The sequence below is a fragment of the Bombina bombina genome, chromosome 5, assembly GCF_027579735.1.
Source record: "Bombina bombina isolate aBomBom1 chromosome 5, aBomBom1.pri, whole genome shotgun sequence".
In the NCBI taxonomy this organism is placed as follows: Eukaryota; Metazoa; Chordata; class Amphibia; order Anura; family Bombinatoridae; genus Bombina; species Bombina bombina.
Window position 1 is genome coordinate 173,096,002 of NC_069503.1, and position 72,089 is coordinate 173,168,090.

At 38.1% G+C, this 72,089-nt stretch overlaps 1 protein-coding gene across 1 annotated transcript; it reads right to left on the reverse strand.

Moving 5' to 3' along the window:
- Positions 1–19,785: 19,785 nt before the first annotated feature.
- EXOG (exo/endonuclease G) lies at positions 19,786–53,308 on the reverse strand. The gene is made up of 6 exons (XM_053713787.1): positions 53,118–53,308; positions 48,160–48,309; positions 45,581–45,720; positions 45,244–45,320; positions 37,262–37,376; positions 19,786–20,435 (listed from the first exon to the last, which is right to left on the reverse strand). Exons 1-6 carry the CDS (start codon positions 53,248–53,250, stop codon positions 19,986–19,988), a joined length of 1,065 nt encoding a protein of 354 aa, XP_053569762.1. The 5' UTR covers positions 53,251–53,308; the 3' UTR covers positions 19,786–19,985.
- Between the last annotated feature and the right edge of the window lie 18,781 nt (positions 53,309–72,089).

The following is a 72,089-nucleotide window of genomic DNA, read 5'->3' on the forward strand; positions in this document are numbered from 1 at the left end:
AGCTTTCTGACCCCTACGCTTTCCGGAATAAACAATGAATAATGAAGATGATAGACTGAAATCCTTAGTTGCCTGTAAGTAAAACTTTAAGGCATGGACCACGTCCAAGTTATGTAACATACGCTCCTTCTTAGAAGAAGGATTAGGACACAAGGAAGGAACAACAATTTCCTGATTAATATTCTTATTCGAAACAACCTTAGGAAGAAAACCAGGTTTTGTACATAAAACCACCTTATCATAATGAAATATGAGATAAGGCGAATCACACTGTAACGCTGAAAGCTCAGAAACTCTTCAAGCAGAATAAATAGCAACCAAAAACAAAACTTTCCAAGATAACAGTTTAATATCTATGGAATGCATAGGTTCAAACGGAACCCCTTGAAGAACTAAATTCAAACTCCAGGGAGGAGTAATAGGTCTAAATACAGGCTTAATCCAAGATAGAGCCTGACAAAAAGACTGAACATCTGGTACATTTGCCAAACGTTTGTGAAACAGAATTGACAAAGCTGAAATTTGTCCCTTTAAGGAACTCGCTGATAACCCTTTCTCCAATCCTTCTTGGAGAAAAGACAGAATCCTAGGAATCCTAACTTTACTCCATGAGTAACCCTTGGATTCACACCAATAAAGATATTTATGCCATATCTTATGATAGATTTTTTTAGTGACAGGCTTTCTAGCCTGTATCAAAGTATTGATAACTGAATCAGAGAATCCTCGCTTAGATAAAATCAAGCGTTCAATCTTCACGCAGTCAGCTGCAGAGAAATTAGATTTGGATGTTGGAAAGGACCTTGAATAAGAAGGTCCTGTCTCAATGGAAGTTTCCACGGTGGCAGAGAGGACATGTCCACTAGATCTGCATACCAAGTCCTGCATGGCCACGCAGGCGCTATCAGGATCACCGAAGCTCTCTCCTGTTTGATTCGAGCGATCACGCGTGGGAGGAGAGGAAACGGCGGAAACACATAAGCTAGGCTGAACAACCAAGGCACTGCCAAGGCATCTATCAGTTCGGCCTGAGGATCCCTTGACCGGGATCCGTATCTTGGAAGCTTGGCATTCTGTCGGGATGCCATCAAATCCAATTCCAGTCTGCCCCATCTAAGAATCAATGAGGCAAATACCTCCAGGTGAAGTTCCCACTCCCCCGGATGAAAAGTCTGTCGACTTAGAAAATTTGCTTCCCAGTTCTCTACTCCTGGGATGTAGATCGCTGACAGATGACAAGAGTGGGCCTCCGCCCAACTGATTATCTTGGATACCTCTACCATCGCTAAGGAACTCCTTGTTCCCCCTTGATGATTGACATATGCCACAGTCGTGATGTTGTCCTACTGGAATCTGATGAATTTGGCCGAAGCCAACTGAGGCCATGCCTGAAGTGCATTGAATATTGCTCTCAATTCCAGAATATTGATTGGAAGAAGAGACTCCATTTGAGTCCAAACACCCTGAGCCTTCAGGGAGTTCCAAACTGCACCCCAGCCCAGTTGTCACTATTACCCACGAGGGTCTGCGGAAACAAGTCCCTTGGGACAGATGATCCGGCGACAACCACCAAAGAAGAGAGTTTCTGGTCTCTTGATCCAAATTTATCCGAGGAGATAAATCCGCATCATCCCCATTCCACTGTCCGAGCATGCACAGTTGCAGAGGTCTGAGATGAAAGCGGGCAAACTGAACGATGTCCATTGCCGCTACCATTAATCCAATTACTTCCATACACTGAGCCACTGATGGCCGAGGAACGGACTGAAGTGCTCTGCAAGTATTTAGAATCTTTGATTTTCTGACCTCGGTCAGAAATATTTTCATGGCTACCGAGACTATCAGAGTTCCCAAGAAAGGAACCCTTGTCTGTGGGACAAGTGAACTCTTCTCTATGTTCACCTTCCAGCCATGAGTTCTCAGAAAATACAACACTGTGTCCGTGTGAGATTTTGTCAGATGATATGTTGACGCCTGAATCAGAATGTCGTCCATATAAGGCACCACCGCTATTCCTCGCAGTCTGAGAACCGCCAAAAGAGACCCTAGAACCTTTGTGAAGATTCTGGGTGCTGTGGCCAATCCGAAGGGAAGAGCCACAAATTGGTAATGTTTGTCCAGAAAGGCAAACCTTAGAAACTGATGATGATCCTTGTGGATAGGAATATGAAGGTAAGCATCCTTCAAGTCCACGGTAGTCATATATTGACCCTCCTGGATCATTGGTAAAATTGTTTGTATTGTCTCCATCTTGAATGATGGAACTCTTAGAAATTTGTTTAGACACTTGAGATCTAAAATGGGTCTGAACGTTCCCTCCTTTTTGGGAACCACAAATAGATTTGAGTAAAACCCCTGTCCCTGTTCCAATTTTGGAACTGGACAAATTACTCCCATAGTAGAAAGGTCTTTTACACAGCGTAAGAACGCCTCTCTTTTTATCTGGTTTGCAGATAACTTTGAAAGATGAAATCTCCCTCTTCCCTCAAGGAAGTCCTTGAATTCCAATAGATAACCGTGGGTCACTATTTCTAGTGCCCAGGGATCCTGAACATCTCTTGCCCAAGCCTGAGCAAAGAAAGAGAGTCTGCCCCCTACTAGATCCAGTCCCTGATTGGGGGCCGCCCCTTCTTGCTGTCCTAGGAGCAGGAGCAGGAGCAGGCTTTTTGTATTGTTTACCCTTATTCTAATTCTGATTAGGTCTCCAGACCGACTTAGATTGGGTAAAATTCCCTTCCTGCTTTGAGGAAGAAGAAGAAGTGGGGGGTCCTCCTTTAAAGTTCCGAAAGGAACAAAAATTATTCTGTTTACCCCTCATTTTAACCGACTTATCCTGAGGTAGGGTATGGCCTTTGCAAAGAATCAGATGTAGTAGACCGAGCGCTAGTAATACGATGCCTTAAGCTCACTGGCAAGAGCCCCCTAGTGGGCTTGGGAAAGAGACTAACTAAACTGAGTGAGTGAGCGCTTACAGCTTAAAAGGCTAAGTGTTGGTATAAAACAATTTAATACAAGCAATAAAACAATATAACTATATAACTAATACAGTGATTCAGTTAAAACAATTTATACATATTACATGGATCCATGGGGGGCATATAAAAACAAACCTAAAATACAATGTGCGTTCAGAACAGCATAAAATAATAAATAATCACAATGTCGAAAAAAGCCAGTTGGGTCACAAACCCATCAATTTCCGTTGGATGGGCGCTGATCACATAGGTAAAATTGGATATAGACAGGTGATGCGACGTGTCTGTGATATGACGCTAAAGGTAATACAATGGTGTGGATAAAAATGTGTAAAAATGTGAAAAAATGTGAAAAAATAAATATAAATATCCACAATTAGTGTTCAAAAATTAAATGTCCACAATTAGTGTTCAAAAAAATAATAATAAGTTCCAAATTAGATATATCCAGTGTGGGTAATAGGCATAAGTTGCCAAAAGAAGGGGGTAGTTCCTTAGAAGCAAAATTTTGTGATGAATTGTAGAAAAATGTTCAAAAACACATCGTGAAGAATACAAATCGAAAAACCATATTTTCAAAAATAAAAACAAAATCCAAAAAAATGTCTTCTAAACCTGTGGAAAAAAGGAGAAATAATCGTGCACTATTATTTCTCCTTTTTTCCACAGGTTTAGAAGACATTTTTTTGGATTTTGTTTTTATTTTTGAAAATATGGTTTTTCGATTTGTATTCTTCACGATGTGTTTTTGAACATTTTTCTACAATTCATCACAAAATTTTGCTTCTAAGGAACTACCCCCTTCTTTTGGCAACTTATGCCTATTACCCACACTGGATATATCTAATTTGGAACTTATTATTATTTTTTTGAACACTAATTGTGGACATTTAATTTTTGAACACTAATTGTGGATATTTATATTTATTTTTTCACATTTTTTCACATTTTTACACATTTTTATCCACACCATTGTATTACCTTTAGCGTCATATCACAGACACGTCGCATCACCTGTCTATATCCAATTTTACCTATGTGATCAGCGCCCATCCAACGGAAATTGATGGGTTTGTGACCCAACTGGCTTTTTTCGACATTGTGATTATTTATTATTTTATGCTGTTCTGAACGCACATTGTATTTTAGGTTTGTTTTTATATGCCCCCCATGGATCCATGTAATATGTATAAATTGTTTTAACTGAATCACTGTATTAGTTATATAGTTATATTGTTTTATTGCTTGTATTAAATTGTTTTATACCAACACTTAGCCTTTTAAGCTGTAAGCGCTCACTCACTCAGTTTAGTAGGGTATGGCCTTTACCTCCTGTAATATTAGAAATGATTTCCTTCAATTCTGGCCCAAAAAGGGTCTTACCTTTAAAGGGAATAGCTAAAAGCTTATGTTTTGATGACACATCAGCAGACCAAGATTTGAGCCACAATGCTCTACATGCTAAAATAGCAAATCCTGCACTTTTTGCCGCTAATTTAGCAATTTGAAAAGCGGCATCAGTAATAAAAGAATTAGCTAGCTTGAGAGCCTTAATTCTATCTAAGATGTCATCTAATGAAGTCTCAACCTTAAGAGACTCTTCTAGAGCTTCAAACCAAAAAGCTGCTGCAGTAGTTACTGGAACAATGCAAGCCGTAGGTTGTAAAAGAAACCCCTGATTAACAAATAATTTCTTTAGTAGACCCTCTAATTTTTTATCCATAGGATCTTTGAAAGCACAACTATCCTCAATGGGTATAGTAATACGCTTTGCTAGGGAAGATATAGCTCCCTCTACCTTAGGAACCGTTTGCCATGAGTCCCGAATGGTATCTGATATGGGAAACATTTTCTTAAAATTAAGAGGGGGAGAAAGCGGTATACTTGGTCTATCCCATTCCTTTCTAATAATTTCCAAAATTCTCTTAGGAACCGGAAAAACATCAGTGTAAGTAGGTACTTCCAAATATTTATCCATTTTACACAATTTCTCTGGAGGAATCACAATAGGGTCACAATCATCCAGAGTCGCTAAAACCTCCCTAAGTAACAAGCGGAGGTGTTCAAGCTTAAATTTAAATGACATAGCATCCGAATCTGTCTGAGGTAAAACATTCCCTAAATCAGAAATTTCACCCTCAGACAGTAATTCCCTGACCCCCAACTCAGGGCACTGTGAGGGAACATCGGAAATAGCTAATAAAGCATCAGAGGATTCAGTATTTACATTAATACCTGACCTACTGCGTTTACCCTGCAACACTCGTAATTTAGACAATACCTTTGTAAGGGTAGTTGACATAACTGCAGCCATCTCCTGAAGAGTAAAGGAATTAGACGCACTAGAAGTACTAGGCGTCGCTTGTGTGGGCGTTAAAGTTGTGACACTTGGGGAGAATTGGATGGCATATCCTGATTCTCTTCAGACTGAGAATCATCCTTAGGCACACTTACTTTATTTAAAATATGCTTTTTACATTGTAAAGCCCTTTCAGTACAAAAGTTACACAATGTAAGAGGGGGTTGCACAATAGCTTCCAAACACATAGAACAATGAGAAACCTCAATGTCAGACATGTTGAACAGACTAGTAATACCACAAAAGTTGTTTAAACACTTATTTATAGCATAAATTAACATTAGAAAAAACGTGTACTGTGCCTTTAAGAAAAGAAAAAGTGAACAATTTTTCCAAAATGCACAAAAAACGTTAAATTATTCCCAAATTTAACTTAAACATCGTTGGTTAATCCAAAAATTACTGCACCCAGAAGCAAAAGCATAAATAAGGCTTTAGAAGTACTTATATCAACATCTAGTCAAAAGATAGATAAAAATACCCTCTACACCTCTACACCAGAGCTGTGGCGCCTACCTGCCCCCAGAGTACTTGGAATCAAGTTTCCAACCCTTCAGACCAGCTACACAGTCCAGGAGCCACCGAGTTACTGTTTGCTGCTGCTAAGCCAGAAATTGCGCCAAAATAGGCTCCGCCCCTTAAGGTCAAAAGTTGGAGTAGGCCCAAACAACACCGCATGGGAATGCAGTTTTGCACTAAAGTAGAAATACACACACAATACAACCCTCAAGCATAAAAACAATAAGTTTTAAGTGCCAAAAATAAAAAACATAAAACATTGTTTTTAACATTGTCTCCCATGTCACATAAAGCCCAAATATCAACTAATGATAAATATAATATAGGGACTCCAGTAACACCCCTCTTATTAAAATAGGTTTTACTGCTTACCCCATCCCAGTACAGGGAAATAATGGCAGCCAGTTCTGATACTCCAAGTCTCCTCAGAAAAAAAGGCTGCACATACCTTAATGCTGCTTGTAGCATGAAACTGGTCTCCACACTGAAGATGTCTCATGGTTACCTTCAGAAGTCTTGTGGGAACCAGCATGGATCTTAGTTACAAATGCTAAGATCATCAAACCTCAGGGCAGAAATCTTCTTCCATATCCCCCTGAGGAAAATAGTACGCGCCGGTACCATTTAAAATAAAAAAACTTCTTGATTGAAGAAACTAAAACTAACACCTCACTTTACCATGTCTTCCTAGTATAACACAGGCAAAGAGAATGACTGGGGGTGGAGGGGAAGGGGAGGGGCTATATATACAGCTCTGCTGTGGTGCTCTTTGCCACTTCCTGTTAGCAGGAGGTTAATATCTCACAAGTAAGGATGAAATCTGTGGACTCGTCATATCTTTGTAAAAGAAATAAAGCATTTTTGTTAAACGTTTTTTGTTTTATTATTAATTTAAATATATCGTTAAGCAATTTTGAACAATTTAAAATGGCTGCCAAACCACATGACCAATTGATTTCTCTTGAACAAATCTGAATATTGGTCATAAGATAACTCTATAAACCAAGTTTCACATCTGTCTCATAAGCGGTTTCGGAGAAGATTTTTGTAGTTTTTAAAAACAGCGCATACAAAACAAAATGGCCGCCACACCGTGTAATGTATGGCTTTCATATTGCACACACTAATGCTCAACATAGACCTCTACAATAGGCAGAAGTTTCATGAAAATTTGCAAATGTTTTATTTCACGAAGGCGACTGCGCAGTGCGAATGTTAACTGCAATATTGTCTTTGAGGGTTATGACTATGTGTAATGATGTGTCTATTACACTGTAATATTATTAAATGTTGTAAAACTAATGCATAAAGTGCAAATTTACGCAATTAAATGTAGATAAAAAGGTTAGTGTCTCACGGCAGCCATGTTTATTATTGACCTTGTAAGGAGCATATGGGCACTAAGCGGTTTAAGAGAAGATGTTTAAAGATTTTCGCAAAATGCAAGATGGCTGCCACATCATGTCATGTGATCAAGGCACTTCTCTTGAGCAATAGCAAATCTAGGTCATAGTAGCACTAAGCACAGCAAGTTTCAAAGTTGTAACATAAGCAGAGCTAAAGATTTTTAAGCGTTTGTCAAAATTTGTTGCAAAAAGCAATATGGCTGCCAGAGCATGTGACCTATGAGTTCAATTTTGCATGAGATGTAGCAGAGCAATAGGCTGTACCAGCATACCTGATTTCAAGAGCTTTGCAAAAACAGTTAAGCAGTTATGGGCAATTGAATAAAAAGCTTGGCGGAATAATAATAATAATCGTAACAATAACAATAGGTTGTCCTGCAACTATGTTGCTGGCCACCTAATAATACACTTTTTACCTCTGTAATTACCTTGTATCTATGCCTCTGCAGACTGCCCCCTTATTTCAGTTCTTTTGACAGACTTGCATTTTAGCCAATCAGTGCTCACTCCTTGGTAAATTCACGTGTATGAGCTCAATGTTATCTATATGAAACACGTGAACTAACACCCTCTAGTGGTTAAAAACTGCCAAATGCAGAGGTCTAAGAAATTAGCATATGAACCTCCTAGGTTTAGCTTTCAACTAAGAATACCAAGAGAACAAAGCAAAATTGGTGATAAAAGTAAATTGGAAAGTTGTTTAAAATTACATTTGCAAGAAGAGTATTTTTTGTGTCAGTATGACAAAAAAAATATACCCCATTGATTTTTATGCCAATTGTGGCTCTAAATATGCAATTTAATTATTAACTTGTAACCTTTGTTTTTCTCAGTATGTAGGTAAAACTACACGCACCATCAGGACACGCTATAATGAACATGTCCGTGACATAAAAAATTACAGTACAGATTCCTCAGTGGCTGATCACTTTAATAATTTACATTTAACCAATAAAGCACATTTGTCATTTCAGGTAATAGATGTAGCTAATATCCCTTTAAGAGGAGGTAATAGGGACAAGATCTAAATTTAGGTTGATTTTGATTTTGCACATATTCTTATTTTTCTAATGCATGTAATGAAATTTCAATGTTTTTTGTGAGTTTGTTTTTATCCTAATTTTTTCAGGTGTGTGGGCATGAAGTAGTTAATCCAATTACTGCTTCAACCTATAAACATGTGGGGTTTAGACACAGACAATAGTCTATGAGTAAGCGCCCTCTGAGGTGCGAAACATGTCAGACGTTCTGCTCACTTGCTGCCGTGTCTGTCTATTCTTTTAAAATTGAATAAATAAAGACTATATTTTACTTCTACGTCTGGAGTAGTACCTGCCTATCCTCTTCCTGTTTTGTGCTATCACGGTCTGATCCTCCGTTACAGGCTACGGTGCTCCAAGGGTGTCTGGTAATTGGATTTCAAGCCCAGCAGGGCTTCCGGGTCAATAGACTGTTCGCCAAGGTTGCGGCACCTCCTTCTCCTTGTTTAAAATTACATACCCTATTTAAATCATGTAAGGTTTTTTTGGACTTGAATGTCCCTTTAAAATCTCAAAGTGTTCCCTGTCCCCTCAAGATGTAATTATATTACATTAACTGTACTTTTTAGGAAATATAAAAAGATGACATAAAAAGTGAATAAATTACAAATTAAAGGGACAGTCTACAATAGAATTGTCATTGTTTTAAAAGATAGATAATCCCTTTATTACCCATTCCCCAGTTTTGCATAACCAACACTGTTATGTTAATATACATTTTACCTCTTCCAGGTAACTAAGAACCTTCTTCCAGCCCCCTGATCACATGATCGCTCTCTCCCTCCCCCTCTCTTTTGCTCTCTCCCTCTCCCCCCTCTCTTTTGCTCTCTCCCCCTCTCTTTTGCGCTCTCTCTCTCCCCCTCTTTTGTGCTCTCTCTCTCTCCCCTCTCTTTTGCGCTCTCTCTCTCTCCCCCTCTCTTTTGCACTCTCTCTCCCCCCTCTCTTTTGCGCTCTCTCTCTCCCCCTCTCTTTTGCGCTCTCTCTCTCCCCCTCTCTTTTGCGCTCTCTCCCCCCCTCTCTTTTGCGCTCTCTCTCTCCCCCTCTCTTTTGCGCTCTCTCTCTCCCCCTCTCTTTTGCGCTCTCTCTCCCCCTCTCTTTTGCACTCTCTCTCCCCCTCTCTTTTGCGCTCTCTCTCCCCCTCTCTTTTGCGCTCTCTCTCTCCCTCTCTTTTGCGCTCTCTCTCTCCCCCTCTCTTTTGTGCTCTCTCTCCCCCTCTCTTTTGCGCTCTCTCTCTCCCCCTCTCTTTTGCGCTCTCTCTCTCCCCCTCTTTTGCGCTCTCTCTCCCCCATCTCTTTTGCGCTCTCTCTCCCCCATCTCTTTTGTGCTCTCTCTCTCTCCCCCTCTCTTTTGTGCTCTCTCCCCCCTCTTTTGTGCTCTCTCTCCCCCTCTCTTTTTCGCTCTCTCCCCCTCTTTTGCTGTCTCTCCCCCCTTCTCTCTTTTGCTGTCTGTATCCCCCCTCTCTTTTGCGCTCTCTCCCCCCCTCTCTTTTGTGCTCTCTCTCTCTCTCCCTCTTTTGTGCTCTCTCCACTCTCATTTGCACTCTCTCTCCCCCCTTTTGCGCTCTCTCTCCCCTTCTTTTGCTGTCTCTCTCCACCCCTTTCCCGCTCTTCCCCCCCTCTCTTTTGCGCTCTCTCTTACCCCCTCTCTTTTGCGCTCTCTCTCCCCCCTCTTTTGCGCTCTCTCTTCCCCCCTCTCTTTTGCGCTCTCTCCCACTCTTTTGCTGTCTCTCTCCCCCCCTCTTTTGCTGTCTCTCTCCCCCTCTCTTTTGCGGTCTCTCTCCCCCTCTCTTTTGCTGTCTCTCTCCCCCCTCTTTTGTTGTCTCTCTCCCCTTCTCTCTTTTGCTGTCTCTCTCCCCCCTCTCTTTTGCTGTCTCTCTCTCTCTCCCATCTATCGCACGACCGCGGTCGGCCACGCCCCCCGCTCACGCCCACTTATGCCGCAGATCATCAGCTAGGGACTCAAAGGCCAGGTGTGTTTGTCCTCGTGCTGTCTCTACTGCGCATGACAGCTTCGGACAAACACACTTGGCCTTTTATAGTATAGGATTGTCTTGCAGTTAGCATTGTGATGGGCTAAATCTTAAAGGGACATTAAACCCAATTTTTTTCTTTCATGATTCAGATGGAGAATACCATTTTAAACAACTTTCTAATTTACTTCTATTATCTAATTTGCTTAATTCTCTTGATATTCTTTCCTGAAAAGCATATCTAGATAGGCTCAGTAGCTTCTGATTGGTGGCTGCACATAGATGCCTCATGTGATTGGCTCACCCATGTGCATTGCTATTTCTTTAACAAAAGATATCTAAAGAATGAAGCAAATTAGATAATAGAAGTAAATTGGAATGTTGTTTAAAAACATAATTTATGCTTACCTGATAAATTCCTTTCTCCTGTAGTGTAGTCAGTCCACGGGTCATCCATTACTTATGGGATATTAACTCCTCCCTAACAGGAAGTGCAAGAGGATCACCCAAGCAGAGCTGCTATATAGCTCCTCCCCTCTACGTCACACCCAGTCATTCGACCGAAAACCAAACGAGAAAGGAGAAACTATAGGGTGCAGTGGTGACTGGAGTATAATTTAAAATTTAGACCTGCCATAAAAAACAGGGCGGGCCGTGGACTGACTACACTACAGGAGAAAGGAATTTATCAGGTAAGCATAAATTATGTTTTCTCCTGTTAAGTGTAGTCAGTCCACGGGTCATCCATTACTTATGGGATACCAATACCAAAGCTAAAAGTACACGGATGACGGGAGGGACAGGCAGGATCTTTACACGGAAGGAACCACTGCCTGAAGAACCTTTCTCCCAAAAACAGCGTCCGAAGAAGCAAAAGTGTCAAATTTGTAAAATTTGGAAAAAGTGTGAAGTGAAGACCAAGTCGCAGCCTTGCAAATCTGTTCAATAGAGGCCTCATTTTTAAAGGCCCAAGTGGAAGCCACAGCTCTGGTAGAATGAGCTGTAATTCTTTCAGGAGGCTGCTGTCCAGCAGTCTCATAGGCTAAACGTATTATACTACGAAGCCAGAAGGAGAGAGAGGTAGCCAAAGCCTTTTGACCTCTCCTCTGTCCAGAATAGACGACAAACAGGGAAGAAGTTTGTCGAAAATCTTTAGTTGCCTGTAAATAAAATTTCAGGGCACGCACAATGTCCAGATTGTGCAGAAGTCGTTCCTTCTTTGAGGAAGGATTAGGGCACAATGAAGGAACAACAATCTCTTGATTGATATTCCTGTTAGTGACTACCTTAGGTAAGAACCCAGGTTTAGTACGCAGAACTACCTTGTCTGAATGGAAAATCAGATAAGGAGAATCACAATGTAAAGCAGATAACTCAGAGACTCTTCGAGCCGAGGAAATAGCCATTAAAAACAGAACTTTCCAAGATAACAGCTTGATATCAATGGAATGAAGGGGTTCAAACGGAACACCCTGTAAAACTAAGTTTAAGCTCCATGGTGGAGCAACAGTTTTAAACACAGGCTTAATCCTGGCCAAAGCCTGACAAAAAGCCTGAACGTCTGGAACTTCTGACAGACGTTTGTGTAAAAGGATGGACAAAGCTGAGATCTGTCCCTTTAACGAACTAGCGGATAAACCCTTTTCTAAACCTTCTTGTAGAAAAGACAATATTCTAGGAATCCTAACCTTACTCCATGAGTAACTCTTGGATTCGCACCAATGCAAGTATTTGCGCCATATTTTATGGTAAATTTTCCTGGTAACAGGCTTCCTAGCCTGTATCAAGGTATCAATCACTGACTCCGAGAATCCACGCTTTGATAGAATCAAGCGTTCAATCTCCATGCAGTCAGCCTCAGAGAAATTAGATTTGGATGTTTGAAAGGACCCTGCACCAGAAGGTCCTGTCTCAGAGGTAGAGACCATGGTGGACAGGACGACATGTCCACTAGATCTGCATACCAGGTCCTGCGTGGCCACGCAGGCGCTATTAGAATCACCGATGCTCTCTCCTGTTTGATCCTGGCAATCAATCGAGGAAGCATCGGGAAGGGTGGAAACACATAAGCCATGTTGAAGACCCAAGGTGCTGTCAGAGCATCTATCAGAACCGCTCCCGGGTCTCTGGACCTGGATCCGTAATAAGGAAGTTTGGCGTTCTGGCGAGACGCCATGAGATCCAGATCTGGTTTGCCCCAACGCCGAAGTATTTGGGCAAAGACCTCCGGATGAAGTTCCCACTCCCCCGGATGAAAAGTCTGGCGACTTAGATAATCCGCTTCCCAGTTCTCCATGCCTGGGATGTGGATCGCTGACAGGTGGCAAGATTGAGACTCTGCCCAGTGAATTATCTTTGAGACTTCCATCATTGCTAGGGAACTCCTTGTCCCTCCCTGATGGTTGATGTAAGCCACAGTCGTGATGTTGTCCGACTGAAACCTGATGAACCTCAGAGTTGCTAACTGAGGCCAAGCCAGAAGGGCATTGAAAACTGCTCTTAATTCCAGAATATTTATGGGAAGGAGACTCTCCTCCTGAGTCCAAGATCCCTGAGTCTTCAGGGAATTCCAGACAGCGCCCCAACCTATCAGGCTGGCGTCTGTTGTTACAATCGTCCAATCTGGCCTGCTGAAGGGCATCCCCTTGGATAGATGTGGCCGAGAGAGCCACCATAGAAGAGAATTTCTGGTCTCTTGATCCAGATTCAGCATAGGGGACAAATCTGAGTAATCCCCATTCCACTGACTTAGCATGCACAGTTGCAGTGGTCTGAGATGCAGGCGTGCAAAGGGTACTATGTCCATTGCCGCTACCATTAAGCCGATTACCTCCATGCATTGAGCCACTGACGGGTGTGGAATGGAATGAAGGACCCGGCAAGCATTTAGAAGTTTTGTTAACCTGACCTCTGTCAGATAAATCTTCATTTCTACAGAATCTATAAGAGTCCCTAAGAAGGGAACTCTTGTGAGTGGCAATAGAGAACTCTTTTCTTCGTTCACTTTCCACCCATGTGACCTTAGAAATGCCAGTACTAACTCTGTATGAGACTTGGCAGTTTGGAAACTTGACGCTTGTATCAGAATGTCGTCTAGGTACGGAGCTACCGATATTCCTCGCGGTCTTAGTACCGCCAGAAGAGAACCCAGAACCTTTGTAAAGATTCTTGGAGCAGTAGCTAACCCGAAGGGAAGAGCTACAAACTGGTAATGCCTGTCTAGGAAGGAGAACCTTAGATACCGGTAATAATCTTTGTGAATCGGTATGTGAAGGTAGGCATCCTTTAAATCCACTGTGGTCATGTACTGACCCCTTTGGATCATGGGTAAGATTGTCCGAATAGTTTCCATTTTGAACGATGGAACTCTTAGGAATTTGTTTAGGATCTTTAAATCCAATATTGGTCTGAAGGTTCCTTCTTTCTTGGGAACCACAAACAGATTTGAGTAAAACCCTTGTCCGTGTTCCGACCGCGGAACCGGGTGGATCACTCCCATTAGTAAAAGATCTTGTACACAGCGTAGAAACGCCTCTTTCTTTATCTGGTTTGTTGACAACCTTGAAAGATGAAATCTCCCTTTTGGAGGAGAAGTTTTGAAGTCCAGAAGATATCCCTGAGATATGATCTCCAACGCCCAGGGATCCTGGACATCTCTTGCCCAAGCCTGGGCGAAGAGAGAAAGTCTGCCCCCTACTAGATCCGTTTCCGGATTGGGGGCCCTCACTTCATGCTGTCTTAGGGGCAGCAGCAGGTTTTCTGGCCTGCTTGCCCTTGTTCCAGGTCTGGTTAGGTTTCCAGCCTTGTCTGTAGCGAGCAACAGTTCCTTCCTGTTTTGGAGCAGAGGAAGTTGATGCTGCTCCTGCCTTGAAGTTACGAAAGGCACGAAAATTAGACTGTCTAGCCCTTGGTTTGGCTCTGTCTTGAGGCAGGGCATGGCCCTTACCTCCCGTAATGTCAGCGATAATTTCTTTCAAACCGGGCCCGAATAATGTCTGCCCCTTGAAAGGTATGTTAAGCAATTTAGATTTAGAAGTCACATCAGCTGACCAGGATTTTAGCCACAGCGCTCTGCGCGCCTGAATGGCGAATCCGGAATTCTTAGCCGTAAGTTTAGTTAAATGTACTACGGCATCAGAAATAAATGAATTAGCTAGCTTAAGGGCTTTAAGCTTGTGTGTAATCTCATCCAATGGAGCTGTGTCAAGGGTCTCTTCCAGAGACTCAAACCAAAATGCCGCCGCAGCCGTGACAGGTGCAATGCATGCAAGGGGTTGCAATATAAAACCTTGTTGAACAAACATTTTCTTAAGGTAACCCTCTAACTTTTTATCCATTGGATATGAAAAGGCACAGCTATCCTCCACCGGGATAGTGGTACGCTTAGCTAAAGTAGAAACTGCTCCCTCCACCTTAGGGACCGTTTGCCATAAGTCCCGTGTGGTGGCGTCTATTGGAAACATTTTTCTGAATATAGGAGGGGGTGAGAAAGGCACACCGGGTCTATCCCACTCCTTGTTAACAATTTCAGTAAGTCTCTTAGGTATAGGAAAAACGTCAGTACACGTCGGTACCGCAAAATATTTATCCAACCTACATATTTTCTCTGGGATTGCAACCGTGTTACAATCATTCAGAGCCGCTAACACCTCCCCTAGTAATACACGGAGGTTCTCCAGCTTAAATTTAAAATTTGAAATGTCTGAATCCCCAGAGTGGTCTCGTTTACCCCTAAGTTCTGGCAATTTAGATAAAACTTCAGTCATAACATTAGCCATGTCTTGTAAAGTGATTTGTAATGGCCGCCCTGATGTACTTGGCGTTACAATATCACGCACCTCCTGAGCGGGAGATGCAGGTACTGACACGTGAGGCAAGTTAGTCGGCATAACTTCCCCCTCGTTGTCTGGTGAATTTTTCTTAACATGTACAGATTGGCTTTTATTTAAAGTAGCATCAATGCAATTAGTACATAAATTTCTATTGGGCTCCACCTTGGCCTTTGAACATATTGCACAAAGAGATTCCTCTGTGTCAGACATGTTTAAACAAACTAGCAATTAGACTAGCAAGCTTGGAAAATACTTTTCAAATGAATTTACAAGCAATATAAAAAACGTTACTGTGCCTTTAAGAAGCACACAAAAAAACTGTCACATTGAGATAACAATGAACCGGTTTAGTTATAGCAATCAATTTTTCATATGAAATGCATTAATTTAGCAAAGGATTGCACCCATTAGCAAATGGATTATTAACCCCTTAATACCAAAAAACGAAAAACTAATAAAATAAATACGTTTTTATCATAGTCAAAGCACAGTCTCACAGGTCTGCTGTGAGTGATTACCTCCCTCAAACTAGTTTTGGAGACCCCTGAGCTCTGTAGAGACGTCCTGGATCATGCAGGGAGAATAAGGAAGACTGTGACTGAATTTTTAATGCGTAGTAAAAGCGCCAAAATAGGCCCCTCCCACTCATAATACAGCAGTGGGGAAGCTCAGTAAACTGATTTTATTCAAAATAAACGACAGCCAAGTGGAAAATAATGCCCATAAATTTTTCACCAAGTACCTCAGAGAGAAAAACGATTAACCTGCCAGTAAACGTTTTAAATATATGAAATAATAATAAAAGCCTGTTGCTAGTCGCTATCACTGCAGAAAGGCTATAAGTTATATGTATACCGTATTTTCTTAGTGAAGTGCCATTCCCCAGAAATACTTTAGTGCCAACATACATACATAACAGCCTGATACCAGTTGCTACTACTGCATTTAAGGCTGTACTTACATTATATTGGTATTAGCAGTATTTTCTCAGTCAATTCCATTCCTTAGAAAATAATATACTGCAACATACCTCTTTGCAGGTGAACCCTGCCCGCTGTCCCCTGTTCTGAAGTTACCTCGCTCCTCAGAATGGCCGAGAACAGCAAATGGATCTTAGTTACGTCCGCTAAGATCATACACAAACTCAGGTAGATTCTTCTTCTAATACTGCCTGAGAAGAAACAACACACTCCGGTGCTGTTTAAAACAACAAACTTTTGATTGAAGAAATAAAAACTAAATTTAATAACCACACTCCTCTCACACATCCTATCTATTAGTTAGGTGCAAGAGAATGACTGGGTGTGACGTAGAGGGGAGGAGCTATATAGCAGCTCTGCTTGGGTGATCCTCTTGCACTTCCTGTTAGGGAGGAGTTAATATCCCATAAGTAATGGATGACCCGTGGACTGACTACACTTAACAGGAGAAATTGTATTTTCTATCTGAATCATGAAAGAAAATTTTTGGGTTTAATGTCCCTTTAAAGTGAAGGTCAATTTTGATGAATTAGTGCCCGGTTTTTAATAAACCTATTAAAAACAAGGGCACTTTAATTCATCAAAATTGACATTTCACTCTTTTTCTTCAAAAACGTACCTTTTCATTCTGGCAGCCGTTCCAGGGATTCCCACGGCCCTCGAAAGCCTCTGCAGACGTCAGAAATGAGGAATTCGGGTTCCTCCAATCACGGCTTTCCCCCCCGGGGAAATCTTTGCTGATGCAACCCCGTAATTGGAGGAAGCCGGATTCGTCATTTTGGACCCGCAAAGGCGGCTTGTGATGGGCCGGGGAAGTGCTGGAGCGACTGCTCCATTGACTGAAATGTCAATTTTGATGAATTTAAGTGCCCTTGTTTTTAATAGGATTATTAAAAACCGGGCACTAATTCATCAAAATTGACCTTAACTTTAAATAACTTTCTGTGCCTGAACACAGTGTTATCTATATGCCCACGTGTACTTTGTCTCTTTGTGTTGAAAAGGAATTTAAAAAGCATGTGATAAGAGGCAGCTCTCAAGGGCTTAGAAATTAGCATATGAGTCTGTCAAAGTTTAGTTTCAACTAAGAATACCAAGAGAAAAAAGCAAATTTGATGATAAAAGTAAATTGGAAAGTTGATAAAAATTACATGTCCTATCTGAATAATGAAAGTTTAATTTTGACTAGACTGTCCCTTTAAACCTCAGGAAAATCTTCTGTATTTTACATCTCTCATAAACATGAAGAAAAATGAAATAATTATTTATAGAAAAAAACTTTCTACATATTGACAATAATGACAGTAACAGGTTCTTGAAAATGTATCCATTATATTAATTTAGAGAGTGATCTAAATATGAACAGGATTTTCTTTTCTTAAAATATGAGCCTTAAAGGGACAGTATACTGTAAAATTGTTTTCCCTTTATGTATTTCCAATTACTTGCTATATTAGCTGCTGCGTATAGATTGTATGGGAAATTGCATTTTCAGGTTTATTTGTGTATATGAAATTGCTAGTTTTGTGCTTTGAAACCACAGCCTATTGAGATGGGTTGAGCTTGCAGGTACAATTAGATCTCATTATAAATAAAAGGGATAATTTTAACAAAACTTTTGATAAACTCAAACAAGTATTTGGGATTCCTAATAATCATCTATTCGCATACTATTTAACAAGAAGCAACATTCTGACTCTAATTAAACTATATGGATATAATTGGGATTCTGAATTTATGGGAAAAACGTTCTCTCAGTTTAGAAATAGAATTTTCTCTATATCTTTTTTTATTTAAGTATATAACGTATAGGAAAAGTGAGAAAATAACTCAAAAAAAATCATAGAAAATGGGAGGAATTATTAGCTATTAAAATAATTACAAAAAGTATCAGTAGAGTAAATAAAACTTCTTTGGTAACGTACTATCAGGAATCCCAAATTAAAATAATTCACTTGACATATTTAACCCCTGAAAGGTTGACCAAAATTGTCAAGATAAGAAAAGTTGTATGTAATAAATGTGGTTACCAGAGAAGCAAATATATTGCATTGTTTTTGGTATTACTATAAACATTTTGTACCAGAATTTCCTGATTTTTAACTAGCTAAGTAGCCTATTTTAGATGACAGTCTCCCTAGAAGTCCAGGATATTTTTTTTCCTTCTGAATGGTCTTAAATTTAAAGAAAATACTAAATTTATTAACTTGACAATTTTAACAGGCAGGAAAATTATATTAAGATCATGGAAGTCACGAAAGGCTCCTATGTTAGAGAGAATTTGATATCAGAACTTCGCAGTCAGCTTATAATAGAACAGACACTTCATTTCTCATAGATAGACGTCAAATAAGTTTTATACGAAATTGGGAACAAGTTATCCTGATCCAGGATTTAGAATTCCAAAGACAGATATTGTATCCTTTTTTAAATACCACTTTATTAATGGAATATAGACTTTGAGGGCAATGGACTTTTATAGATTAGTAGGAGGGGAAAGGGGGAGAATGGTGAATGGAGGAAATCTTTTCCCTGTTTTTTCCTTCCCTTTTGTTTAATTATCTTTTTTTCAAGAACTGTTTTTTCATTATGTGAATAATCTACACATTGTTAATAATCTTATGATATTGCTATAAATGATCTGTGTATCACTATTTTTCATTTTTTGAATGTGTATATTTATGTGTTTAAATATAATTTCAAAATAATAAAAAGATTTAAAAAAATGAGATCTCATTATGTTATCAATTTGTATAGACACACTTGCTTCCTTATCTTATATCTGTTTGTAAACTAAAGCCCAATACTTAGAGAACAATGGAAAATTATCATTTTATTAGATATTTCTTCTACATCCCACTGGAAGTGTAATTTCTTCTACTGGCTGTGTTTATATTGTCTGTCAATAGCCTGGACTTAAAGTGATGGTAAATCCTAGCATTTGTGAAACACTAGGATTTACCATTGGAACAAATAAAGGGGACTTTCATTCATGAAGTATAAAATAGTTCATGCTGAAAGCTCCTTTATTTGTTCTAAGCGATCGCCCACCGGCAGAATGCTATTTTCACTATCTGCAGAGAGGTGACATTTCCACCTCTTAGCCAATAGCCGTGCGGGAAATCCGACTTGGCGCCGCAGATTTCCTGCAAGGCTATTGGCTAAGAGGTGGAAACGTCACCGCTCAGCCAAATAGCGTTCTGACGGTGGGCTGCCTTAGCAGCTCAGTGCGGCGATCGCTTGGAACAAATAAAAGAGCTTTCAGCATGAAGTATTTTATACTTCATGAATAAAAGTCCCCTTTATTTGTTCCAATGGTAAATCCTAGCGTTTCACAAACTCTAGGGTTTATCATCACTTTAAGTCCAGAAACTTTCATAATAGGTGGGGATACCACAGGATAAATCAGCTATTTCAATTGCAGAAATAAGGGTAAATGAGCTACTTGTAAACAATTTAATACACTCTAGTAGGAAAAATGGATCACTGAGAACAAATTAAAGGGGAGAAATGTTTTGGGTAAACTGTCCATTAAATATCTACAAAAGGTATACCTATAGAAAATCATGTCCCTTGTGTCTGCCTATTTGAAAAGAATTGATAACATTACCAGCTGTTCTCTTGAAACCTCATACATTAAACCTTTTAAAAGCATAAGAATTAAACACAAGGTCAGTTTAAATAAATGATTCAAACAACTATAAATACTGTAAACCACATAGCGGCAGCGAGTGGCATTTGTATAAACATTGTACATGATCATTATAATTCTGTTTATACATGTATAGGTATACAAGTTCAAAAATTAAAAACTATAACATAATGCTAATACAGAAGGAACGTGTTTCTGTTTTGTTTTTTTATTTAGTATAAAAGTAAAAAACTATTTATGACTTTCCCATACTTTATTCTTCTCTAGAAGCAGTAGTTGGATCTGACGACAGTTCTTTAATTTTTTCTTTGTAGAGATTTAAGATATAGTTATCTGGCTGTATTTCTGCTTCTTTTAGCTCAGACATGATCTTTTCCACCTTCTGCAGATTTCGGGCATTTTTCATTCTACGCCCGGCAAGATACAACTTGAACTCATTAAGAGTAATAAGTTTGCAGGTGTCCACTTCACAAATGTTCTTCGAGCCTTTGGTCCTATCCACCTGTGGAAAAAACAACAACCCAGACATTCGTTCAAGATCTTCCAGCTGAACTTGGTATTCTGGCAGTTGGTGATCAAAGCCAATGGGATTGTTCGGTACTATAAAAGCCCCCATAGCCAAGGATTCCGTTGAGTTTTTCTTCCTGGCGAGCACCACTTTGAAGAGATGTGAAGGCACGGCTACATCATCTTTCCCGATAACCTGCAGATTAAAGGGATTATGAACAAAATCCTTATAGAAACTGTAAATTAAAAAAGGTAGGTATTTTTAAAGTTTTGGCTATACATTGCACTAGCTTTTTTTTATTCTATATGATTCATTAGTGAATTACTTTTACTTGGTGTAGACCCCATAAAAAATATTTGTTAGGCAATTTGGTTTAATGCAAAGTAGCCCAAGTTGTATATTAGCACACAAGTATAAAATTGATATTGCACTTATCTGCTATAAAATATTTATACCCAACCAAAACAATTTTGAACAATGTGCTGCAATTAGCATGTTTTTATCATTTTAGTAAAAGGAGTAACAAAGTGACAAGCACTACAGGTGAAACTCAAAAAATTAGAATATCGTGCAAAAGTTCATTTATTTCACTAATGCAACTTAAAAGGTGAAACTAATATATGAGATAGACTCATTACATGCAAAGCAAGATAGTTCAAGCCGTGATTTGTCATAATTGTGATGATTATGGCTTACAGCTCATGAAAACCCCAAATCCACAATCTCAGAAAAACATAATTTATGTAAGAACTTACCTGATAAATTCATTTCTTTCATATTAACAAGAGTCCATGAGCTAGTGACGTATGGGATATACATTCCTACCAGGAGGGGCAAAGTTTCCCAAACCTTAAAATGCCTATAAATACACCCCTCACCACACCCACAAATCAGTTTAACGAATAGCCAAGAAGTGGGGTGATAAGAAAAAAAGTGCGAAGCATATAAAATAAGGAATTGGAATAATTGTGCTTTATACAAAAAAATCATAACCACCACAAAAAAGGGTGGGCCTCATGGACTCTTGTTAATATGAAAGAAATGAATTTATCAGGTAAGTTCTTACATAAATTATGTTTTCTTTCATGTAATTAACAAGAGTCCATGAGCTAGTGACGTATGGGATAATGACTACCCAAGATGTGGATCTTTCCACACAAGAGTCACTAGAGAGGGAGGGATAAAATAAAGACAGCCAATTCCTGCTGAAAATAATCCACACCCAAAATAAAGTTTAACAAAAAACATAAGCAGAAGATTCAAACTGAAACCGCTGCCTGAAGAACTTTTCTACCAAAAACTGCTTCAGAAGAAGAAAATACATCAAAATGGTAGAATTTAGTAAAAGTATGCAAAGAGGACCAAGTTGCTGCTTTGCAGATCTGGTCAACCGAAGCTTCATTCCTAAACGCCCAGGAAGTAGATACTGACCTAGTAGAATGAGCTGTAATTCTCTGAGGCGGAATTTTACCCGACTCAACATAGGCAAGATGAATTAAAGATTTCAACCAAGATGCCAAAGAAATGGCAGAAGCTTTCTGGCCTTTCCTAGAACCGGAAAGATAACAAATAGACTAGAAGTCTTACGGAAAGATTTCGTAGCTTCAACATAATATTTCAAAGCTCTAACAACATCCAAAGAATGCAACGATTTCTCCTTAGAATTCTTAGGATTAGGACATAATGAAGGAACCACAATTTCTCTACTAATGTTGTTGGAATTCACAACTTTAGGTAAAAATTCAAAAGAAGTTCGCAACACCGCCTTATCCTGATGAAAAATCAGAAAAGGAGACTCACAAGAAAGAGCAGATAATTCAGAAACTCTTCTAGCAGAAGAGATGGCCAAAAGGAACAAAACTTTCCAAGAAAGTAATTTAATGTCCAATGAATGCATAGGTTCAAACGGAGGAGCTTGAAGAGCTCCCAGAACCAAATTCAAACTCCAAGGAGGAGAAATTGACTTAATGACAGGTTTTATACGAACCAAAGCTTGTACAAAACAATGAATATCAGGAAGAATAGCAATCTTTCTGTGAAAAAGAACAGAAAGAGCGGAGATTTGTCCTTTCAAAGAACTTGCGGACAAACCCTTATCTAAACCATCCTGAAGAAACTGTAAAATTCTCGGTATTCTAAAAGAATGCCAAGAAAAATGATGAGAAAGACACCAAGAAATATAAGTCTTCCAGACTCTATAATATATCTCTCGAGATACAGATTTACGAGCCTGTAACATAGTATTAATCACGGAGTCAGAGAAACCTCTTTGACCAAGAATCAAGCGTTCAATCTCCATACCTTTAAATTTAAGGATTTCAGATCCGGATGGAAAAAAGGACCTTGTGACAGAAGGTCTGGTCTTAACGGAAGAGTCCATGGTTGGCAAGATGCCATCCGGACAAGATCCGCATACCAAAACCTGTGAGGCCATGCCGGAGCTATTAGCAGAACAAACGAGCATTCCCTCAGAATCTTGGAGATTACTCTTGGAAGAAGAACTAGAGGCGGAAAGATATAGGCAGGATGATACTTCCAAGGAAGTGATAATGCATCCACTGCCTCCGCCTGAGGATCCCGGGATCTGGACAGATACCTGGGAAGTTTCTTGTTTAGATGAGAGGCCATCAGATCTATCTCTGGGAGCCCCCACATTTGAACAATCTGAAGAAATACCTCTGGGTGAAGAGACCATTCGCCCGGATGCAACGTTTGGCGACTGAGATAATCCGCTTCCCAATTGTCTACACCTGGGATATGAACCGCAGAGATTAGACAGGAGCTGGATTCCGCCCAAACCAAAATTCGAGATACTTCTTTCATAGCCAGAGGACTGTGAGTCCCTCCTTGATGATTGATGTATGCCACAGTTGTGACATTGTCTGTCTGAAAACAAATGAACGATTCTCTCTTCAGAAGAGGCCAAAACTGAAGAGCTCTGAAAACTGCACGGAGTTCCAAGATATTGATCGGTAATCTCACCTCCTGAGATTCCCAAACTCCTTGTGCCGTCAGAGATCCCCACACAGCTCCCCAACCTGTGAGACTTGCATCTGTTGAAATTACAGTCCAGGTCGGAAGAACAAAAGAAGCCCCCTGAATTAAACGAAGGTGATCTGTCCACCACGTTAGAGAGTGCCGAACAATCGGTTTTAAAGATATTAATTGATATATCTTCGTGTAATCCCTGCACCATTGGTTCAGCATACAGAGCTGAAGAGGTCGCATGTGAAAACGAGCAAAGGGGATCGCGTCCGATGCAGCAGTCATAAGACCTAGAATTTCCATGCATAAGGCTACCGAAGGGAATGATTGAGACTGAAGGTTTCGACAAGCTGTAATCAATTTTAGACGTCTCTTGTCTGTTAAAGACAGAGTCATGGACACTGAATCTATCTGGAAACCCAGAAAGGTTACCCTTGTTTGAGGAATCAAAGAACTTTTTGGTAAATTGATCCTCCAACCATGATCTTGAAGAGACAACACAAGTCGATTCGTATGAGACTCTGCTAAATGTAAAGACTGAGCAAGTACCAAGATATCGTCCAAATAAGGAAAAACCACAATACCCTGTTCTCTGATTACAGACAGAAGGGCACCGAGAATCTTTGTGAAAATTCTTGGAGCTGTAGCAAGGCCAAACGGTAGAGCCACAAATTGGTAATGCTTGTCTAGAAAAGAGAATCTCAGGAACTGATAATGATCTGGATGAATCGGAATATGCAGATATGCATCCTGTAAATCTATTGTGGACATATAATTCCCTTGCTGAACAAAAGGCAATATAGTCCTTACAGTTACCATCTTGAACGTTGGTATCCTTACATAACGATTCAATAATTTTAGATCCAGAACTGGTCTGAAGGAATTCTCCTTCTTTGGTACAATGAAGAGATTTGAATAAAACCCCACCCCCTGTTCCGGAACTGGAACTGGCATAATTACTCCAGCCAACTCTAGATCTGAAACACAATTCAGAAATGCTTGAGCTTTCACTGGATTTACTGGGACATGGGAAAGAAAAAATCTCTTTGCAGGAGGTCTCATCTTGAAACCAATTCTGTACCCTTCTGAAACAATGTTCTGAATCCAAAGATTGTGAACAGAATTGATCCAAATTTCTTTGAAAAAACGTAACCTGCCCCCTACCAGCTGAACTGGAATGAGGGCCGTACCTTCATGTGAACTTAGAAGCAGGCTTTGCCTTTCTAGCAGGCTTGGATTTATTCCAGACTGGAGATGGTTTCCAAACTGAAACTGCTCCTGAGGACGAAGGATCAGGCTTTTGTTCTTTGTTGAAACGAAAGGAACGAAAACGATTGTTAGCCCTGTTTTTACCTTTAGACTTTTTATCCTGTGGTAAAAAAGTTCCTTTCCCACCAGTAACAGTTGAAATAATAGAATCCAACTGAGAACCAAATAATTTGTTTCCCTGGAAAGAAATGGAAAGTAGAGTTGATTTAGAAGCCATATCAGCATTCCAGGTCTTAAGCCATAAAGCTCTTCTGGCTAAGATAGCCAGAGACATAAACCTAACATCAACTCTAATAATATCAAAAATGGCATCACAGATGAAATTATTAGCATGCTGGAGAAGAATAATAATATCATGAGAATCACGATTTGTTACTTGTTGCGCTAGAGTTTCCAACCAAAAAGTTGAAGCTGCAGCAACATCAGCCAATGATATAGCAGGTCTAAGAAGATTACCTGAACATAGATAAGCTTTTCTTAGAAAAGATTCAATTTTTCTATCTAAAGGGTCCTTAAACGAGGTACCATCTGACGTAGGAATGGTAGTACGTTTAGCAAGGGTAGAAATAGCCCCATCAACTTTAGGGATTTTGTCCCAAAATTCTAACCTGTCAGGCGGAACAGGATATAATTGCTTAAAACGTTTAGAAGGAGTAAATGAATTACCCAATTTATCCCATTCCTTGGAAATTACTGCAGAAATAGCATTAGGAACAGGAAAGACTTCTGGAATAGCCGCAGGAGCTTTAAAAACCTTATCCAAACGTATAGAATTAGTATCAAGAGGACTAGAATCCTCTATTTCTAAAGCAATTAGTACTTCTTTAAGTAAAGAGCGAATAAATTCCATCTTAAATAAATATGAAGATTTATCAGCATCAATCTCTGAGATAGAATCCTCTGAACCAGAAGAGTCCAAAGAATCAGAATGATGGTGTTCATTTAAAAATTCATCTGTAGAGAGAGAAGATTTAAAAGACTTTTTACGTTTACTAGAAGGAGAAATAACAGACAAAGCCTTCTTTATGGATTCAGAAACAAAATCTCTTATGTTATCAGGAACATTCTGCACCTTAGATGTTGAGGGAACTGCAACAGGCAATGGTACATCACTAAAGGAAATATTATCTGCTTTAACAAGTTTGTCATGACAATTATTACAAACAACAGCTGGAGGAATAGCTACCAAAAGTTTACAGCAGATACACTTAGCTTTGGTAGATCCAGCAGGCAGTGGTTTTCCTGTAGTATCTTCTGGCTCAGATGCAACGTGAGACATCTTGCAATATGTAAGAGAAAAAACAACATATAAAGCAAAATAGATCAAATTCCTTATAAGACAGTTTCAGGAATGGGAAAAAATGCCAAACATCAAGCTTCTAGCAACCAGAAGCAAATGAAAAATGAGACTGAAATAATGTGGAGAAAAAAGCGACGCCCATATTTTTTAGCGCCAAATAAGACGCCCACATTATTTGGCGCCTAAATGCTTTTGGCGCCAAAAATGACGCCACATCCGGAACGCCGACATTTTTGGCGCAAAATAACGTCAAAAAATGACGCAACTTCCGGCGACACGTATGACGCCGGAAACGGAAAAGAATTTTTGCGCCAAAAAAGTCCGCGCCAAGAATGACGCAATAAAATGAAGCATTTTCAGCCCCCGCGAGCCTAACAGCCCACAGGGAAAAAAGTCAAATTTTTGAGGTAAGAAAAAATATGATAATTCAATGCATAATCCCAAATATGAAACTGACTGTCTGGAAATAAGGAAAGTTGAACATTCTGAGTCAAGGCAAATAAATGTTTGAATACATATATTTAGAACTTTATAAATAAAGTGCCCAACCATAGCTTAGAGTGTCACAGAAAATAAGACTTACTTACCCCAGGACACTCATCTACATGTTTGTAGAAAGCCAAACCAGTACTGAAACGAGAATCAGTAGAGGAAATGGTAAATATAAGAGTATATCGTCGATCTGAAAAGGGAGGTAAGAGATGAATCTCTACGACCGATAACAGAGAACCTTATGAAATAGACCCCGTAGAAGGAGATCACTGCATTCAATATGCAATACTCTCTTCACATCCCTCTGACATTCACTGCACGCTGAGAGGAAAACCGGGCTCCAACTTGCTGCGGAGCGCATATCAACGTAGAATCTAGCACAAACTTACTTCACCACCTCCCTTGGAGGCAAAGTTTGTAAAACTGATTTGTGGGTGTGGTGAGGGGTGTATTTATAGGCATTTTAAGGTTTGGGAAACTTTGCCCCTCCTGGTAGGAATGTATATCCCATACGTCACTAGCTCATGGACTCTTGTTAATTACATGAAAGAAATTAGAATATTACATGCAATCAATAAAACAAGGATTGTACATACCTGTAGAACAATATCGGACCTCTGAAAAGTATAAGCATGCATACTGTATGTACTCAGTACTTGGTTTGGGCCCCTTTTGCAGCAATTACTGCCTCAATGCAGCGTGGCATGGAAGCTATCAGCCTGTGGCACTGCTGATGTGTTATGGAAGACCAGGATGCTTCAATAGCGGACTTCAGCTTTCTGCAATGTTCGGTCTCATGTCTCATCTTTCTCTTGGCAATGCCCCATAGATTCTCTATGGGGTTCAGGTCAGGCGAGTTTGCTGGCCAATCAAGCACAGTAATCCCACGGTCATTGAACCAGGTTTTGGTGCTTTTGGCAGTGTGGGCAGGTGCCAAGTCCTGCTGGAAAATGAAGTCAGCATCCCCATAGAGCTCGTCTGCGGAAGGAAGCATGAAGTGCTCCAAAATCTCCTGGAAGACGGCTGCATTAAACCTGGACTTAATGAAGCAGAGTGGACCAACACCAGCAGATGACATGGCTCCCCAAATCAACACAGACTGTGGAAACTTCACACTGGACTTCAAGCATCTTGCAGTGTGTGCCTCTCCATTCTTCCTCCATACTCTGGGTCCTTGGTTTCCAAATGAGATGCTAAATTTGCTCTCATCAGAAAAGAGGACTTTGGACCACTGAGCAACAGACCAGGTCTGTTTTTCTTTAGCCCAGGTAAGACGCTTCTGACATTGTTTGTTGTTCAGGAGTGGCTTGACAAGAGGAATACGACATTTGAAGCCCATGTTCAGGATTCGTCTGTGTGTGGTGGCTCTTGATGCACTGACTCCAGCCTCAGTCCACTCCTTGTGAAAGTCCCCAACACTTTTGAATGGCCTTTTCCTGACAATCCTCTCCAGGCTGCGGTCATCCCTGCTGCTTGTGCAACTTTTTCTTCCACACTTTTCCCTTCCACATAACTTTCTATTAATGTGCTTTGATACAGCACTTTGGGAACATCCAATTTCTTTTGCAATTACCTTTTGAGGCTTTCCCTCCTTTTGGAGGGTGTCAATGATGGTTTTCTGCACAACTGTCAGGTCAGCAGTCTTTCCCATGATTGTGATTCCTACTGAACCAGACTGAGAGACCATTTAAAGGCTCAGGAACCCTTTGCAGGTGTTATGGCTTAATTAGCTGATTAGAGTGGGACACCTTGAGCATAGAATATTGCACCTTTTCACAATATTCTAATTTTCTGAGATTGTGGATTTGGGGTTTTCATGAGCTGTAAGCCATAATCATCACAATTATGACAAATCACGGCTTGAACTATCTTGCTTTGCATGTAATGAGTCTATCTCATATATTAGTTTCACCTTTTAAGTTGCATTAGTGAAATAAATTAACTTTTGCACGATATTCTAATTTTTAGAGTTTCACCTGTATGTACGGACAATTTTCAATGCTCAGTTTTGACTGGCATTATCTATTTGCGGTAAGGAACAATTCAAAACCACATGACGTAGAATAACATATAGCTGCCATTGACATACACACATTTCAGATTCCAAAAGTAAAAGTGAGAAGTTGCATTGTATTACTCAAAACAGCCAAGACTTGTAATGCTCTGAAAAAAACAAAACACAAAGGCGCCAAATAGCGTAGTACAGTCTCAATAAAACAAAATTATGTGATGAGTAAGTCAGTTACACTCACAAGAGGACGGCACCTATATGGTGCGATATGGGTGTGCTGGAACTTCGTAGTTGCCCAGCAAACTATTTCCGGTAAAGGATGAAGACTTTTGCGTGAAGGGCTTAGAAAGCAGGTAAACTCAGTAGTTTAACTCTTTTACCACAATCAGTAGCACAGCGTCCTAGGAATCAAAAGTCTAAAACTTAACTCAGGTGAATGCCTGTACTGTCTGTCCTGGACTATTATTTTTTAATAAGGCAGTGGCTACACTGAGAATTTCGTAGTACAATTTTTTCAAGAAAACAAGAAGATACCTTTGTGTTCCTCACGCAGAAGTCTTTATCCTTTACCGGAGATAGTTAGTTGGGCAAGTACTAAGTTCCGATAATTAGGGGGTAGGGGGTGTCTAGCCTCTTTTCTAATAAGCTCCTCACAAGCTTAAAGTTAAGAATTGGATAAATAAAATAAAATAAAAATGAAAAGGGCGCTTTTCAGCTGACACTTAGATTAAATCTCAAAAGATAAAGATTTTTTTTATATATATATATATATATATATATATATATATATATATATATATATATATATATATATATATATTCCAATGGATTGTCCCCACTTGTAGCGCAAAAAATCTCTCTCCAAAGAAAAGTAAAACTTCCTTTATTGTAGTATCAAAAGTAAAAACATGACAGCCTACACACGACTGTAATAAAGCACTTAATGTAAAAACACAGTGTCAGTGATCTGAACCACATGCAGACATGTTTCGTGCAGTTGCGCACTTGATCACTGCTTGAAAGCAATCCTGATCACACCTGCTTTATAGCACTTTTCTTAAAGAGACATTTGTAAATGTTAGACACTGTGTGCTTGAACTCTCTCTTTACTGCCTATCCTTTGTTGAAGAACATGTTTCAAAAAGTTATTTAATACATTTGCAGAAATTTTTTTCTCTTCTACATGTATATTAATAATAATATGATGTTAACTTTTATATATTAAGAATTTTTTCTCTTCTACATGTATATTAATAATATGATGTTAACTTTTATACATTAAAAATTACCTTATGTCTTTGCCTCATTTCTCATAAGTATATCTTATACCACTAGATAAAATTGCAGTCTTTCAACTGTAGTACTTTGATGTAATTTATATTTGACACTATGTGTCATACAAAAAATGTTAAATTTATTTCTAGAGTAAGGTTTAGAGTTTACAATATATGTAAAAATAATTTATTGTTTAAGACTTATATGATGGCCATATATTATTGCTCCCCTTTTCCTTATCTAAAAGAAAAGCTGTTGTGTATATATTAATTCACAAAAAGATCCAGGTCTCTACGCATATTGAGACCTAATGGATTACATGTTTTTAATGTGAAAATCCAGAAGACTTCACGTTTGTTAAGTTTATCTTCTCTGTCTCCTCCTCGTTTCCATAGAGGAACATGATCTATACCTTGAATTTTTAATAAAGACACATCTGAATTATGTTGACTTTTAAAATGTCTCGACACTGGTGTGTCGGTGTCATCATCCTCTATTGATCTGAGGTGCTGAAGAAACCTATCTTTAATGCTACGCTTGGTTTTACCTACATAGTTAATTTTACAGAGATCACACGTAAGTAAATATACTACATGTGTAGTTGAACAATTTATGTAATACTTAATTTTATAGTCTTGCTGGGTAGCAGATGAAGAAAAAGTATCGCCCTCAATGACATGGTTACAAGTTTTACATATATTTCTCCTGCATCTAAAGAATCCCTTTCTCTCTTTTAGCCAGCATTTATTGTGTTTTATTGGAAGATTAGATGGAGAGAGGTAGTTTGAAAGTGTTTTTCCTCTTTTGGGTATAATATCTACACCCTCTTCCATTATAATTTTTAGTACTGGATCTGAATATAACACAGGTACAGTATCTTTAATGATTTTGCTGATGTTTTTAAAATCAGTACTATAGGTAGTTATAAACCTGGGTTTCTCAGTGTCTCTTCTTTTTGCATCTTTCCTTTTATATTTTAGTAAATCCTCCCTAGTTTTTTGCTGAACACTTTCTTTTGCTTTAATTAAAGTGCCTTCATTATATCCTCTCTGTTTTAGTCTTTCTTCAATAATTTTACACTGTTTATTATAGTCTTCCTCATTAGAGCAATTTCTTTTGGCCCTAATGAATTCACCCTTTGGTATTCCTTGTAGCACATGTCTCGGGTGACATGATTTGTATAAAAGTGTAGTATTGCCTGCTGTTGGCTTTCTGTAAAGTATAGAGACTATTTTTTCATGTTCTACATCTGCTTTTAATGTAAGATCTAGAAAGTCTATTGACTCCGTACTTTCTTCTCCTGTGAATTTCAACCCACATTTGTTATTATTTAAATAAGCACAGAAATCTTTTACTTGATCTGTGTCTCCTTCAAAAATGAAAAGTAAATCGTCTATATATCTGAAAAAATGTATGACTTATGTGCTATTAAAGATTTGCAAGAACTAGCTGAGGATAGCAATAGAGAATCTATAGATAAGATAATGGAAGAAGATATCAAATTTGGTCACTTAAAGAAAAAGAGCACCTTTTATCCAGTACACACCAGACCTAAGGTGTTAGATATTTTCCAGAAAACAGTGGAAAGTAAGTTAAGAATACTACATGAAAAGAATCTAAAAAGTAAAAAAAGAAGGTACTCTAATTTAACAAATAAAGAAAAAGCAGCTTTATTAACTCTTCAAGAAAATAATGATATAATGATCCGCCCTTCTGATAAAGGAGGAAATGTAGTCATTTTAAATACTGTAGACTACATTAAAGAAGCCAAAAGGCAACTGTCTGATCAAGAAGTGTATATCAAACTAGATGGTAATCCCACGAGAGAGTTTAGAAAAGAGCTAATTAAAATCACTAAGATAGCTAAACTAAACAATATCATAACTCCTACATCAGAAGAAGTCCTAACTCCAACTAATTCAGTAATTCCAATATTTCATTATTTTCCCAAGTTACATAAAGATTTAGTCTGTCCACCAGGACGACCTATAATTGCAGGTATTAACTCATTAAATGAACCGTTATCAGATCTGGTGGACACTTTCTTACAACCACTTGTTAAAGATTTACTAAGTTACATACAGGATAGCACATCATTGCTTAACAAGTTACAGAATATCAAATGGAAAGAAAATTACAGATTTCTAGTAGTGGATGTATCATCCTTGTATACTTGTATAGATCACAACTTAGGCATAACAGCTATAGAATTTTTCTTGAATCAGTGTACTGACTATGAATCAGCAACAAAAATGTTTATACTTAATGCAATTGAATATCTTTTAACGCATAATTTCTTTATGTTTGGATCAGATTTCTTTCTCCAAAGGCGTGGAACGGCGATGGGGGCCAAGTTTGCCCCATCATACGCCAACCTATTTATGGGTTGGTGGGAGCTGTTCCACGTCTTTGGAGAGAGAAATCCCCATAGAGAGAGAATCATACATTTTTTCAGATATATAGACGATTTACTTTTCATTTTTGAAGGAGACACAGATCAAGTAAAAGATTTCTGTGCTTATTTAAATAATAACAAATGTGGGTTGAAATTCACAGGAGAAGAAAGTACGGAGTCAATAGACTTTCTAGATCTTACATTAAAAGCAGATGAAGAACATGAAAAAATAGTCTCTATACTTTACAGAAAGCCAACAGCAGGCAATACTACACTTTTATACAAATCATGTCACCCGAGACATGTGCTACAAGGAATACCAAAGGGTGAATTCATTAGGGCCAAAAGAAATTGCTCTAATGAGGAAGACTATAATAAACAGTGTAAAATTATTGAAGAAAGACTAAAACAGAGAGGATATAATGAAGGCACTTTAATTAAAGCAAAAGAAAGTGTTCAGCAAAAAACTAGGGAGGATTTACTAAAATATAAAAGGAAAGATGCAAAAAGAAGAGACACTGAGAAACCCAGGTTTATAACTACCTATAGTACTGATTTTAAAAACATCAGCAAAATCATTAAAGATACTGTACCTGTGTTATATTCAGATCCAGTACTAAAAATTATAATGGAAGAGGGTGTAGATATTATACCCAAAAGAGGAAAAACACTTTCAAACTACCTCTCTCCATCTAATCTTCCAATAAAACACAATAAATGCTGGCTAAAAGAGAGAAAGGGATTCTTTAGATGCAGGAGAAATATATGTAAAACTTGTAACCATGTCATTGAGGGCGATACTTTTTCTTCATCTGCTACCCAGCAAGACTATAAAATTAAGTATTACATAAATTGTTCAACTACACATGTAGTATATTTACTTACGTGTGATCTCTGTAAAATTAACTATGTAGGTAAAACCAAGCGTAGCATTAAAGATAGGTTTCTTCAGCACCTCAGATCAATAGAGGATGATGACACCGACACACCAGTGTCGAGACATTTTAAAAGTCAACATAATTCAGATGTGTCTTTATTAAAAATTCAAGGTATAGATCATGTTCCTCTATGGAAACGAGGAGGAGACAGAGAAGATAAACTTAACAAACGTGAAGTCTTCTGGATTTTCACATTAAAAACATGTAATCCATTAGGTCTCAATATGCGTAGAGACCTGGATCTTTTTGTGAATTAATATATACACAACAGCTTTTCTTTTAGATAAGGAAAAGGGGAGCAATAATATATGGCCATCATATAAGTCTTAAACAATAAATTATTTTTACATATATTGTAAACTCTAAACCTTACTCTAGAAATAAATTTAACATTTTTTGTATGACACATAGTGTCATATATAAATTACATCAAAGTACTACAGTTGAAAGACTGCAATTTTATCTAGTGGTATAAGATATACTTATGAGAAATGAGGCAAAGACATAAGGTAATTTTTAATGTATAAAAGTTAACATCATATTATTAATATACATGTAGAAGAGAAAAAATTCTTAATATATAAAAGTTAACATCATATTATTATTAATATACATGTAGAAGAGAAAAAAATTTCTGCAAATGTATTAAATAACTTTTTGAAACATGTTCTTCAACAAAGGATAGGCAGTAAAGAGAGAGTTCAAGCACACAGTGTCTAACATTTACAAATGTCTCTTTAAGAAAAGTGCTATAAAGCAGGTGTGATCAGGATTGCTTTCAAGCAGTGATCAAGTGCGCAACTGCACGAAACATGTCTGCATGTGGTTCAGATCACTGACACTGTGTTTTTACATTAAGTGCTTTATTACAGTCGTGTGTAGGCTGTCATGTTTTTACTTTTGATACTACAATAAAGGAAGTTTTACTTTTCTTTGGAGAGAGATTTTTTGCGCTACAAGTGGGGACAATCCATTGGAATATATTCTATTTACTCAGACGCTGACTACAGACCGGCTCAGTCTCCACAGCTGCAGATCTCCATACACTCTGAGCCAATTGCTCCCCAGCGTGTTACCGGACAGTGAGTGGTATACAGGTACCTTTAGATATTATATTGCTAAAGTCTATGTGTGCGCTACTTACTTACAAAGTGTTCTTTTTTATATATATATATATATATATATATATATATATATATATATATATATATATATATATATATATATATATATAGGATCATGTAGATAAAAACAGGAAAAATATATTATATCAACAGCAATATAATAGCAGCAGTGTAATAGCAGCAATATATCTATATACGTGTGTATATCAGCAACAGTATTTTTAATATGTTCAATACATTCAAACAACCATATATTCAGAAAGATAGTATGTTTAAAAATTAGGGACGTCTCCCTTTAAATCAGCTAGCAAAAAATAATAAAAATACCAACTTATTTGAAAGTTCAGAAATTACCACCTTGTTTAAAATTCAAATAGCCATTATGTTCTGAAAACCATTAGGTTTAGAGAAGTCTTGTAGACAATATGATATATGCCAAAAAACTAGGATTCTTAGTCCCAAAATGTCACTATGTGACTGTCCCAAAGACTTTCAAACAGCTTTGCTGAATTTAAGAACAGAGCCCCTATGGCTAAAAGCTGGGATACACAGACAGCTTGAACGTTACCTCACCACAGCAAGATCAACAGTCCCTCCTTGGAAGGAAAAGGAGATTTGCAGCTATTTACAGTGCTTCCACTCCACACTTTCACTCCTGATTGTCTGCTGTTCCGGTTGGGTTCACCTGCATGTGTGGTTGATGATGCGGTCGACCATCTGACCTTTTGCTATCATCTGATTGGTCCAAAGTCGGTCTTTTGGTTTAAGGCTTTTCTTTGATATTGTTTGTCACAGAGCATATAAATAGTGACTTAGACAATGTCACAAGTGGCACCCCACAGTCTTCGACGCGTTTCGCCCGTTTATAGGGCTTTATCAAGATATATTTTCTGTGTATGGGGCCAACTATTTATGTAAGTAGAGTTCCTGTGATTGGATGCCACTTTAAAGTTGGGTTTATAAAGGTGGATTTCAAAAATTGTGGTACAAGGATTTTTAAGGTGGTATTTGTAATTCCTATCTTATATTCATTACGTTGTTATTTATTTACTCATATTATTTCTCTCATAATATTTCATTTTACATTATTGCTCATAAAAGTTCAAATAAAAACAGATTAACACAAGGACCATCTGATATACATTCTTAGAATTTTTCTAAAGTTTATATGACCTTCTATATGTGTATTCCAGCTTTTAGCCATAGAGTCTCTGTTGCTAAATTCAGCAAAGCTGTTTGAAAGTTTTTGGGACAGTCACAGTGACATTTTGGGACTGAGAATCCTAGTTTTTTGGCATATATCGTATTGTCTACAAGACTTATCTAAACCTAATGGTTTTCAGAACATAATGGCTATTTGAATTTTAAACAAGGTGGTAATTTCTGAACTTTCAAATAAGGTGGTATTGTTATTATTTTTTGCTAGCAGATTTAAAAGGGAGACGTCCCTAATTTTTAAACATACTATCTTTCTGAATATATGGTTGTTTGAATATATTAAACATATTAAAAATACTGTTGCCGATATACACGTATATAGATATATTGCTGCTATTACATTGCTGTTGATATAATATATTTTTCCTGTTTTTATCTACATGATCCTATATATATATATATATAAAAAATCTTTATCTTTTGAGATTTAATCTAAGTGTCAGCTGAAAAGCGCCCTTTTCATTTTTATTTTATTTATCCAATTCTTAACTTTAAGCTTGTGAGGAGCTTATTAGAAAAGAGGCTAGACACCCCCTACCCCCTAATTATCGGAACTTAGTACTTGCCCAACTAACTATCTCCGGTAAAGGATGAAGACTTCTGCGTGAGGAACACAAAGGTATCTTCTTGTTTTCTTGAAAAAAATTGTACTACGAAATTCTCAGTGTAGCCACTGCCTTATTAAAAAATAATAGACCAGGACAGACAGTACAGGCATTCACCTGGGTTACGCTGTGCTACTGATTGTGGTAAAAGACTTAAACTACTGAGTTTACCTGCTTTCTAGGCCCCTCACGCAAAAGTCTTCATCCTTTACCGGAGATAGTTAGCTGGGCAACTACGAAGTTCCAGCACACCCATATCGCACCATATAGGTGCCGTCCTCTTGTGAGTTTACCTGACTTACTCATCACATCATTTTGTTTTATTGAGACTGCACTACACTATTTGGCACATTTGTGTTTTGTTTTTTTCAGAGCTTTTATCCTTGGGAGGCTGACCACCTTCGTATCAAAGAGCTGCCTATTATTAGATTTCATTATTGCCATCTATATATGGACTTGTATATCTTGTATTTCACTGTTGTTTACAATCATTTTATTTTATTAGAGAGCGCCCCCTAGAGGTTGCTTATGTGCATGCAGTTACCTAACAGATGGGCTCTCACATATTTAGCCTCTCACTGTTCTTTGTAAGACTTTTAATGGCATATGTTCTGAATCTTTGGTCTTACCCTTGTTCTTTAGAAATACGATTAATTTCTTACTGGAAAAGAATGTGCCTCTGCAATTCTCATGAAGGTCTATTTACCACAGTATAGAAGATATGAATAAGCAACACCTATATGCTCAGAAATATAATAGCCAAAACATGTATATTGCAAATATGTTTCTATTCAAATATGTAATTCATCTATGTGCATTTAAATTTTGACAAGAATGTCCTTTTAACTTTTTCTTCTTCTTTCAGGGGCAGATAAACCTATTATGGATGGCTTTTATAGCTTATGAATTACAGAAGCAAGACACAATATATAGCACAGTGCCATGGGCTTCTAAAAACAACCATGGACGCTCCACATAAATTACATAGTTCAAGCAGAAAACCACATTGCCTATATGACAATTCATCAATGTTTCACGTATTGTGTGTCTTAACTACTCCTATGTAATATTCTAATTCAGCCCACACAAAGATCAGTACTGTGCATTTTGGCCTTATTTTAACATTCAAATTAAGAAGTTATCAAATTATAATCTCTTTCTATTTAAAAAAATAGGTAGCCTTAAGCCGCTAATGGAAATTAGCAATGTCTGTTCCGCAGCTTAGAAATTAGGTGGAATGTTAGTTTACTGATAAGCAAAATTTAATTTCACGTATGAATGCTTTTTGCACCTGTCTGATATGTTACAAAGAGTTCACAGAAAATGAAGAATAATCATTGCTTTCAATAAAATACATGCAAGCTTTTCATCTTTTAAGTGAGGATGCTGAACACATATTATCTTCTTACTTGATAAGACACTGTCCTTTTCCCGTCTGTATGCAGCATGGGCAATGCCAGAGGTCCACTGACTACCCAAATATCATCAAATCGATTTGTCAGGTCCCGACAATACATTTCAAACCTGAAAGAGTAGTTTATAGAAATAACTACAAATCTATGCCACCAATTAAGCATATGGAATCATTTCAAATCTGCCTTTACTTGCTGTGTTTATATGCAGAATCGTTTCAAATGCTTTTCTACGGTCATTTATAGACGGTTAAAGGGACACTATTTTCTTTGTTGCATCTAAAATCTATTATAGGTTTTTGTTCCTGAACAACAAAAAACAAAACATTCATTTGCTTAAAGGGACAGTAAAGTCATACTTAGACATTCATGATTTAGACAGAACATACAATTTTAAACAACTTTTCCAATTTACTTCTATTTTTTTATTTGCTTCCTTCTCTTGTTATCCTTTGCTGAAAAGGTTTATCTAGGTAAGCTCAGGAGCAGCAAAGCACTTAGGTTCTGGCTGCTGATTGGTGGCTGAATATTATATACTGATTGTCATTGGCTCACCCCTGTGTTCAATTAGAAACCAGTAGTGCATTGCTGCTCCTTCAACAAATGATACCAAGAGAATGAAACAAATTTGATAATAGAAGTAAACTGGAAAGTTGTTTAAAATTGTACTTTCTACCTAAATCATGAAAGAAAAATTTGGGGTTTCATGTCCCTTTAAGTTTGTGAGTAACGTCACTGTCTACCAATAAAGCGTAACAGCCAGTGAGCAACCACCAGCTATGCACAAGCATGCAGTTAAAGGGACGTTGTACTGTAAAATCCGTTTCCCCTTGTGTTCCCAGTGAATTTATATCAGCTTCAGAGTATAACATGTATGATAAATTGTCCCTTTATGTTTCTTTTTGTGAATTAAATAGCTGGGTTTGCTCTTGGAAACCACAACCCATCGAAATAGGCTAAGCTTGCAGAGAAATCAGATATCCTTACTTATCGCTCAATTGCTTCCCTTTCCTATCTGGGAGTGTGATTTCTTCTGCTGGCTGTGTTTACACAGCTTGTCAATAGCCTATACTTATGTTTTTCGGTTCCTATTAGAAATGGAAGTGAAGAACACTATTATATTCCACACAGCCATTGGCTGCACACTCTAGTGGCCTATTTATAACTGTCTCTAATTGGCCACAGCAGAGGAGGTAACCTAAGTTACAACATGGCAGCTACCATTGTTGTATAGACCCTAAAACTTGCATCATTCTATCTAGCATTTATTTAGTGTTTAAAGTCCCTTTTAAGGTATAGAAAGGTCAAAAATGAAATGCGAGTGGGTGTATTTGAATTTGAAATATAAACATTTTTGCTATATACTTCCATCAGCAAAAATGCTTCTATATCCTGTGAGAGCTCATGCACCAGTATTCAAACACTATGCATGCTCAGAGAGCTGACGTTGGAATGCATTCCTTCTGAAGACCTAATTTGTGTCATACAACCTACTGCTGACTCTCTGTGAAGGTGTTACATTTGAATACTGGTGCACAGCCCTCACAGAATATGTGCGTATGCTGCAGAAGAACTGTAATAACTTTTATTAGAAGAATTTTTGCTAATGGAAGTATATTGCAAAAATGCTTCTATTTCAAATTGAAATGCACCTATGCGCGTTTCATTTTTTACTTTTCAATCCCTTTAAGTATAGAACCTATTAGTATAGGTAGGGATACCACAGGCAGAATCAGCTATTTCAAATGACAATAAAGTCAAAGAAACTATTTGTAAACAATTTAATAAACTCAAGCAGGAAAAATTAATCATTGGGAACAAATTAAAGTGGAGAAAAAAAAAATAGGGTAAACTGTCCCTTTAACTTCAAAATAAACAGTTTTAATGTAATTCTTTTCAAGCAAAAAATATTTTTAATATGTTTAAATAGTGCTCTTTCCTATACAGTTTACTGTCTCTTTAATAGAAATGGCACTTATTTATAATGATCAACACTTAGCATTTCAGGGTTGTTAGTGATTAAATTACATACTGTAGGGGGCGGGTCCGAACACCGACCAAGATGGCTGCTTTTAATTTTAGCTGACTCCGGGAGCTGATAGATCCGTTGCCTATCGCTTCTTAAACCTATAATCCAAGCCTAGAATTACAACTATCTTATTGAGTAATATCTGAAGAACGGATTTTTGTGTTTTTTTCACTTTGATTCAAGCTAAGCAGACCGGAATAGATGAGGAACGCAGCGGAGGCCTAGTAACAGACCTGGCTCCTCATTTACCCCCCCTGAGTCCTGATATATCAGGAATAACAGCCGTGTGTGCTGTCCGGTTCTATTGTGGATTGCAATTTCTCTGAACAATTTATGCGGCATAGATTGAGAGTCTAATTACTGCAAGATATTACTCTTTACTCGTGACTAAGCTTGAAGGGGAATCACATACAAAACGTTTCATAAATGTAGGCAATAGATAAGTGGGAAACCAAAATGATGCAGCTTGTACGTGATCACTTTCGGACATTAGAGGAAGATTTGTGTGAGCTCTTTATTAAACCTGCAATCAAGACAGCCCCGCCAAGGGAAAATTACTTTGACGACAAACCTTCCTGGTCAGACTTAGCTAACACAGAGGCTTCTAACCTTAACAATCTAAAAGGAAGTTACTGGCGAACACATATAGAGCCAGAACCAGCCTGGGAGTGTGATCAAAAGACCTGGGCAGACAAGGAGGCTTTGGTGACCGATCTATTAAGGGCACATAGCTATCAGCAGATTTTGCCCCAATTAAAGATGGAAGACTCAGCTGCCTTGGTAGTACCAACAAAGTTCCCTCTTGACACCCGATCGGCACAGGCGGAAGGATATGAGCACCAGAGTGAGGCTCCTGCAGGAGTAGCGATACCGGAGATCCCTGACACTCATCAGTTTGTGACAGACGACAGAGACCGGAAAGGCGGTAAGCTGCTCTCTAATCGTAGCTGTGGGGTCCTAGTGACAGTCATACTGTCTACTTTGAAGTCACAGACGTCTTCATCTCTCAGAACTCTCATGATGGTGAACGGACACTCCTGTCACTGTAAGATCCTGGAACTTTACAAAACGCTGGTTCTCTCGTATAGACTTTTGCTGCAGAGATCGGTTATGTCTCCCAATAGAGCAGGAGTGGGCTTTTTCCATCCATGGGGTTAATTTCAGTTACCTATCACTTATCAGGAGCCGGTAACTATATGCCATAACCCCTATGATTAAACGGACTCTTTAGATGTCTACTTGGACTGATGCAGGACATTGAGAAATGTGCCCTTTGGCTCTATCATCTTCTGTAGGATTAGCAGTTATTGCCCCCTTGTTTACTATAAGCTTAATGTTTTGGATAATACTGCCCTTAATATCAACCCATATTTAGTGCTTATTTTTTTTTTAGGCCCAAACTATATTAATTGTGTTGTATTATATGCATGTTGGGATTGTATCTGACAAAGGAACTGTGCATAATTCTGTCATGACAATGTATTTAATACTCTTAGCTGCGACTCCCTAGTATAAACCAGTCATTTTGTTCTGCATCTAATAACAGCTCTCTATGGAGTCTCATAGGTTCCCATTCTGGATTATGTATTAATTATATATTGTACAATGGATTGCATATTCCTCCCATAGGATTTCATTGTATATAGCAAATTTTGTGTACAGGCTGAAGTTTTTTTTTATTTTTAGTTACTTAGTACTCACTGAACATGGTCACCTACCCTTAAATTTAGGAAGAGCTATTAATACTCCTTGCTATGGGTATGTGTTCACCTTTATTTTGTAGCCAACCCATCTAGGTATTTTCATATATATATATTTAGAAGATCTCATTTTGGGGTTAGGTCCTTATCCCTTTTCCCTATGCTACTCAGATGGTTAACTGGAATAGAGTATTGAGACTGTGCTGCTAGCGGCCGTAACGGCACAGTCCAATGTATAGTACTATTGAGCTTCTCTCCCATGTAGCTATAGATGGTAGGTTAATAGGTTTGTGTTAATCTTCTCTCAGACTATGCAATACTAGATCCATGATCACCCCACCTACTAGACACAATCAGAGGAGTATATTTAGGGACTTTGGATTGATAATGTACCATGAAGCACAATCTTTCTTTGTTAGGGCAGAAAGAGATCACCCTTGTTGCTAATCTATAGTAGTTTTCTGTATAATCACCTATTATTATGCTATCCTGCAGGTACGGATTTATTTACATACTATTGAGCCCCCCACCTTGCTCTAAATTTTGTCTAACTAACCATGTCAATGTGCGGACACCTAACGCCCCTCCTAGATACTTTCTTGAGGAATTGATTGCCTATATAGTAGTTGAAAGTCAGGCCTAAAAAAAAAAAAAAAAAAACAGCTGAGAACAAGCATCCTTTAGAATTCCCTCTAAGGTATTATATGCCCTAGTTTGGCATGGCCTCTTAGTTATTTTCCCCCTTCTTACCTTATCTCATATATGTGATACAAAGGATTTTATTTTGCTACACTATTTCCTTGATATTATATTTAGACTCAAAGTTGGTTATGATATACTTGAAGTTAATTATCTATGCGCATTTTCTACATACTTATAAGTAAAAAAAAAAAAAATAATTAATAAATAAAGATTCACAGGCTGGGACCCAAGAGCGGCCTCTTACAGGGTCCAATCATCCTCTTTAGCTTTACATATTCCCTATAATATTGAGAGGTGCAAGAGAGGCCTCATGGTTCACTCTGAGGATATAGTTGAATAGGCGCACTCTATATATTTAGACCATGCAAATATCTTGTAACTGCCTTTTTTCCTTTTTTGTTTATTGTTCAAGTTTGATTATTGATTGCATGTCTTGCCACAATCTTTATGTTCATTTGGCTTTGACATTTTAACATTGTATGCCTTAAAATGAATCTTAATAAAAATATTTAAATGTAAAAAAATTACATACTGTAACAGATGAGAGCATGTTATTTTTTCACTAAAATGGCCCTTTAAAGATTTCAATTAAAGCAGGAAATTAAAACCAATGATCAGTTTTTAAGATAACTAATAATTAAAAAAAAATTGGGGGGATATATGGGCTCCTCTTCATACAATATCTATCATTCTGGTCCATAAGTGACCGCGCTAGCCATAGAAGACTAACAAATAATGGAACAGAAGCTCCACTCACCTCCTGTAGTTTTAACTACTACCCACTCCTACACATGTGGCAACTCCATTTTCAAGGCATTGGATGAGGTTGTAATATTATTATTGTATATTGATTTTACCTAAATCATTACTGTTGTTATATTGGATCACCTCAATAAAAAAATTATTTTCAAAAAATTTTTGGGGGAAAAAAAAATCTATTTTAATAATATACAAAATTTCCAATCTTATAAATAAGCTTTCAGAAGTATTTACCTAAACAAAAATATTATTACATATATGAAAAGTGACTACATGAAACGTTAAAATATATTATTTTAAACCAGTTGGAAATACATGTATGTGCACAATATACTTGTCCTTATCAGCCAGAAAGCAAATAATTCCCACGGAGACCTTAATTTTACATTTAAAAAAACACCTCAATTTAAAATACTCTTTTTTGATGTACAACGATGAAGAATAAAACAGGAAGTTAAAAATCTGGCTCATACCAAGCTCAAATGTACCAGGTGTGATCCCTCATCCAATGGGGGATGCAAAGAATTTGATCTCTCTCACTTTACCCCCTTAAAGGTAGCCCCTTCCTCTCTCTTAGTCAATGTCTTTCACAGGATAAAATACTAGGGAACCAAACCTGGTTAATATTACTGAAGTATATGAGACAAGAAATAGAAGTTTCTGAATTTGGATTTCTAGTTTTCTTCAACCAAACAATTACCAATTGGGATAAGTATAAAGCAATGCAAATAATAGGGTAAAAACAAGAAAGGAATATGAGGCAAATTAATTAAATGATTACTTTGATATAATAGAAAATCGTTCTTCTAAATCCTGCTGAAGCAGATTGTGAGACATCTAACTAGAAGTAAGATTGTAATAAAAATTTGTAAAAGATGGAGCAGATCCAGCAGGGATATGAGTTCCAAGTGTCAAGTTTGGCAAGGAAAAGTATTGATGAGCTTTCACCGAGCTCTATTGTTTAACAGCAGTGTTGTGATCAGCTCAAAACCAGCACCACATCTAATGGATAATCTGTAAACAGCACCTCAAAATCCTGTATGTAACTTCAAAAAGGAGTACCGCTTTATAGATTTGCTTACATGTACTTGAGCTTTCACAGAGCTCAATCATGTTTAAGCAGCGTTCTGTTTGCCCATAACCAGCCATACATCCGGCAATATAGTAAAATCAAAAACTTCCCTTTTTGGTACATCTGTGAACAATTAGTTACAGGGTACAATGTTCAAAATTTCCCAAATAGGGGATATAACACGTCCTAATGTTACAAGAACCTATTTGTCACTTCACAGTACCTCGGGAATAAACGTTATTCTAACACGCATTTTGCCATGAAAAGGCTTTTTCAAGGAAACTACAGTCTAAGGAAAGACTGAGAATGGCCAGTTGAAAGGGCAGTACTTTTTATTATTCAAATTGTTACTGTATTATACTTCTTTGTATTGTACAGCTTTTTGATTTGTAGATTGTATAAAACAGGGTGTTGTCTGAAAAGCTCAGATTGACATGCATCTGCTTGCCTAGAAGTTAAGACTGTCCGCAAAGAATAAACTCCATTCTCGAACTGTCTTGGAAATATAACAAACAGTGGAAAATTAAATGGCAAGGCAAATACTTTTATAGTGAACCTACCAGGAAAGCATTGACAGGGATTTGTTTTGTGTCAGAATTGATCTTAAATGTCTTTGTCAACAAGAGTTTCTTGAGGGTTCTTACATCTACGACTGGACTGTAAGCCCCATCCCTTTTCCTGTCTGGGAATCTGGAGATTCTTGAATAATCCATGATTCACACATTAGCTTTATATATAGGATATGTACACATATATTATATCCAATCAGACTGCACAATCATAGACACCTATTATGTTATGGCCTCCCACACCCTGTGTCTTTTATTTGCACATGTGGCCCCCATTATTTTGAATAAAAAGCTATTTGAAAGTTAAAGCTTTGCTGTTAACCCAACCCCAGAAAATGTTGTTTGTAAAATAAGGCTGGTTTTGTAATAGAAAATTACTTTTACCTTCTAATCTTTTTTTGAAACTATATCTATCTTTTTTACATAGAAATGTTCAGGTGATATTTTCTAGTCAGCTTTTTACAGATATGCTGCATCACTTTCAAGTGCATTAACATTTTGCTATCATGTCACTTTAAATAATAAAAAATAAATATTTTCCAAGTAATTCTGACTTCAAATTGTAAACTTTAACTTGAATTGTAACTCTAAATCGATCCATAGATATGTTTTTTATTTAATCAGAAATAGGAAATTCATCTTAAACACTGGGTTTACTTTGTACCAGACTGTGGAGGATGTTCCGCCTCATAATCTGTATCAGTTCCCTGTATAGTGTTAGCAAACCTTCCCCTAAAAAACTTCCCCTCTGTTCAATAAATTCTTTACAACACAGCAGATATTCTGCTTCAAGAAATAAATCAGAATAAAGCCAAGAATATTATAATTTTACTTTCTAGACCAGGGCACTTTTACTGGCTGACTCTACTAAAGGAAACAGAGTCAGTATTGCTGCAAAAACATGATATAGGTGCCCAAGCACAGGAGAACTTATGGTACGTTAAAGTGTGTCCTGCCACAGAGTATTCCAATAAGCGTGCGCTTTTTCCCTGTTGTCAACTGAATTGTCAGCAGTTAGGGAACCTCCACTAAGCTTTTTACATGGTACAGAGAGGGTCACCCAATACAGGATGCAAAATATTAAGTATTAACTGATGAGCCAAGATAAAGATTTTAATGTTTATTTAAAATGTTCAAACCAATCTCACCTGTTCCAAAAGCCAGCATTATTCTCATAATTTTGGGGAACAATGTTCGAAAGATAGAATGTTTCAGCCATTGCTTCCTAGAAAAGAAGATTCAATCTTTAATTAAACACTACAATATTTGTGAAAAACACATAGCTCTTTAATAAATGTCAAACTGGTGCACACAAAATAATATTCTATAAATACAATTTATCAGACCAGGGCTGTTTAGTTAACATTAGTTGTACTAAAGCATTTTTTGGATTTTCTAAACTTATACCAATGCAATTAAAATCTCAAATTTAAAAACAATAAAGTAAATAAATAAACATTTTTTTTATTTTTTTAAATGACGTACTGAGGAAAATTTATTGTCTCCAGCTGGTGCCATGTGACCACGCGACCAACCACTCTTTAGATAGTCTTCATTGGATGCACTGAAGATTTTTGGGATATTTGGATCTGGTTTAAATTTACAATGTTTTCGGTCCGCGTTACCTGAAAAAATATAAAAAAAAGATTAGCCTAGGACTAAGTTAAAAAGAAAATGTAAATATAAAAATCATACAAATTATCCATCAGAAAATGAGACAGAAACAACTAAACAATTAACTAAATCAGGGGTTAGCAACCTTGACACCTCAGAGATGTTATGGAACTACAGTTCCCATGATGCTCAGACACACTTTAGGCTGGCTGAGTATCATGGGAAATGTAGTTCCGAAACATCTGGGGTGCCAAGGTTGTTGACCCCTGAACTAAACCAACAAGAAGCTCACAAGCAAAATCAACTGAAACATTTTACCCTCCAGTGCCCCTAGAGAGAAAAATGCATATTTCCCTTTTATTTGAGCATTGAATCCACAGTATTTTCTTAGTATTTGAATTGTATTCCAGGATTTGCTTGTCTTCAGGGTACAGGAATTGCAATGGTTTGAAACTTTACAATAAGTCTCATAAGTCTTTCATAAAATTCTTCATGTTTTATAGTTTTTAGATATAATATTGGAGGTTTAAATAAATGAACACTGCGTCATATATTTTTTTATAATTGTAAAAGAACACATTCAATGCTCCATTTTTCCCCAATTGTTCCAGGAAAAAAAAAAAAACAGCTTTGGAAATAAATGGAAGAAAACTGTTCTGCCCCCTAATTTTTCTGGTCTATCTCCCAGTAGTGCATTGCTACTCCTAGATTTGCTTTTCATCAACAGAAGTAAACTGAAAAGACATAAAACTGCATACTCTATTTGAAAGTTTAATTTTGGCTTTCATGTCTTTTCAAAGACTACAAATGTACTTTTAAAAATATCAAGACAGTGACAGGAGTATGCTAAAGTGATGTTAAAGGGACACTGAACCGACATTTTTTCTTTTTTGCTTCAGATAGAGCATGCAATTTTAAGCAACTTTCTAATTTACTCCTATTATCAAATTTTCTTTATTCTCTCGGTATCTTTATTTGCAATGCAAGAATGTAAGTTTAGATGCCGGCCCATTTTTGGTGAACAACCTGGGTTGTCCTTGCTGATTGGTGGATAAATTCATCCACCAATAAAAAAGTGATGTCCAGAGTCCTAAACCAAAAAAAAAAAAAGCGCTTAGATGCCTTCTTTTTCAAATAAAGATAACAAGAGAACGAAGACAAATTGATAATAGGAGTAAATTAGAAAGTTGCTTAAAATTGCATGCTCTGTCTGAATCACGAAAGAAAACAATTTGGGTTTAGTGTCCCTTTAAACACTGGTTATTTACACTCTGCATACAGTAAAATTTATAACCGCAATTAAATATTTTATTATTTCTACTTACTTTATTTTTAAATAAAGCATTAAATTTATTCTGTAGCGCTTCTTCCCTCCGTCCCTCAAAGTGTTCATAAAGCACTTAAAGGGACATGAAACCCCAAATTTTTCTTTCATGGTTCGGATAGAGAATACAATTTTAAACAACTTTCCAATTTACTTCTATTATGTAATTTGCTTCTTTCTCTTATTATCCTTTGCTGAAAGGTTTATCTAGGAAAGCTCAGGACCTAGATTCTAGCTGCTGATTGGTGGCTGCATACATATATATATTGATTTTCATTGGCTCAGCCATGTGTTCATTTACAAAACAGTAGTGCATTGCTGATCCTTCAACAAATTATTCCAAAAGAATTAAACAAATTTGATAATAAAAGTAAAATGGAAAGTTGTTTAAAATTGTATGTTCTACCTAAATCATGAAATACATTTTTGGGGTTTCATGTCTCTTTCTTTAAGTGACGTGTTTTGTGATCCCATCCGCTATACACTTCAAAGCCTTTCCATGCTCCCGACAGCGATCACACATAGCACATGTGCACGGCTGCCAATGACGTCTGCCAAGTAAACATTGAATCATGAAATTCAATATTTACTTGGTGTTGAGCGCAACAGGATCAGTCAGAAATCGTCCCCTTAGTTAAAAACGAGTAATTTTTTTTAGAGACATTAAAATGATTAACTAATAATTCACAAAGCTTTTATGTTTGCACGCGCAAAAAGTGGGACAACATGGAACACTCCTGATTGGCTGAGTGTGTAGGAAGAAGAGGACGTTAATGCACATGTGTGAAACGGCTCTCACTGGATGCGCTAATTATATGATAAAAAATATATATATATATGCGACTGCGGTGGCCTGGCGGGGGCTTGCAATTGATGAAGAACCAAAAGGTAAAAATACTAAATAATTCTAATATGCATTATAAGGAAAAAAATTGGTATGTGAGGTTATTGTTGCGCATAGATTAAATTGCAATGAGGATAGGCAACTAAGCAAAATTGCATAACATGGTATTTTTAATGTACCCGACTGTGATATCAATTTCATACCTCCTGCTAGTTTAAACTGACCTATTTTATTTTTTTATTTGCGATACCAATTTCATACTTACTGCTAGTTTATTCCTACCTAGTATTTTGTCTTTTGAAAGATGCTCTATGACCCACTTCGGTGTTTTCTTCGCTTGATCATAGGATAAGGCATGATTCATATATTGTCTGACCTCTGCACCACTAAGTGGAAATCCATATTCTTCAAGGACAGTTTTTCTTTCTGGATCTAGGGGAGATAAAGACAGTGAAATATTTCATAGAAAAACAACCATAATCTGTAGGCATTTATTTGTCAAACAAAAACAGATGCTTAAGTTGCTACTTTCAATAGCACAACATAAAAGATTTTGTCTTATCCCACTCTGATTCTTTGTAGAATTCAGAAAAAAACATAAATCAAATAATTACCAAAGTAAACTTATTTTATGTGTAGGGGCAGTATATATATATATATGTGTGTGTATATGTATGTGTGTGTATATATATATATATATATATATATATATATATGTGTGTGTGTGTCTGTGTGTGTGTATATATATATATATATATATATATATATATATATATTCCAAATGGATTAGGCACTCCCAAAAGTTATATATGCCAAGTTCTGTTGTATTGAATATTCAAATCATGAAGACTCAGCTTTATCATAATCCAACACAATTTTTATTGTAGTGAGTTACATCCGACGTTTCAGCCCACACCTTTCTTAAGACAAGGTTGGATGTAATTCACTACAATAAAAATTGAGTTGGATTATGATAAAGCTGAGTCTTCATGATTTGAATATATATATATATATATGGAAAGCAAGGGTATGGGTGACCAGAGCTCCAAAAGGTCTAGTGTTCAGTATTGAATTGGATATCTGTGACTTAGTGTAGATTAAAAAGTATATATGTATGTCAGTAGATATCTGATATTTTGAGGTGTGGTATTGTGCAGCTGAACCAGACGAAATGTGTACCCCTAGCACAATGGGTGGAAATAATAGGTAAAGAGAACGGATATGTCTGGGTGGTACAGCGCAACGAAATAAACAATTATTTACACAAATTATTTACACAATAATAATGATATGGTAAACACTGTAGTTGGTAATTAAGTGCACCTTCAAAATTGAGAAAGTTCTAATATATTAATGGTTGTCTTGTTTTGCAAATGCAATAGTCTTATTAGAGTTCTGTAACTTGTCTATTCGGATATATAGATAGTTGAAAGGATGTCTCCTTACCAGATGTTACCCCAATCGTATGAGGTAAGGTTTGTTCATATAGGGAGTATCTTTGTCTTGTCTGTGTGTGTGTATATGTATATATATATTCCAAATGGATTAGGCACTCCCAAAAGTTATATATGCCAAGTTCTGTTGTATTGAATATTCAAATCATGAAGACTCAGCTTTATCATAATCCAACACAATTTTTATTGTAGTGAGTTACATCCGACGTTTAAGCCCACACCTTTCTTAAGACAAGGTTGGATGTAATTCACTACAATAAAAATTGAGTTGGATTATGATAAAGCTGAGTCTTCATGATTTGAATATATATATATATATATATATATATATATATATATATATGGCTCAAAATTTCAAATCCTAAACTACTAGCCAGGCCAAAATGTCACTCGGCACTTCTGATTCTACCCACACGACACCCACTACTCCACCGCCTATTTTTGCATATGTTTAGCCATTGTAAAACACCTTATTGAGCAGTAACTTATTTATTTGACACCATAACACTTAACGTATTTGATACCATAACAAATTAAATAATGCCACATACAGTAGTAAATAAACAAAATAAGTGTATACGAGTTAGCAACATCAACTAGGGTTTCTGGGGAAGACAAAAGCTGGATAGAAAAAGGAAGTTGTTGATCTGAGAGTATAAAGAGAGTGCTGACAGTGTTCTAATAAATATTGTCTCTCCCTTCTCTCTCTTTACTCTATTTCTCCACTCCCTTCATATCTTAAAGGGTAATCTAGTCAAAATATAACTTTCATAATTCCGATAGAGCATGCAATTTTAAGCAACTTTCTATTTTACTCCTACTATCAATTTTTCTTCGTTCTCTTGGTATCTTTATTTGAAAATGCAAGAATGTAAGCTTAGGAGTCGGCCCATTTTTGGTTCAGAACCCTGGGTAGCACTTGTTGATTGGTGGCTTAAATGTAGCCACCAATCAGCAAGCACTACCCAAGTTCTAAACCAAAAATGGGCCAGCTCCTAAGCTTACATTCTTGCTTTTTCAAATAAAGATACCAAGAGAATTAAGAAAATGTTAAATTAAAATTGCATGCTCTATTCGAATCATGAAAGTTTAATTTTGATTAAAGTTTCCCTTTAAATCTCTATTTTTACCCTCTCCCGCAAGCCATATCTTCTATTTACACTCTTTCTTTCATATCTTTAAATTCTATCTTTTTTTTCTTCACTCTCTCTTCCACTTTTCCTCCACAGTCTCTCTCTCTCTCTCTGTCCTGATGACCTTTTTCAGAAGTAGCAGTCTAATTACTAATGGGGCCTCTACAGCCCTACAGGAATAACATATCCTTGCCCTTTCATTGATTTATAATATCCTTTTAGATAATATTTTTAGCACAAAGCCCAAAATGTGTTTTTGTCAGTGCTGCAAGTGAATACATTGTGGAAATACAACGTGCTAACTTTGCTACTTAAAACACACCACTATCCACTTCACTCACTATATTTTACTTGTCCCTGTTAAATTTCCACTTGCCTATGGCGAGTGGAAATTTTGATCCCTGTATGTGTGTATATATATATATATACATAGAGGGTAAAATGAATTGTTGTTGCATCGCACGGCATTGTCCAAGGTTTCTTTTGCAATGCCACGCCCTGCTCAGGTGCAACCAAAAGCACTAGAACAGGGAATGTAAATCCCCCCGAATGAGCGGGTGGTTAGGATGCTTGATCTTGCCACCTCTGAGATTGCGGAAAGGAAAAAATGTGTTTCTGCTTCTTAAAGTGAAAGTCAAGCCTAGCGTTTGTGAAACGCTAGGATTGACTATTGAAACAAATTTAGGGGACTTTTATTCGTGAAGTATAACATGCTTCATGCAGAAAGCTCCTTTCTTTGTTTCACGCAATCGCTGCTCTGAGCTGCTAAGGCAGCCTACGGCAGATCACCGTTTTGCTAAGAGGTGACGTTTTCACCTCTTAGCCATTAGCCCCGTGCAGTAAATCTGGCTTGGTGCCCTTGGGAGCGGAAACGTCACCTCTTAGCAAAACAGCGATCTGCCGTTGGCTGCCATAGCAGCTGAGAGTGGGGATCGCTTGGAACAAATAAAGGAGCTTTCTGCATGAAGTATGTTATACTTCATAAATAAAAGTCCCCTTTATTTGTTTCAATAGTTAATCCTAGCGTTTCACAAACACTAGGGTTGACTTTCACTATAAATATATGACAGCAGACTCGCTTATGCAAACCTGCACCACAAATAGCAACAAAGGCAGCTTCATAAATCTACCACATATATAGCAATATATATAATTATGTATCACATCTTTCATGTTTAAGATAGAGCATAACATTTTAAGAAAATTTCAAATCTACAATGATGAAATTGACTTTGTTTTCTTGGTATTCTTTGGTTAAAAGCAGGTACAACATATATGTATAGGCTCAGGAACATGTGAAACAGTAAATAGCAGCAGATGTGCAGAAATGCTTTTAACAATGTTGACATCTAGGCCCTAATGATAAAAATTATACCTTATATTGTAATTATTATTATCGGTTATTTGTAGAGCGCCAACAGATTCCGCAGCGCTATTGTAATGTAGGATTCTCTCCTTCACATAAAAAATACTACATAGCGACATAAACATGTCAAGGCTACCAACATATTCTCTTCAGCAAATAATACCATGAGAATGAAGTCATTTGATAATAGATGTAAATTAAAAAGATTCTTAAAACTGTATGATCTATTTGAATCATGAAAGAAACAATGTGGGTTTCAGATCACTGTCTGTTAAAGAGACATGATACTAGAAAAACAAAATGCTATAGGTTATTAGAAAATGGCTATTTTTTTAAATTAAATTCTGTTTGTGTATGTAACCCCTACAAAGGAAATTACCACAGTTAAAGGAATACTAAACCCATTTTTTTTTTCATGATTCAGATAGAGTATGCTATTTTAAGCTACTTTCTAATGTACTCCTATTATCAATTTGTCTTTGTTCTCTTGCTATCTTATTTAAAAAGCAACCAGGGTTATATTTGCTTATTGGTGGCTAAATTTAGCCACCAATAAGCCAGCGCTATCCAGGGTGCTGAATCTAAATATATTCCTGATTTTTAAATAAAGATAGCAAGAAAACGAGAAAATAAAATGTAATAGGAGTAAATAAGAAAGTTGCTTAAAATTGCATGCTCTTTCTGAATCATGAAAAAAAAAACATTTGGTGTAGTATCCCTTTAAAGCTGCACTTTCAGGCTCAGTTGACTGCTGGTTACAGACAGTGTGCCAATCACAGATTCTACTTCATGATGGCACTGCAGCTCTGTATAACCTGCTTTAGAAAGGGGAACTTGTTTAAATAAAATGTTTTATACCAGAATGTCCATTTAAAGATATAAAAAAGCTTACTTGCTGTAATTTCTTACTTATCCACTCAGGAATAGTGAAAACTTCCATATAGGCTGATACATTGACCAATGTAAAATGATCAGTTTGGTGTTTTATATAAGCCACAGCATCTCTAGTTATATTACTTTTGGGTAAAAATATGGTAATTGTGAAAAGTGAAGACATTATTACTACATACCCACAACATCTGTGGTACTTATTTACCAACCAAAATATCGTTATATGTATACAGACAAAACTGGGTAAAATGGCTTTTTATTTGGGCTGTTTCTCGGGTACACAAGCACTATGGTAGTATTTTAATGAGTACAGCCTTCCAATACACACAATAAGGCCCGAGCATCCAGTCACACATACACACGGGGCATAACCAGAGTACGGGTAACTGCTCTCACCCGGCTCAGGGACCCTCCGGTTATAAAGCTGAAGGGCAGCAAGGCAAGAAGCGCTGCTGGCAGCGGCCCCCAACAGAAATCCACCAATAAAACGGCGGCTTATGATCCGCCGTCCAGAGAACCAAGCAACCATGCTGCCTGCTACAGTCAGGGGGCTGGGAGTGAGACATTACTATGCTGCAGCTGCACGGGAAAGGGAGGAGGGTCTGTGCCTGCTTGGAGGAGACGCACTTCCTCCTACGGCTACTGTAAAGCGCGATAGGAGGAACAGTGGCACTGGTGACTTGTGACACTGGCCGGTGGTCGTGGACAATCTGCTTGTGAAGTTGACACTAGACTAGGTGCATGGTCTGATGACTAAAATAATCCTCCTCTCCGTTGTATTTCCTGGCAAAACAACAGTGGGTTGAATGTAGCACATGCTAAGAATCTAATGGCACAGCTAGCAGGTGTAGGTAGGACCTTGGTAGCCAGATGAATATCAATATGAATATAATAGGTGTATAGGCTAGCACGGGATGAGTTGCTGCTCATAATAATCACAGTAACAGAGTCTTTGTCCATTGATTTAGTACTGTGTGACTCCCCTTAAAGGTAAGGTAAAGTTTAGGGCTATTGAATCCATATAATCAAAGTACTAATTAACCATAAGCTAGTCGCTAACTTTGTTTTTTGTTATATTATGTTGTTTACCTGAAATCCAAAGTTTATAATTCCTAACGTTGTATTCAATTCTCCTCCCCCATGCCACTTCCGTGTTTCTATATTTTATTTCAGCAAGCGGTCTCACCCCTCTGCTTACGTCAGCTCAATGCGCGTTCACAGACTCTATAGATCTTATGCGCATGCGCCACTTCCCCCACTGCCAGATACATTGTTGAGATTGTAACAAATGATTCATTGAGCCTAAGAGTTCCGTCGATCGCAGGCAGAAAGATAATAAAGCAATCGCTACATAACTTACACTGAGCATGCGCGACTCACGAACGAGCACGGGTGGAAGTAGGTTTAGTCCGACGCATGCGCTCAGTCATCGAGTGACGTCGGAATGGATGGGCTAAACCCCTGAAGGGGAAACAGCGGATTGGTCTATAATATCGGTAGCGACTGTCAATCAAAGTTCCCAAAATGTCGGGCGGACAAAGATTGGTGTCGGAACAATAGTTCAACGTTAGAAAAATATGTAATTATGTGAAATATTCTCGAATGATGAATGAAACTTATGTTATTTTTTAAAAATAGTAAACATAGCGTTAAGTAGTGTGCTCAACTTTACCTTACCTTTAAAGGACCATTAAACTTGACATTACAACAACGCTTAAAATGTTTAATTATTTCAAGTGAAACATTATTGCAATATACATTCATTATTAATTTTGCAGCGTTTTGTTGTAAAATATTGTTTCCCTTTCTCTCAGGGAGGCTTAGGCTAGTACTTTAATGCAGTTTTTGTAAGCTTTTGTTTACTTTTGCCTCCTTCCCTAAGCTGCTATGGTGTCACATACTTTTAAAAGGTGGATTATCAGTTTTGCGCAAATCATTCTTTGCAAAAGTAACTAAGCTGAATCAGTGCTAAACCACCTTAAGAGAATATAAGGGTGCAGTCTACCCCCATCTGCACATGTGCAAACAGACGCCTAGATTACGAGTTTTGTCGGTAAGGCTGTGCGGTATTAAGAGCAGTTTATGCTCACACTCACCTACAGACAACGCTGGTATTACGGGTTTTTAGAAACCCGGCGTTAGCCACAAAAAAGTTAGCGTAGAGCAAAATTTAGCTCCACCTCTCACCTCAATAACAGCGCTGCTTACGTTAACGGTGAGCAGGTAAAACGTGCTTGTGCACGATTTCCCCATAGGAATCAATGGGGAGAGCCGGCTGGAAAAAAAACTAACACCTGCAAAAAAAAGCAGCGTAAAGCTCCTAACGCAGCCCCATTGATTCCTATGGGGAAATACTTTTAATGTCTACACCTAACACCCTAATATGAACCCCGAGTCGAAACACCCCTAATCTTACACTTATTAACCCCTTATCTGCCGCCCACAACATCGCCGACACCTACATTATATTATTAACCCCTAATCTTCCGCTCCGGACACCGCCGCCACCTACATTATACTTATGAACCCCTAATCTGATGCCCCCAACATCGCCGAACCCTACATTATATTTATTAACCCTTAATCTGTCACCCCCAATGTCGCCACAACCTACCTACGCTTATTAGCCCCTAATCTGCCGCCCCCAAAGTCACTGCCACTATATTAAAGTTATTAACCCCTAAACCTAAGTCTAACCCTAACACCCCCCCAACTTAAATATAATTTAAATAAATCTAAATAAAATTACTATCATTCACTAAATTATTCCTATTTAAAACTAAATACTTACCTATAAAAATAAACCCTAAGCTAGCTAGTTTAGGATTTATTTTTATTTTACATGTAACTTTATATTTATTTTAACTAGGTAGAATAGTTATTAAATAGTGATTAACTATTTAATAGCTACCTAAACTAACTACAATTAAATACAATTGAAAAAAATGAACTAAAGTACGAAAATAAACAAACACTAAATTACAGAAACTAATAAAATAATTACAAGTTTTTTAAACTAATTACATATAATCTAATCCCCCTAATAAAATAAAAAAGCCCCCCAAAATAATAAAAAGCCCTACCCTATACTAGATTACAAATAGCCCTTAAAAGGGCCTTTTACTGGGCATCGCCCCAAAGTAATCAGCTCTTTTACCTGGGAAAAAAGTACAATACCCCCCCCCAACATTAAAACCCACCACCCACACACCCAACCCTACTCTAAAACCCACCCAATACCCCCTTAATAAAACCTAACACTAACCCCTTGAAGATCACCCTACCTTGAGAAGTCTTCACCCAGCCTGGTCGAAGTCCTCAACGAAGCTGGGCGAAGTGGTCCTCCAGACGGACAGAAGTCTTCATCCAGATGGCATCTTCCATCTTCATCCATCCGGCGCGGATCGGGTCCATCTTCAAGACATCCGACGCGGAGCATCCTCTTCAAACGAAGTCCAACTGAAGAAACAGAATTTATGTTTACCTGATAAATTACTTTCTCCAACGGTGTGTCCGGTCCACGGCGTCATCCTTACTTGTGGGATATTCTCTTCCCCAACAGGAAATGGCAAAGAGCCCAGCAAAGCTGGTCACATGATCCCTCCTAGGCTCCGCCTACCCCAGTCATTCGACCGACGTTAAGGAGGAATATTTGCATAGGAGAAACCATATGGTACCGTGGTGACTGTAGTTAAAGAAAATAAATTATCAGACCTGATTAAAAAAACCAGGGCGGGCCGTGGACCGGACACACCGTTGGAGAAAGTAATTTATCAGGTAAACATAAATTCTGTTTTCTCCAACATAGGTGTGTCCGGTCCACGGCGTCATCCTTACTTGTGGGAACCAATACCAAAGCTTTAGGACACGGATGAAGGGAGGGAGCAAATCAGGTCACCTAAATAGAAGGCACCACGGCTTGCAAAACCTTTCTCCCAAAAATAGCCTCAGAAGAAGCAAAAGTATCAAACTTGTAAAATTTGGTAAAAGTGTGCAGTGAAGACCAAGTCGCTGCCCTACATATCTGATCAACAGAAGCCTCGTTCTTGAAGGCCCATGTGGAAGCCACAGCCCTAGTGGAATGAGCTGTGATTCTTTCGGGAGGCTGCCGTCCGGCAGTCTCGTAAGCCAATCTGATGATGCTTTTAATCCAAAAAGAGAGAGAGAGGTAGAAGTTGCTTTTTGACCTCTCCTTTTACCGGAATAAACAACAAACAAGGAAGATGTTTGTCTAAAATCCTCTGTAGCATCTAAATAGAATTTTAGAGCGCGAACAACATCCAAATTGTGCAACAAACGTTCCTTCTTTGAAACTGGTTTCGGACACAGAGAAGGTACGATAATCTCCTGGTTAATGTTTTTGTTAGAAACAACTTTTGGAAGAAAACCAGGTTTAGTACGTAAAACCACCTTATCTGCATGGAACACCAGATAAGGAGGAGAACACTGCAGAGCAGATAATTCTGAAACTCTTCTAGCAGAAGAAATTGCAACTAAAAACAAAACTTTCCAAGATAATAACTTAATATCAACGGAATGCAAGGGTTCAAACGGAACCCCCTGAAGAACTGAAAGAACTAAATTGAGACTCCAAGGAGGAGTCAAAGGTTTGTAAACAGGCTTAATTCTAACCAGAGCCTGAACAAAGGCTTGAACATCTGGCACAGCGGCCAGCTTTTTGTGAAGTAACACAGACAAGGCAGAAATCTGTCCCTTCAGGGAACTAGCAGATAATCCTTTTTCCAATCCTTCTTGAAGGAAGGATAGAATCCTAGGAATCTTAACCTTGTCCCAAGGGAATCCTTTAGATTCACACCAACAGATATATTTTTTCCAAATTTTGTGGTAAATCTTTCTAGTTACAGGCTTTCTGGCCTGAACAAGAGTATCGATAACAGAATCTGAGAATCCTCGCTTCGATAAGATCAAGCGTTCAATCTCCAAGCAGTCAGCTGGAGTGAAACCAGATTCGGATGTTCGAACGGACCCTGAACAAGAAGGTCTCGTCTCAAAGGTAGCTTCCAAGGAGGAGCCGATGACATATTCACCAGATCTGCGTACCAAGTCCTGCGTGGCCACGCAGGAGCTATCAAGATCACCGACGCCCTCTCCTGATTGATCCTGGCTACCAGCCTGGGGATGAAAGGAAACGGCGGGAACACATAAGCTAGTTTGAAGGTCCAAGGTGCTACTAGTGCATCCACTAGAGCCGCCTTGGGATCCCTGGATCTGGACCCGTAGCAAGGAACTTTGAAGTTCTGACGAGAGGCCATCAGATCCATGTCTGGAATGCCTCACAGCTGAGTGACTTGGGCAAAGATTTCCGGATGGAGTTCCCACTCCCCCGGATGCAATGTCTGACGACTCAGAAAATCCGCTTCCCAATTTTCCACTCCTGGGATGTGGATAGCAGACAGGTGGCAGGAGTGAGACTCCGCCCATAGAATGATTTTGGTCACTTCTTCCATCGCCAGGGAACTCCTTGTTCCCCCCTGATGGTTGATGTACGCAACAGTTGTCATGTTGTCTGATTGAAACCGTATGAACTTGGCCCTCGCTAGCTGAGGCCAAGCCTTGAGAGCATTGAATATCGCTCTCAGTTCCAGAATATTTATCGGTAGAAGAGATTCTTCCCGAGACCAAAGACCCTGAGCTTTCAGGGATCCCCAGACCGCGCCCCAGCCCATCAGACTGGCGTCGGTCGTGACAATGACCCACTCTGGTCTGCGGAATGTCATCCCTCGTGACAGGTTGTCCAGGGACAGCCACCAACGGAGTGAGTCTCTGGTCCTCTGATTTACTTGTATCTTCGGAGACAAGTCTGTATAGTCCCCATTCCACTGACTGAGCATGCACAGTTGTAATGGTCTTAGATGAATGCGTGCAAAAGGAACTATGTCCATTGCCGCTACCATCAACCCGATCACTTCCATGCACTGAGCTAAGGAAGGAAGAGGAACGGAATGAAGTATCCGACAAGAGTCTAGAAGTTTTGTTTTTCTGGCCTCTGTCAGAAAAATCCTCATTTCTAAGGAGTCTATTATTGTTCCCAAGAAGGGAACCCTTGTTGACGGAGATAGAGAACTCTTTTCCACGTTCACTTTCCATCCGTGAGATCTGAGAAAGGCCAGGACAATGTCCGTGTGAGCCTTTGCTTGAGGAAGGGACGACGCTTGAATCAGAATGTCGTCCAAGTAAGGTACTACTGCAATGCCCCTTGGTCTTAGCACAGCTAGAAGGGACCCTAGTACCTTTGTGAAAATCCTTGGAGCAGTGGCTAATCCGAAAGGAAGCGCCACGAACTGGTAATGTTTGTCCATGAATGCGAACCTCAGGAACCGATGATGTTCCTTGTGGATAGGAATATGTAGATACGCATCCTTTAAATCCACCGTGGTCATGAATTGACCTTCCTGGATGGAAGGAAGAATAGTTTGAATGGTTTCCATCTTGAACGATGGAACCTTGAGAAACTTGTTTAAGATCTTGAGATCTAAGATTGGTCTGAACGTTCCCTCTTTTTTGGGAACTATAAACAGATTGGAGTAGAACCCCATCCCTTGTTCTCTTAATGGAACGGGATGAATCACTCCCATTTTTAACAGGTCTTCTACACAATGTAAGAATGCCTGTCTTTTTATGTGGTCTGAAGACAACTGAGACCTGTGGAACCTCCCCCTTGGGGGAAGTCCCTTGAATTCCAGAAGATAACCTTGGGAGACTATTTCTAGCGCCCAAGGATCCAGAACATCTCTTGCCCAAGCCTGAGCGAAGAGAGAGAGTCTGCCCCCCACCAGATCCGTTCCCGGATCGGGGGCCAACATTTCATGCTGTCTTGGTAGCAGTGGCAGGTTTCTTGGCCTGCTTTCCCTTGTTCCAGCCTTGCATTGGTCTCCAAGCTGGCTTGGCTTGAGAAGTATTACCCTCTTGCTTAGAGGACGTAGCACTTTGGGCTGGTCCGTTTCTACGAAAGGGACGAAAATTAGGTTTATTTTTTGCCTTGAAAGGCCGATCCTGAGGAAGGGCGTGGCCCTTACCCCCAGTGATATCCGAGATAATCTCTTTCAAGTCAGGGCCAAACAGCGTTTTCCCCTTGAAAGGAATGTTAAGTAACTTGTTCTTGGAAGACGCATCAGCCGACCAAGATTTCAACCAAAGCGCTCTGCGCGCCACAATAGCAAACCCAGAATTCTTAGCCGCTAACCTAGCCAATTGCAAAGTGGCGTCTAGGGTGAAAGAATTAGCCAATTTGAGAGCATTGATTCTGTCCATAATCTCCTCATAAGGAGGAGAATCACTGTCGACCGCCTTTATCAGCTCATCGAACCAGAAACATGCGGCTGTAGCGACAGGGACAATGCATGAAATTGGTTGTAGAAGGTAACCCTGCTGAACAAACATCTTTTTAAGCAAACCTTCTAATTTTTTATCCATAGGATCTTTGAAAGCACAACTATCCTCTATGGGTATAGTGGTGCGTTTGTTTAAAGTGGAAACCGCTCCCTCGACCTTGGGGACTGTCTGCCATAAGTCCTTTCTGGGGTCGACCATAGGAAACAATTTTTTAAATATGGGGGGAGGGACGAAAGGAATACCGGGCCTTTCCCATTCTTTATTAACAATGTCCGCCACCCGCTTGGGTATAGGAAAAGCTTCTGGGAGCCCCGGCACCTCTAGGAACTTGTCCATTTTACATAGTTTCTCTGGGATGACCAACTTGTCACAATCATCCAGAGTGGATAATACCTCCTTAAGCAGAATGCGGAGATGTTCCAACTTAAATTTAAATGCAATCACATCAGGTTCAGCTTGTTGAGAAATGTTCCCTGAATCAGTAATTTCTCCCTCAGACAAAACCTCCCTGGCCCCATCAGACTGAGTTAGGGGCCCTTCAGAAATATTAATATCAGCGTCGTCATGCTCTTCAGTATCTAAAACAGAGCAGTCGCGCTTACGCTGATAAGTGTTCATTTTGGCTAAAATGTTTTTGACAGAATTATCCATTACAGCCGTTAATTGTTGCATAGTAAGGAGTATTGGCGCGCTAGATGTACTAGGGGCCTCCTGAGTGGGCAAGACTCGTGTAGACGAAGGAGGGAATGATGCAGTACCATGCTTACTCCCCTCACTTGAGGAATCATCTTGGGCATCATTGTCATTGTCACATAAATCACATTTATTTAAATGAATAGGAATTCTGGCTTCCCCACATTCAGAACACAGTCTATCTGGTAGTTCAGACATATTAAACAGGCATAAACTTGATAACAAGTACAAAAAACGTTTTAAAATAAAACCGTTACTGTCACTTTAAATTTTAAACTGAACACACTTTATTACTGCAAATGCGAAAAAACATGAAGGAATTGTTCAAAATTTACTAAATTTTCACCACAGTGTCTTAAAGCCTTAAAAGTATTGCACACCAAATTTGGAAGCTTTAACCCTTAAAATAACGGAACCGGAGCCGTTTTGAACATTAACCCCTTTACAGTCCCTGGTATCTGCTTTGCTGAGACCCAACCAAGCCCCAAGGGGAATACGATACCAAATGACGCCTTCAGAAAGTCTTTTCTAAGTATCAGAGCTCCTCTCACATGCGACTGCATGCCATGCCTCTCAAAAACAAGTGCGCAACACCGGCACGAAAATGAGACTCTGCCTATGCTTTGGGAAAGCCCCTAAAGAATAAGGTCTAAAACAGTGCCTGCCGATATTATTATATCAAAATACCCAGATAAAATGATTCCTCAAGGCTAAATATGTGTTAATAATCAATCGATTTAGCCCAAAAAAAGTCTACAGTCTTAATAAGCCCTTTTTGAAGCCCTTATTTACAATCGTAATAAACATGGCTTACCGGATCCCAGAGGGAAAATGACAGCTTCCAGCATTACATCGTCTTGTTAGAATGTGTCATACCTCAAGCAGCAAGAGACTGCTCACTGTTCCCCCAACTGAAGTTAATTGCTCTCAACAGTCCTGTGTGGAACAGCCATGGATTTTAGTGACGGTTGCTAAAATCATTTTCCTCATACAAACAGAAATCTTCATCTCTTTTCTGTTTCTGAGTAAATAGTACATACCAGCACTATTTCAAAATAACAAACTCTTGATTGAATAATAAAAACTACAGTTAAACACTAAAAAACTCTAAGCCATCTCCGTGGAGATGTTGCCTGTACAACGGCAAAGAGAATGACTGGGGTAGGCGGAGCCTAGGAGGGATCATGTGACCAGCTTTGCTGGGCTCTTTGCCATTTCCTGTTGGGGAAGAGAATATCCCACAAGTAAGGATGACGCCGTGGACCGGACACACCTATGTTGGAGAAATGAAGGTTTCTTTAAATGACGTCATCCAAGATGGCGTCCCTTGAATTCCGATTGGCTGAAGAGAGAAGAAACGGACATCAGAGAAGATACTGCGCAACCTATCTAACACTTAGCCGCAGCACTCCAGCTATCAACTAACAGCTCCGGACACCTCCGATTGAGTAGCAAAGTCCTCGAGTAGCTTAATATCGGGAGATAATCGGCAGGAGAGAGTGCAGACCTTCAGCCGCACGATCGCAGGTCTGAGTAAAGCAGTAAGACACTAATACGAGAGAAGAGTTATACATAAGGGTAAGCCCAGGTTGACGCAGCACAGTTGGTGAAACTTGCACGCAGGAACTTTCAGATAACTAATAATACATTTAGTAACTCCGGAGTGGGCCCAGCTGGATACTTTTTTTTATTAACTTCGCCATAACAGTTACACCAGTACATAGGAGCTAACTTAGCAGGCTTTGGTGCGGTGATCCTAGGTACACAATATATATCAATACAAAGTTATCTGCCAACTAGCGATCACACTGAAATGCGGCCGATATATATTGATAATAGATCTATTATTTGGCAGGCCAATCACTTATGAATATATGCCCCAAATACGGAACAACATTGTTTCATTAAAAAGATATCACAAGTGTTACTGGGTAATAAAAAAGGCATGATCATATTGGGAGGTGACTTTAACCTCTCTCTTGGTCCTCTGCAGGATACATTGAATGGGCTCTCTAGTGTAGCAAAAAATATACTAAAGGCTTCAAAAAACATATTGTCAGATTTGAACCTACATGACATATGGCGCACCTTTAACCCTACGGCTAGAGATTACACATACTATTCCAACGTACACAAAAAGTACTCAAGAATAGACTACTTTTTCACTGACTCAATAGGATTGACGACAATCGCCAAATGTGATATAGGCACAATCTCATAGACAGACCACGCCCCAGTAGTGTGCACGCTAATATGGCCTGAGAAGCCCCTTACGGAATTTGTCTGGCGACTGGATGACCAGCTATTGACAGACCCACTGATAGCGGAGAAGGTTAGAGATGTAATAACAGAGTACTTTACCCTCAACCCACACTCAGACACATCAATTGCAACTACTTGGGAGGCCCATAAATGTGTAGTTAGGGGAGAGTTAATTAAGCTAAGGGCGAAAACATTGATAGAAAGAAGGACAAAACATGAAAACTTGCACACTTTAATCCACCATCTTGAAAACAAACATAAAAAAGACCTGCGTAATCAGGCACTTTTCTTGGAACTTACACAAACCAGAAGGGAACTCAGGGACTTCCTAATACAGGAATCTCAGAGTCAAGCACTATATCTCAGGCAAATGTACCATGACCAGGGGAATAAACCGGGCAAACTCTTGGCAAGATCGATACAACGTAAAAAGTATAAAAGCTACATACATTATCTAAAGGGTAATGGCACATCTGATATAAAAGACAGCAAGAGTATTGCAAATGAATTTAAACATTATTACCATATGTTATACAACTTAGATAAGTTTCAGACTCCATCCTCCACATCACAAACCCTGGATAAGCACTCAAAAATTAAAGAATATCTTAAGGACCTATCTCTTGTGACTCTTACAAATGAAGAGAAGGCAGAATTAGATTCCCCAATAACTGACCAGGAGGTGGGACGGGCAATAAAAGAACTTCCTTTGGGCAAATGCCCTGGTCCTGACGGGTTCTCCACAAAATATTATAAAAAATATAAGACTCTCCTTATACCACACCTCCTCACTCTGTTTAATGACTTACCCATTTCTAAAAAACTGCCACCCAGGATGTTGGAAGCCCACATCTCAGTGCTGCCCAAACCTGGAAAGCCTCCAGATAGACCCAGCAATTTTAGAACGATTTCACTTCTGAATACAGACGTTAAGATACTTGCAAAAATTCTAGCCACTAGACTTAACAAATATTTGCCAAAGCTTATTTCCACGGATCAGGTAGGCTTTGTACCGAATAGAGAAGCCAAAGATAATACCCTTAGAATATTACATATTGTAGATTACGCAAAACATCACAACATCCCCTTGACCTTATTATCATCAGACGCAGAAAAGGCTTTTGATAGGGTGGACTGGTCTTTTCTTAGAGAGACTATGACTGAGATGAATATAGGTAATCACTTTCTACACTTGGTTTTCTCTTTATATTCTGAACCAAATGCAAGGGTTAGAGCAAACGGCACACTATCTGATTCATTCCTAATCAACAGCGGAACCCATCAGGGCTGCCCCTTGGCCCCCCTGCTGTTCATTTTATCTTTCGAAACGCTGGCCCAAAGAATCACACATAACAAAAAGATTGCAGGGATCCAGATAGGTGACAGAGATCATAAACTGATGATGTATGCTGACGACATCTTATTCTCCTTATCTAATATTGAACAATCTGTTCCAGAATTACTCTCAGAACTACAAAATTACTGTCAAGTCTCTAACTTCCATTTAAATTTGAATATATCAGAAATACTTAACATATCCTCCCCACCCCAACTCTTACAATAACTTGCAACACAATATAATCTAATACTAGCCTCAGAAAAATTAAAAAACTTGGGAATATTTCTCACAGCGAACCCAGATGCGTTGTTGAAATTTAATTACTCACGACTAGGGTAGAAATAATAAAAATGAACATACTACCTAGATTGTTATACATGTTCCAAACCTTGCCAATCCCCCTGCCCGCCAATTCCTAAAACAAGTGCAAAAAAGCATAGATAACTTCATTTGGGGGGGGCGGGAGAAGTAGGGTCCGACGGCGCACTATGTTTTTGCCCAGGGAAAGTGGGGGGGGGAATGGGGGCCCCTAGCTTGGAGTTCTATAGAAGAGCCGTTCTGCTTCAGCAGATTCTAGAATGGAGCCATAACTCAGAACATAAGGCCTGGGTCCAGCTAGATAACCACATCCTTGAGAGGGGCAATGTTGCTTCCCTTGCGTGGATCGAACCCAGAAAATGGCCAGATATCATCCAATATTACGTCACCATATCTGAGACTTTCAGGGAATGGGACAGACTGATAGCTACTAGTTCACACATCTCTACCAGGATAGGTCCACTTCTCCCTATAAGAGAAAATCCTGACATCCCTTTGGGAACTACAGGTACAAAACACAGACCAACATATAAGTTGAAAGAGGGTATTCTACACAACGCTATAGACCAGGGCACAATTATACCACTGGAAAATTACATAAATGGGACGTAAAAACTTTTCCCACATGGTTGACCAGAGCACAGATAATGCACTACATCACTGACCATAGACATAAGATTGACATGCAAAGAGACCTCATGCCTTTTGAGATGCTTTGTATACAGAATACTTTACCCAGGCATACGATAGCATTACTTTACAAATTATTATTACTACCTGACGAGTCTGAACTTCCCACCTACACTAGATCTTGGCATACAGAGCTGAACGACGAATTTGATACCAAACTTTGGCGCAAGTCTTTTCGGTTGGCAAGAGCTGTTTCAGCCTCGGCCAATATGCAGGGAATGCATATGAAATTTATCAGTAGATGGTACATGACGCCAACAAAGCTAATCCACACATTAGCAAACAATGCTGGAGATCATGTGGCCAGATTGGCACGATGCAGCATATTTGGTGGACATGCCCTCTCATAGAGGTGTACTGGAGGGAGTTCTTCAATGCTATCTCCTCAGTATTGGGAATCACAATAGAACTAGATATCCACATCTTATTGTTCTTAAAAATCCCAATATTAAATAATCAGATACACAAAGCACTATTCCTACTGATGATTAGTAGTGCCAAAAAAATAATACACAGAAAGTGGAAATCTAATTCAATACCTACGATTCGTAAATGGCACACGCAAACTACTGACATTTTGGGATTGGAACACCTCCATTACCTGAAAACAAATAACATAAAGTGTCACCAGGAATTATTAGACCTGTGGAGCAGAGTTCAAATTTAGGTATAAGACTGACTTAAACAGTATATAGTAAATAAAATAGTGTACCGCGGTACGCATGCTACGCACTTTTCCTCTAACCTTTTGTCCTTACTCCCCCTTTCTTTTTCTGTTTTTTCTTAATAATAAGCAGCCAATAATAGGTCGTACATTTTGTATCGCAGAACACGGTAGCCAATTATAGGAGTTAACATTTGGGAATATCAAAGAGGACTATAATGTCGTGCTATTTAATATCTTAGACTCTCTCTCTAATGTGGGAATTTTCATCTTTATGTTGCTTCAGACGAATGGAACTTCCTAAATAATGGATTCACAAATTAACTCGATGGCTGTTGTTTTGAATTGTTTGATATTGTAACCTCAATGTTGGTTGTTATTACATCACTGTATATGCTGATATCTAAAAAATTTATTTTAAAACTCAAAAATAAAATAAAATCAGCCAATCGGAATTCAAGGGACGCCATCTTGGATGACGTCATTTAAAGGAACCTTCATTCTTCAGTTGGACTTCGTTTGAAGAGGATTCTCCGCGTTGGATGTCTTGAAGATGGACCCGCTCTGCGCCGGATGGATGAAGATAGAAGATGCCATCTGGATGAAGACTTCTGCCCGTCTGGAGGACCACTTCGTCTGGCTTCGTTGAGGACTTTGGCCCGGCTGGGTGAAGACTTCTCAAGATAGGGTGATCTTTCAGGGGTTAGTGTTAGGTTTTATTAAGGGGGTATTGGGTGGGTTATAGAGTAGGTTTGGGTGTGTGGGTGGTGGGTTTTAATGTTGGGGGGGTTATTGTACTTTTTTTTCCAGGTAAAAGAGCTGATTACTTTGGGGCAATGCCCCGTAAAAGGCCCTTTTAAGGGCTATTTGTAATTTAGTATAGGGTAGGGCTTTTTATTATTTTGGGGGTCTTTTTTATTTTATTAGGGGGATTAGATTAGGTGTAATTAGTTTAAAAAACTTGTATTATTTTATTATTTTCTGTAATTTAGTGTGGGGGGGGTTTCGTACTTTAGATAATTTTTTTCAGTTGTATTTAATTGTAGTTAGTTTAGGTAATTCATTTAATTATAGTGTAAGTGTTAGGTGTAATTGTAACTTAGGTTAGAATTTATTTTACAGGTATATTTGTCTTTTTTAACTAGGTAGCTATTAAATAGTTAATAACTATTTAATAACTATTGTACCTAGTTAAAATAAATACAAAGTTGCCTGTAAAATAAAAATAAACCCTAAGATAGCTACAATGTAACTATTAGTTATATTGTAGCTAGCTTAGGGTTTATTTTATAGGTAAGTATTTAGTTTTTAATAGGAATAATTTAGTGAATGATAGTAATTAATTTAAATTATATTTAAGTTAGGGGGTGTTAGGGTTAGACTTAGATTTAGGGGTTAATACATTTAATATAGTTGCGGCGGCAGATTAGGTGTTAATAAATGTAGGTAGGTGTTGGCGATGTTAGGGATGGCAGATTAGGGGTTAATAAAATTTAACTAGTGTTTGCGATGCGGGAGGTCGGCGGTTTAGGGGTTAATAGGTATTTTATGGGTGTTAGTGTACTTTTAGCACTTTAGTTAAGAATTTTATACTACGGCGTTAGCCCATAAAACTCTTAACTACTGACTTTTAAATGTGGTACCAGTCTTGACAGGAGAGGTTGTACCGCTCACTTTTTTTCAGACTCGTAATACCGGCCTTATGCAAGTCCCATTGAAAAAATAGGATACGCAATTTATGTAAGTGGATTTGCGGTATTAACAAGTCTGGCCAAAAAAGTGAGCGGTATACCTGTACCTGCAAGACTCGTAATACCAGCGTTAGGAAAAAAGCAGCGTTGGGACCTCTCAACGCTACTTTTTAAGGCTAACGCAAGACTCGTAATCTAGGTGAGAGTTTGTGCTACACCTGAATATTAATTTGTGATTGGTTAACAAGGGTTATTTTATTATGGGGGACAGGGAAATCAGTGAAACAAATACACATAAAACAATGTGCTCATTTGACAAAATAAAGCTGCATTTTTCATTGCAAAATTATTCTTATATATGAAGGTCTATAATCATGTAGTTTACAATTTGTGTTTAGTGTCCCTTTTTATTTAGAATAGGCTAAAAATGATCTTTCTGGCTGCCGGCACTTGCCTCTTGTGATGCTGCATCTCACAGTGAAATGTAACATTGCACAAGAGGTTTCTTGTGCAATGCTGCCCCTACACATGCGCAATCAATTGCTCTAGAGCAGGGCAGGCCCCCCTGAGGTCAAGGAGGGGCAGAAGACAACATTTCTGCTTCTTAGATATATGGTAGCAGGCTTGCTCACACAGACCTCTGGATAGCCTAAAAAGCTGCAAATGCAGCTTCATAAATGTACACCTAATAGCTGTTTAAACCACTACTTTATAAATAATAAAATGATCAAGAATGCAACCGATCAGGACTTTGGTAAAATGATAAATCTAGCCCAAAGTGTTAGCTAGTATAATCATAATAGACATATTACTATTACTGTGTCCTATTTTTTCATTAAATTGTAAACATGCATATCTAAACGTGTTAAAATATTTTAATAATAGATAAGATTAATAACACAATAATAAAATATATTAATGTTTTTAACTGCAGCAAATAGGTATTGGTGGCTACTTGTGTATGCCTCTACTAAATGGCTCACTAGCCGTTTCTTGTGGGGTTGCTGCAAAGCATTGTCTCTAACTATACATCTAGCCTACGGTGGTTAAAGGGATACTAGACACAATTTTTTTTCTGTAAAAATTCAGACAGAGCATGCCATTTTAAGTAACTTTCTATTTTACTCCTATTATAAATTTTTCTTCGTTCTCTTGCTATATTTCTTTAAAAAGCAAAAATCTAAAGCTTAGGAGCCGGCCCATTTTTGGTTTAGAACCTGGGTTACCCTTGCTTATTGGTTGATAAATGTAGCCACCAAGGAGCAAGTGCTATCCAGGGTTCTGAACCTAAAATGGTCTGGCTCCTAAGGTTTACATTCATGTTTTTCAAATAAAGATAGCAGGAGAACAAAAAAAATATAATAGGAGTAAATTAGAAAGTTGCTTAAAATTGCATGCTCTATCAGAATCATGAAAGAAAAAAAAATTGGGTTTGGTATCCCTTTAACCACATTTACATACAAGCATTTATAATACAATTCTAACCCATTTAATCATTTACTTAAAATGAAAGATATTTAATTTGATGCTGAATGTCATGAAAACCTCATGATTTTAGAATATCAACAGGTAATCTTCCTTTTGTGTCCTGTATTTCTATGTCTGTTATTTACAAATTCTTACTAGAATGGTAAAAAAAAGGCAAGTTTTTTGGGAAGAATGCTTTTTATTACATACATTTGGTAAAACAGCTATAAGGTGCTATTCCCTCCTTTCAGTAGAGTGATTTTTATGGGCCAAGCTGTCAACACAGAGTGACAGAAGACAGAGGCCTATGGCCAATTAGAGTTGAAGCTCTAGGATATCTTAAAGGGACAGTCTACACCAGAATTTTTATTGTTTTAAAAGATAGATAATCCCTTTATTACCCATTCCCCAGTTTTGCATAACCAACACAGTTATAATAATATACTTTTAACCTCTGTGATTATCTTGTATCTAAGCCTCTGCAAACTGCCCCTTTATTTCAGTTCTTTTGACAGACTTGCAGTTTAGCCAATCACTGCCTGCTCCCAGATAACTTCACGTGCATGAGCACAGTGTTATCTATATGAAATATGTGAACTAACACCCTCTAGTGGTGAAAAACCGGTCAAATGCATTCTGAAAAGAGGTGGCCTTCAAGGTCTAAGAAATTAGCATATGAACCTCCTAGATTAAGCTTTCAACTAAGAATACCAAGGGAACAAAGCAAAATTGGTGATAAAAGTATATTGGAAAATTGTTTGAAATTACATGCTCTATCTGAATAATGAAAATTTATTTTGGCCTAGACTATCCCTTTAAGATATGTGTTGACCACTTTAATGTTACTGGATGAACAACATTGACAGACGTCATATTTGGTATCAATTTAATCCTTTTGATGTCACAATGGGATTGCTTATAAGTGTATGTGTACTTTATATTCATAACTAAAATTATAAGATATCCTATAACTTCAGACAGGGCTTGCAATGGGGGGGGGGTACCTTCTTTGCCCACTCTAGAAGGGGCCTGGTCAAAAACCTAATCTCATGAAAAAATGTATTTAATGATGAAGCCAGCAAAATAATATTGTCTTTCATATTGGAAGCTAGAACAGTGTGTCCGACCATTCTCCATTTTATTTCCCTGGAGCAGAGGCTATTTTGGTAAAGTTACAGGTTCTGTTATATTTTGACTTTTTTTTGTGTTTGTTCATAATATATATATATATATATATATATATATATATATACACACGTTTTTGCCATTGCCTAATATTTGAACCACTTTACAGAAGAGACTAGTAATTAACAGTAGTGTTTTTAGACTGATTTATACCAAATTCAGTTTTTTTATTTTTAGCCCCTTAAGCCAAATGGATGTACATACTATGCCACACAGCGCATGCTGTAGTCCCCACTTTCAGCTTAGATATAAGATAATGAACATTAAGGCAGAAGTCTTCATATAGTAAGAGATTGCTGATCATGCTAACTTACCGTACAATGGCAGATTGCCGCTACAGACAGTGACACAGACTGGGATCAGGGAGGTGGGAAGAACAGAAAATAAGAAATATTTACAGAAAATAAATAATAATAATAATAAAAAAACTAACTGCATACTGGCTGCCAGTACCGAAGATTGTGGGAATTTCAGAGGTGTGATACACAGCTACAATTAGCAGCCTTCTAATTACCAAAAAACAATGGCAAAGCCATGTATATCTCCCATTTCTGAGCAAAGGGATCCTACAGAAACTTTTACAACCATTTGTCTTATGGCTGCAGTAGTTGTGTGTAAATAAGGTACTTTTTAATTAACAGGCCTAAAATAGTAATTCATTTTCCCACCACTTACTTAAAGGCAACAGCCTTCTCAAGATTTTTTTATTGTTTAAAAAGATAGATAATCCCTTTATTACCCATTCCCCATTTTTGCATAACCAACATGGTTATATGAATATACTTTTTACCTCTGTGATTAGCCTCTGCAGACTGCCCCCTTATCTCAGTTCTTTTGACATACATGCATTTTAGTCAACCAGTGCTGACTTCTAGGTAATTCCACACACTTATCTATATGTTACACATGAACTAACGCGGTCTGTCAAAATGCACCGTGATAAGAGGCGGCCTTCAAGGGCTTAGAAATTAGCATATGAGCCTACCTAGGTTTAGCTTTCAACAAAAAATACTAAAAGAACAAAGCAAATTTGCTGATAAAAGTAAATTGGAAAGTTGTTTATCATGAAACTTTAATTTTGACTAGACTGTCCCTTGAAGCATTTAAGCACGGCGAGCTCCATTTTTACAGCAGGTATAAAGCCGTCAGTGAGAGCACGTGTACAAACAGATACATCAGCAAGCACATGCACATAGGAATAATTTATGATTTACATTTTCTAAGTATTTTGCTTTTGTTTATTAATTGCAGTTTATTCTTTGATTTTCTAAAATAATTACATTTTTAAAATAATATTAACAATATTTGTCCAGATAAATTCATCATAAATGTGGATACATAAGTTAATTAAGTTTATTTTTAAATTAGTTTCAAGTTGCCATTAATTTAATTTTCTTAGTACGTATTAAAATTGTTTCATTATCTTAATAGTTAAAGGGACACTGAACCCAATTTTTTTCTTTTGGGATTCAGATAGAGCATGCAATTTTAAGCAACTTTCTAATGTACTCCTATTATCAAATTGTCTTCATTCTCTTGGTATCTTTATTTGAAATGCAAGAATGTAAGTTTAGATGCCAGCCCATTTTTGGTGAACAACCTGGGTTGTTCTTGCTGATTGGTCGATAAATTCATCCACCAATAAACTAGTGCTTTCCATGGTCCTGAACCAAAAAAATAGCTTAGATGCCTTCTTTTTCAAATAA

What these genes read in the sequence shown, in the direction of transcription:
- EXOG (XM_053713787.1), bottom strand. Translation starts at nt 53,250, where the DNA reads ATGGTTGCTTGGTTCTCTGGACGGCGGATCATAAGCCGCCGTTTTATT. An exon ending in TTCAAAAGACAAAATACTAG is followed by an intron (nt 45,721 to 48,159) that starts GTAGGAATAAAC and finishes ATATTTTTTCAG; the next exon opens with GTAACGCGGACCGAAAACAT. An exon ending in AATGCTGGCTTTTGGAACAG is followed by an intron (nt 37,377 to 45,243) that starts GTGAGATTGGTT and finishes CTACTCTTTCAG; the next exon opens with GTTTGAAATGTATTGTCGGG.